The sequence below is a fragment of the Cricetulus griseus genome (genome assembly GCF_003668045.3).
Source record: "Cricetulus griseus strain 17A/GY chromosome 1 unlocalized genomic scaffold, alternate assembly CriGri-PICRH-1.0 chr1_1, whole genome shotgun sequence".
NCBI lineage: Eukaryota > Metazoa > Chordata > Mammalia > Rodentia > Cricetidae > Cricetulus > Cricetulus griseus.
In genome coordinates this window covers 210,549,737-210,621,825 of record NW_023276807.1, presented here as the reverse complement: position 1 = coordinate 210,621,825, position 72,089 = coordinate 210,549,737, and the positions used below count along the sequence as shown (strand labels likewise).

General features: G+C 42.8%; 2 protein-coding genes across 2 annotated transcripts; both read right to left on the bottom strand.

Moving 5' to 3' along the window:
• Positions 1–38,047: 38,047 nt before the first annotated feature.
• LOC100771582 (dehydrogenase/reductase SDR family member 2, mitochondrial) lies at positions 38,048–46,602 on the bottom strand. Its single transcript, XM_027390062.2, is given in 7 exon segments — positions 38,048–38,198; positions 39,355–39,533; positions 39,838–39,889; positions 44,278–44,348; positions 44,902–45,003; positions 45,612–45,789; positions 46,463–46,602. Coding segments are annotated over 7 exon segments (873 nt in total).
• A 14,395-nt stretch (positions 46,603–60,997) lies between these two features.
• Positions 60,998–63,591, bottom strand: LOC100763196 (cell division cycle protein 27 homolog). The gene is given in 2 exon segments (XM_035452941.1): positions 60,998–62,817; positions 62,820–63,591. Coding segments are annotated over 2 exon segments (2,472 nt in total). The 5' UTR covers positions 63,562–63,591; the 3' UTR covers positions 60,998–61,087.
• Between the last annotated feature and the right edge of the window lie 8,498 nt (positions 63,592–72,089).

Sequence of the window (72,089 nt, the reverse complement as noted above, 5' to 3'; positions counted from 1 at the left end):
CTTTAATCAGTGATCTTTACTATATAAAAACACTGACAGTATTGAATAGTAAGCAATTAATCATAAGCTCAGCAATCCACGAGTCAGAATATACTCAGAGACGTTACTCTATTAAAACCTTTAAAATTGTCAGTGACATTATGAGGCTCCAATAAAGGTTGACCAGGTACAAAATTGGGTGTGTTGTGTTGATTTCTGATTTTGTTTGTGTGCTGGAATACAAATTCAGGGTCTGGAGCCAGCATTCTACCCTGAGCTATATTTTCAGGTCATGTTAAGTCTCTGGTCTTTCATAGGCCTAGATGTGCATGCAAAGTGTTACTTATTTAAATAAAAAAATAGAATAAAATTTGTGTTCGTCTAAAATCACTGCTCGACATTTACTGTACAAATATTGATTCTGGGTCAAATAACTCCTTTTTAAAGGAAATAAGAAAATAATTTATTTGGAGAAAAACATTCCAGAACATGAATTCAAATTACTCTAAATGACACTTTCTACTGTATAAAAGGTTACATCAACTTTTACAGTCACAGAATAAAAAAAAAAAAACAACTTATCTTTCTTTTTCCTAAGTACCTCACTGGAGATGATAGGTAGGATCTCTCTCTCTCTCTCTCTCTCTCTCTCTCTCTCTCTCTCTCTCTGTGTGTGTGTGTGTGTGTGTGTGTGTGTGTGTGTGTATGTGAAGGTGTCTTCCATAGGATTTGGGCTGAACTTCAGGTTTGGTGGCTAGAGGTCTGCTAAGGTTGGTGACAGGTTCCACGAATTGTATCTGGTAGCCAGCAGGATGTTGGGTCAGATACAGAGGTTGATAGAAAATGACTTTTGAAAGTCATACAACATAGTTCAAGACAACTGTGGCTCTTGTTGACTTGCCATGTTTCATCTTTCTGAACTACAGTGCTCTAGGCAGCCATGGCCACACAGTTGGCAGGTCCCTCGCTTTAAATGCAGCCTTTTCAGACCGAGTACCTCAGGCCACATCGTGATCAGCACACTCGGATTTCATTTTCTTCCGACAGCAGGCAGTGTCTGCCCTTGTTCTTGGTGGTGGTTAAGCAAGAGAAAGCAGAGAGCTCACTGCATCCTCCGAGTGGAGGGATGTTTTCTCTCACAGAATTCAGCCTTTTCTAGGGCACACATGTGATTTTCTTCAACTCACCAACTTCTTTCTCTATCGAAGTCAAACTGTCAGGGTGAGTGGAATATCCGTATCTGGAGGGGGTCCTTCTCCCAGGCCTATGCTTGTGCGCAAAGGAAGGAAAACACTAGCTGTGTTCTGCAGTTTCCCAGTGGCTTTCAGGAAGACTTGAGACTCCTGTCATGGTAAGAAGTGATGCTATCCCTCATCCTCTGGGAGGGAATTGCCAAGCCTTGCAATATCTTGTCTGGTTGGAATGCAGGTCATGGACCTTGTGCTTTGAGTCAGCCAGGTAGTAACAGGTCTAAAGAAAACTCCATTCCTCCAACTCCAAAAGGCAGTCCAAATATCCAGAACCAAGCTCAACCTGGACTGTAGGAGGATTTCTGGAGGTTAGATAAAAGCCTCAGGAACTTGTGAAACTGGTTCCCATCTGCCAAAAGGAGTCATTTCCCTTATCACTGGCAGAAGGGACATATGACTACCTGTGGTGTCTATCAGCCTATCAAAGTGCACGCTGGCCTCCAGGCTCCCTCAGTGTCACAGGTACCGGCCGGCCGTACACGTCAAAGTCCGTGCTAGCATCCTGCCCTTTTCACCTCTTCTGCCCTAAACTCCGTCCAGCTCGCAGACTTCCCTCCCTGCAGCTACTCATCCCTCTTAGAACCCAGCTGTTCTCACTGTTCTCGCCCCCCGGTTATTCTCACTGCTCTCTATCCTCTGTCTGCTGCTATTCTCCCCTCTCTTGTGGACAGCCCTGGCCATGCCTAGTCTGCTGGCCATTGCTAGTTATGGGGTATCTGAACAGAAAAACTCCCAAGAGGCCTGAATAAGTTGAATGGAGTCTTTATTAACTGCTGATGGGACTGTCCCACCACCAGATTAGTGGGAACGGCCCTGACCTCCAGTTGGTTTGAGTTTTTAAGGGCAAAACCACAGTTGTGTGGTCTACAGAAAGCAAGTGTTGTTTATAGAAGCTGGAGACAGTTAAATGGTCAGGCAGTCAACCTTTAGTTCAGGGTCACATTGTATAGGAATTTAGCGCTGGTCTAGAGACCAATTTCACACAAGATAATTTTAACACTTAGAGTATTGTTAGGGATATGTTCTTAAGATGGCAGCACTATAGTTCAGTAGCCCGCTACAATGTTTGATCTACTTTCTCTCTCTGTTCCGGACACTTCCAGATCCCTTGGCTGTTCTTTCTATCTTACCTACAATAAAGACCTTAACCATAGCACAGAGTGGCCATGTCAGCAGTTTCTTTCCTGTGCCTTCCTTGGGACGTTGATACACATAGTGTCAGCACCATCTTCCCATGGGCTAGAAACTAAGATCAGCTACATGGATAGTGTATTAGGTAGCGTTTGGACAAACTATCCCAAGAAACAAACACCAAGGAGGAAAGTCTGTTTAGACTCAGTTTAATGGTTGAGCTGCCTCCACTATGTGAGCCTGTGGTGAAGAAAAAGTATCAGTGGCAGAAGGGTGTGATGGATCAAAGTTGACGAGAGAAGGAGGGTTTAAAGGAGGAAAGAGGGAGGGGCAGGGAGGGGGAGGGGGGCAGAGAGGATGAATGAGAATGAGATTGGATGCAGGGTCCAGGGAAGGGATATTCCCTTCCAGGTATGCTTCCAGTACCTTACTCTCTCCACCTAGGCCCCATTTCCTGATAGCACATCAGATTCAGTTATGAAGTCATCAATGGGTCAATCCATTTTTGATGATGTTAATCCCTTCATGATCTAATTATAACTCAGACCAATTATAATCTATTATAATTCTATTAATTATATCTATATAATTATAATTTCAGACCAAACCTTCAACACATGAATTTGGGGGCACAATCCAGACATACCCAAATCATAACAGATACTTAGCTACACTTACATGGCAGGATGCCATAATGGCTCTAGACACTAAAGACAGAGAGAGGTTCCTTGGCTGACAACATTCTATGTGAATTTTCCTGCCTCTGTGTAAGAAAAGCAATACTGTCTTCACCCATGGATTGAAGACAAGAAACTCCATGTTTGGTTGCTCTCTTGGCTTCTGCTCTGTGAAATCTTTCCCATGGCTGATTTTAATCTGTGCCTTTTGCCTGATATGAGCTGTAACTGTGCGTATCCTTCTAATTAATTGTGAATCCTTATAATTAGTTATCTTTAAAAGTGAGAGTGGTTTGGTCAACTCATGGATGATGCCCCAACTTCATCACTGGGTAGCTTTTGAAGTTCTTGGTGGCTTATCTTATTCTGGTTATCCACACTATGGACTGGTGATCTGTTACCAGAGGGTAAAGTCACCATGGAGAAGTGGTGGAGTTTAGTTTAGAAGAGAAACAGGCCTGGCAGAAATGAAGACATTCTAACATAATCTGACTATTAGACTATGGAAACAGTGGACTCCAGGAATCTCATGCTGGGAGGTACCAGCCAGAAGTGGAACTTCTTTCTAGAAAGGGATTTCACATGACTGGCAACTTGGCTGACCATCTATAAGATGAGACTGAGGCCCAGATAATGATGAGGCAATGATCTGAGGGACAGCATCTCGGCAGGGATTGCTTAGATGTGCATATCCTTGGCCTTTATTTAAATGATGATCTCAATTCAGGACCCTGGACTTGGGGAGTGGACAGGCAGTGTGGCATTCACTGGGTCTCTTTGTCTTTCTTCCCAGTTTGGCCACAATAGATATTCATTTTCTGTTTTTCACTTTCCCACCTTTTATTGAAAATAGAGTTTTTCTTTTACATAATATGTCCTGATTACAGTTCCCCTCATTCTTTTCAATTTCTTCTCCCCGCCCCTCCAGATCCACCCTTTCTTTCTCATTAGAAAACAAATAGGCTTCTATAGGATAATAATACACTAAAGCAAAATAAAATAGAGTAAGACAAAACGAGCTATCATGATGGAGTTGGAAAGACAGAAGGAAGAGCCCTAGAGAAGGTACAAGAGTCAGAGGCTGATTCTACTCTTTTTTGAAATTTATTTTTATTTTTAATTACTCATATTTACATATTCATCCCCCCATTCCCTCACGCTCCCAACCTTCCATGTTCCACCCAACCCACCACAACCCACCCCCTGACTCCTCCCCAGGGCATGTGAGGCCTCCCACCAGGGACCTTCAAAGTCTGTCATTATTGTTTGGAGGAGGGCCTAGGTCCTCCTTGCTGTATCTGGGCTGCAGTAGCATCCCTCCATAGGGAATGGGCTCCCAAAGTCCATTGTGCTCTAGGGATAAAGACTGGCTCCGCTGTTAGAGGTCCCATAGACTGTCTTGGACTCCTAGCTGGTACCCACATTCAGAGGGTTTGGTTTGGTCTGGTTCTACTCTTAACTTGGCTCTTTGAATTAGCTTTTTGAGGAAATGTGACTGATCTGACAAATTGTGATTCCCCCACCCAAGTTTAAAAGCGAAAGGAAGTTGTGAGGTGGATCCCAGTGGCAGGTCACATTTAGATTTTAATCTATGGTTGCTAGCCTTAGCACCATTATTGAAGAAAAAAATTAAGCTGGAACAATACATAGCATGTCTAGCATTTCTTTTGGCCATTGAGAAGTTTGTCTGTACTAGCTTATGCCAGAAAGGATATAGGCCGGTTGTTGTGTGCTTGTGTGGCATACGTAAAACCCTGGGTTCAGTGCCCAGAAGTGCCTGATAGCATGGTTCTATGTGCCTGTAATCTCAGGAGGTAGAGTCTAGAGGATTAGATGTTCAGGTTAATTCTCTACTACACAGTGAGCCCTGGGATGTGCGGTACTACATTAGACCTTGTCAAAACAAAATAAAACAAAGCAACAACAAAACCAGAACATAACAAAGCAATCCTAGAAAACACTAAGACCGGAGGCATGGGGCAAAAGGCGTGCCTCGGTTTGTGGGCTATTATCACCAGCATTCCGGGAAGTATCTGTCCTTGGGCAAGGGGCTTACAGGTTAGAGGAATTTTTGTTTTATGGATCTCTTATGCACAGTAATTAAAGGTGAAAACAAAACTTTGGCTCTCACACCTCCTAGGGAGATCAACTGAACATGGCATAACAAGTTAGAATATAAGCCCAGCAGGAGAAAAAGGGTCCCAAGGGCAGGTGAAAGAGTCAGAGACACCCCATTCCCACTGTTAGGAGTGAAAGACCTCAGAAGAGACCCGCACCCAGGAATCAGCGAAACCACGAACTCTGGATGCAAGAACAAGAGGGTTTATTGATGGCGCCGGGCACCCGGGGACTTAGCTTTTTGTTAGGCTAAGCCCTGAGCCCCGGAAGGGGAGTCCTTTTATAGGGGAAAAAGGCACCGTAATAGTCAGGCGAAATGGCCTTTATCTTTTGCCGGTCCAGATGGCTGACCTTGGGACAGAGCGATCCGGCGGGGGCCGGGGCTGGCCTTGCGCGGCGGCGGGGAAGTGCCGGCAGCTGTGGGGATCAAGGGTGGGGGGTGCAGGGGAGGATGTATTCCCCACGCGCTCCGCCAGCTGCACGCTCCACCAGCTGCACGCGGGGAAACTTAAAAGAGAAAGCTAAGGGCGGGGGTCTTTCATTCCCCCATTTCTCTTGTAACTGAATGGAATCTTTCATTCAGAGGTCTCTGGATACTCTGGATCTATTTGCTTTAGCTGATGATATTGTTGAGTTAAGACTAAGGCCTGTACAACAGATAGTCGTTCTCTGATGAATTGAGTCAGTTTGTTCAGAATGCAGGGACCAAATATGAGGATCAAAAATAGAATAACCAGAGGTCCCATGAGCGTGGATATAAGGGTAGTCAACCAGGGGGACTTAGCGAACCATCCTTCGAACCATCCTTGTTGAGACTCAAATAGCTGTTGCCTCTGTTTTAGCCTCTCCCTAAGTTTGGCCATGCTGTCCCTAACTATTCCTGTATGATCTGCATAAAAGCAGCATTCTTCCTTGAGGGCAGCACATAGCCCCCCTTCCTGTAAAAATAATAAATCTAATCCTCGTCTGTTCTGCAGGACCACCTCAGAGAGTGATGTTAAGGATTTCTCGAGTGCACTGACTGACTCTTCTAGGACCTGGATATCCGTGTGCATGGCTTGTTGTAGAAGCTTAAAATGATTAATTCCCTGTAGGGCAACGGTTCCGGTCCCTATGCCGGCTGCTATGCCCCCCACTGTAATTCCTCCTAATAATAGGGCCACGGTAAAGGATATTGGCTCCCTCTTATATCGGGTTGAATTCTCTAGTACGCTGTAAACATATTCAGGTTGGTGGTATGTGACTTTGGGCCAAAGTTCTATCAATATACAAAAGTCAATGGTAGTGTTGAGAACAGTGGTAGAGACACAGGGAGTCAACCCAGTACTGCAAGCCCAATAAGTTCCATAAGGGGCAACAAGGTATCGGCTGTCCTGAGATAATGGCTCTACTTGGTTACATAATTCTTGATGTGAGGGAGGAATCCTGCCTATGCATAGCCCCTTTCCTGAGACCTCAGACAATGTGAGCTTGTGCTGCATGGCAGTTTCACAACTGGTAGGCGCTGAGGTCTGGTGACGCCGGACCCAGACAGTGTCCCCGATCTGGTAGGAATGGGGAATGGTAGGATGGTCCCTCTGGTCTTTATAAGTTTTTTTTTTTTTTTTTAAAGGTGTGAGCCCATATGGCCTAGGGGTATGCTAGGGGGAGTAGGAGGGCCCAGTCTCTAGTGTCCCCATCAGGGAGTGATAGGTACTGGCATCCCCACACAAGGGAGTTCCCTTTGACTTAGCACTTCAACCAGGGAGAATGGACGGCGAAATTCTTTTCCAAACTGCTTCCTGCTGACTTTGGGACGAAGTTAGGGACCCCAGAAGGTTGAAATGCTAGTCAAAAACAAAAAGGAATTTAGGCAATGGGGAATCCATCAGGGGCTTCTGGTTAGCAGACATTGTTGCAGAGATAGGGGGTGTCCATATCAGCAGACTGGTTCACATCCATAGCAAGTCTAGGGTTCGCAGTCTACTTAGAACAGTCTGAAGTCAGCAACTGGTACTCAGATGTCTGTCAGAAGCAGAAACCTGTTTAAGACATATTTAAACTAGGAACAGAGGTTAAAACTTATTTATAGAAGCCCACGGTGCAGAAAAAGCAGATATCTGGATATCTGTTCAAACAGCAAGAACATATTTATAACTTTGAGTCCTAGCAAAAACTACAGATTTGGGCTATAAGCATGTACATTTTTCTTCTGTCCAGAGAGCTAGGTATGGATTGGACAGAGGTGCCTTTGGCCTGATGAAAAGCCCTTTAAGTTTGTACTTAGATGACAACCAAAATAAACTTAAAAACCTTGAGCTTGTGCCTGAACAGTAGATAGTCATTATTTTATCAGCTAACATACTGACTAGTCTATAGTGGATCTGACTGTCTGATGCTGTCAAGCTGACAACCAGTAATATTTCAGAGATCTGAGAAGGGTATATTTTATCCGAATCTACTAAAAATTGACAGAAGCCAGTTAGAAGCAAGTCCATATACAGTTAGCCAAATCCAAGTTTCTCCATTATCGTTGGAGGCAGCTGTCTCAAAGAACAACAATCTTCGCCAGGCCTATATTGTGAGAGGTTTTATTTTCTCTCTGTGGAAGAGGGACATGGAAAAGACTGACCTTGTTTTGTCTAGGCAAAGGGGTACAATCAATTTTCCAGTGCCCAGCAGCTTTGTTCACAGTCTCGGCCAGGTTCTGGCAGGCGGCAGGTTTCATATCTGAGCATCTGCTCATTGGTCCAGGTGCAGGAACTGAGGTGCCTGTAATCTTCGAGTCATTGTCAGGATCTGGCAGTCTGTCTGACATTATAAACTTTAAAGATAACAATTTAAATGCCATATTCTGAAGATCTCTGAAGCATTAGAGGTCTGTTTGTCTGTTTTAATTACTTGCCTTAAGCACACATTAAGTATACAGGTGGCTAGGTAAGGTCTTATTTCTGTAAATAATTTTTAGTCTGACTGTAACTGGTTTTAACTTAGTAAGATGTTTGAAACAGCACAGCTGAACTTAAAACTGCATAGAGCTACCTTATATTCCTTAAACAGTAGCTTAACTTCTTTCTTAGGCAGGGTTTTTCTGTGACTTTGGAGCCTGTCCTGGAATTCGATCTGCCGGACCTGGCAGACCTTGAACTCATAAAGATCTATCTGCCTCTTATTCCCGAGTGGTGGGATTAAAGGCATGTGTCACCAATGTTCTAAACTTAAGGCGTGTGTTACCAACATCCTGAGCTTAAAGGTGTGTGTTATCAACATCCTAAACTTATTTCTAAAATATAAACTGTAATATCATATAATAGATCAGCATCTTTCATAAAACAAAAACTTTACATTGTCAGGCTTTGCTCAAAAATAATTTTAAATTGAAGCTCTTTAAGTACAAACATTAATAAAAACAAACATAAAAAACTGGTTTTAAAAAGAAATTTAAATTCCCTTAAGGTCTTTCTGTAATATATAGAAGCATTAACATTGTAAATCTCAATTGAAAAACTTGTTTCTAAGATGGTACCTCTAATTTCCATGCGGTCATCTTTAGTCAAGATGGCGGTTTAAGTATTCTTTTTTTAATTTTAGCAAAATGGCGACCAGTCAAGTCATATGAACATTTTAAAACAAGTATATATAAAACAGAATTAGCTTAATATGGTTAAAATTTTAGACATGAGAAACCATAGCACAGTTTACATTTTTCTCTGACTTATAATAACCTTTTTTCTGATTTTTAACAACTTTCCTCTGACCTTTTACAACTTGCTTTGACCCTCCATAACTTTCTGTAACAATCTTCTCTGCTATGACTTGCTTGCTTTAATTTTCTATAACCTTTTAGTTCATTTCTCTGACTCTCTTAGACATTCCTATACAAATTTCCTTTTTATTATTTAAGTTTCCTACATTTTTTTTTCTCATTTTTCAGTCAACATAAAAATTTTGTCAAAGTCCCCTTTTCATGAAGTATAGCAAAAAGCACATTGATCCCTGTCCAGGTCGCTGGTGGCCTGCCCTGGATCTTCCGGATCATAGGGAGTATACATCCTATATATTTCTTTTAGTCTCTCTAGAAAAGCGGCAGGTGATTCCTCCGCCCTCTGCATCATCTGCTTCACCTGGGCCAAATTGGTGGGTCGGTGTCCTGCCCCCCCCCCGAGACCCGCTGCGAACACCCGGTGATAGAGACGTCCTACCTGCTTCAGTGGTAAAATCCCATTCAGGTCTTTTAAGAGGGCAAGCTGCATCAATTTCATTGGGCAGCTGTTTCTCCTCCGAGGTTAAGGGGACCTAGGCGGCGGCGGCCGCTTCTGCCTCTGGCGGGGGCGGCGGCGGGCGGTTAGAGGGGGAAAGGAAGGGGGGGCCCTTGGGGTGTCTTTTACCTGAAATATAGTTTGGGGGTTAAAGGTATCATCCCGCGGCCAGCCCACGTCAAAGGCTGGCCATTCTGAGGAACAAAGAGTAATCCATTTGCGTTTATGCACATCAACTACAAAACAAAGACCGAACAACACAGAACAGGCTTTCGCAGCGCAATTTCGACAGAGAGTCGAAAGTAAAACTCCAGAAAACAAATGAGCCCACTGAAGCTCCAAGCGCTAAGGCATCTACCCTAGCCAGAAAACAAATGAGCTCACGGGAGGCTCCAACGCTGCCAGGACGTCTCCTGGAGCCGCGGCCGGGAGTTCCTCCTCCGAGCCGCCAAATACGAAATGTACTCAGCTGGGTACTGCAAACGCAGGCGCAGTTCATAAGACGGATTCAGACAGACAAGACACAAGACGAGACAAGACAGCGGATCCGCACAACGCTTACCTCCCAGACGTGGGTCGGTGGTCCCTGGGCGGGTCTCAATCCCGGACGAGCCCCCAAATGAAAGACCTCAGAAGAGACCCGCACCCAGGAATCAGCGAAACCACGAACTCTGGATGCAAGAACAAGAGGGTTTATTGATGGCGCCGGGCACCCGGGGACTTAGCTTTTTGTTAGGCTAAGCCCTGAGCCCCGGAAGGGGAGTCCTTTTATAGGGGAAAAAGGCACCGTAATAGTCAGGCGAAATGGCCTTTATCTTTTGCCGGTCCAGATGGCTAACCTTGGGACAGAGCGATCCGGCGGGGGCCGGGGCTGGCCTTGCGCGGCGGCGGGGAAGTGCCGGCAGCTGTGGGGATCAAGGGTGGGGGGTGCAGGGGAGGATGTATTCCCCACGCGCTCCGCCAGCTGCACGCTCCGCCAGCTGCACGCGGGGAAACTTAAAAGAGAAAGCTAAGGGCGGGGGTCTTTCAGGAGTCCCACAAAAACACCAAGTTAACAACCATAGCATATTTGCAGAGGACCTAGCACAGACCCATGCAGACTCTGTGATTGCCACTTCAGTCTCTGTGTGGCACTAAGAGCCCTCCTTAGTTGATTCTGTAAGCCATGTTGCCCTGGTGTTCTTGACGACTCTGGTTCTTATAATTCTTTCTCCCCTTCTTCTGTGGGGTTACCCAAACTCAGAGGGAAGAGACTTGGTGGAGATCTCCAACTTGGTCTCTCTCTGCATCCAATGTTTGACTATCCTATCAGCTACTGGAGGAAGCCTCTCTGATGATGACTGAGCTATGCACCTATATATGAGTATAGCAGAATATCATTGGGCATCATATTTTGTTTTCTATTCTAGGCCTTTTGGGCTGTCCATCTTTCAGTTCCTGGCCATCCAGGCAGTATCCTGACACATCCAGGACCAACTGTGCAGGGGTGGCCTTGTTCACAACAGACTTTGTCTTCCCACATTAATCATCAGTCATGACAATGCCCCACAGACATGTCCACAGGCCAATCTGTTGGAGGCCACTCCTCAACTGAAAATTCCCTCTTCCCAGCTGTCTTTAATTTGTGTTGTCAAAAAACAACCAGCACAAAGCATATGTTTGGAATGATATAGGATTCAACAGTTGTAGGTAGCTTTCACAGTCTAGACATAAACTAGGTCATTTTTCAGGGACAACTAACCTAGACTATAATAGTAGTTTGTGCAAAGAAGTGGATCATTGTCTTCCAACAAATGCTGCAGTGTCTTTGCTCTATCCCACAAAGGGTTATGTGGCAGAAGCTTAAGTGTTCTCAGTGACAGGGCTGAGGTGGTGGAACCTTTGGCAAGTGGATCGTAGTGAAGGCAATTAGCTCATGGGGACTCCATTTCCATAGGTGGGTTGGGGTCCCTTAGAAGAGTGTTAGACCTCCTGGAATGGACTAGTTCCCTCATGTGGGTTTATTGTGCCCAAATTCTGAACCCCCAAATCTGAAAGAGACCCATTCAGATGCAAAAGCAAAGAGTCTTTTATTATTTAATGAGTTAACTCTTTGATAAGGGTGGAATGAGAAGGGCCTGAAGGGGCAGAGAGGTGGGGAATTTATTGGGTAGAATAAGGGGACTGTCTTGGGGTCCGCATAGTCTCAGGATTGGTGTACTTCAGGGCTTGGGTGACCTGTCCTGTGTTGATTGGTTAACTGGTTGCTATGGCCTACAGGCCCTCTCAGGGTGGTTGCTATGCTCTGTATGCCACTGTTACCATTAAGAACGCCCAGAGACCGCCAGCTAACTTCTGATTGGTTCCTTGTCAAGTGGAGGATAACTGACCTCCTAGTGACTGGAGCAGGTCCAGCCAGGGAAGAAGGCTGGAAACCAGGCTTACATCTTGCTGTGTCTTTTCTGTGGCTTGTAATGGCTGCTAAATCAGGGGGCTGGGTGAGGGTCTGGTCCCTTCAGGTTTACCATTCTCAACTCCCCTCCCCCCATCATTTTCCTACTCATGTGCCTTTTAGCATGTCTCCTTTCTATTTCCTGTCTTGTGGTCACATAGCCAAGGGGGCTCTCACCTCCAGCTTCCATTTTAGTGGTACATATCTGTTGCCAGAAGCCCCAATTTGTTCATAAAATACCTATCCTCAAGTATTATTTTTTGTCATAGTAATTCAAAATGAGCTAAGACAAATGACCTCCGTAGATTAGGAGCCTGTGACAGTCAGGGTATTTCCCACTGACTATGCTTCTTACCCACGACATGGTAAATGCTGAAATTCAAGATAGCACTTGTCATGATTCTGTAAAATTGAACACTAGTAAGATAAATTTTGTCAGATGTATTATCTGAGCTAGCCAGGATGGTCTTATAAGACGGAAAGAGAATGAGGGTGACTCAAAGAAGATGAGCAACAGCAGGAAAAGCCAAGGGAAGTGTCCTAGTGAAGTCCAGATCTTTAGATGATTGATGAGAAGTAGATGGATAGAGCTGATCGTGAAACAAAAGATTAGAGCAATGACGTAAGAGGTTGGGTTGACCAATGGGAAACCCTGGTGGCTCTAACCGTATCTAAAGTATCAGTTGCCTAACCAACTCTGCTCTGTTTGCTCCTACCTAGGGAACTTTAGAAGCATGAAGAACAATGGTGATGAGACAACTAAACTTGAAGCATGTATGGTCATGGCCTCCCCGGCTCCAATGACCTGTGAGTCTTCTGACTTCAAGGCGTTTGTGCACACAATGGCAGAGTGGAGAAAAGACCTCTTCTCCATATGCACCATAGCTGCAAAGCCTGCTGGTAAAGTCCTCAGGGCCACAGTTAGACTGGGAGGGTGGGGGCATACAGTGGTTCACAGGACTGTGGTGGGAATCTGGATGAGGACTGGAATGTCTGGAAGGACTTTATGTGTTTGCTCTATCTGCATGTTTTATTGGGGTGGGCATTGTTATGGATGAGGAGCACTCCCCCCCTCCCCCAGTACTGTAAAACTAAATGTAGCAGAGTCAGGTCGGTATTGCTTAGCTATACTAAAGGGTTCTGCTCAAGTCCACACTACTTAATTTGAAACAGTATAGGATATCCAGTGTACAAGGAGAAATCAATGGTGTGTTAGAAGCAGAAGTGCTGATGTCAATAATTCTTTGTAAAGAGCCCAGCCCCAATGACCTGTGAATAAAGGGAGAGCTTAGGGTAGAGTAACAGAGAATTGAGGCCTGAATAAAGCAGTGACACCCATATCATTTAACAGGGCCAAGTGTGGCTGGAGAAATGACAGTGCTGTCCTGATTGATCCAGCATTAGTTTTTCCTACCTTGATCTTGGAAAGCAGCTAGTTGCAGTTTGTGTTCATGTGGGAAGAATCCTAATTTACATTTACTGCATAGCACTGTTTGAATTCATCAGCTGCTGTCACAACATGGCCAAAGGAGATTGGGGTTTATTTAAGTTTTTGGTGTAACAGTATGCATTAATGCTTGACTGTGGTTTTAGTGTAACTATATGCATTGATGCTTGGCTGTGGTTTTAGTGCAACTGTATGCATTAATACGTGTGAGGTGCCCTCCCTGGACCCAGAGGACTCAGGTATTGGAGGCTTGGTCTTCATCTAGTGACACTACTGACAGGTCATTATGAGGGGTACTGTAGTTGAATGGGCTATGAGGATGTGGGACCTAGTTTGAGGAGGCAGGTGACTGGGGTGTGACTTTAAAGGGTATGTTTTGCCCCCTGACCCTTATTAATTCCTGCCCCCCCTCAGGCCATAGTGAAGTGAGTGATGAATTAAGTATTCTTCTCCAAAGCTCCATGTCATCACACACCCCATGTAGACGGGGCTAAGCCACCATGGACTGAAATCTCTGAAACCGTGAACCAAAACAAATCCTTCCTCCTCTAAGTTGGTTTTCTCAGGTATTTTTCACAACGTTAAGAAGCTAACACAGTGCATTTTTTTTTAAAGACAGAATTTCATGTAGTCTTGAACTTACTGTATACAGAATACTATAATTGTGATAATTATAGTGTGATAATATCTTAAAGCAGAGAACAACTGAGATCTGACCTAAATGTAGGAGCAACACAGATGACCAATACAGGGTGGTTGATAAGTCTAGGACAATTCCAGAGGCAGGGCCAAATAGTGGAATTCTTAGGATAACTTGGATAAGAGCCACCCATAACATTACACAGGCAACTGAAGCAACTAATATTCTCATTCTAAACAAAAAAAAATATGCTTGGCTGGTCTGTCTGGATTTTAAAGGATGCCTATTTTGTATAGGAAACATCACTAGCACTTATCTATAAAACTACCTCCAAATAAGAGTATACTTGAAGGGGTTCAAAAAGATCAGGATGTGTTTGACTCAGGAAACAAAAAGAAAATCTCTCTTGATTCTTTGGGGCCATTTGAACTATATTCATACATGATTTGGCAAGTGTCTGTAAGTCTCAGTTAAGTACACTAGAGACTATTGCCAAAGCTTATGGGTGCCACCCAGAGGTGACTGGTGGACTTTGTACCAGAACATTCTGGGATGGTACAGTAAGACACAACACTTGAGAGCCATCTGCTAGCTTGCTCCATGAAAATAAGGACATGACTGCTTCGAAGGTTTTTTATTGTAGATATGAGGGAGGGTAGACAGCCAGAGGCCTCTGAAAGAGTCCAGAGCAGGGAGAGAAACAGTGAATTGAACATGGCCAGCAGACTAGACTGGGCCCCAAAGGGAGAGGAGGAGAGAGGGGAAGACAAGAAAGAGGAGTGAGGAGAGGGAGAAGAAAAAAGCAATCATTATTCTTCCTAAATAAAAGTTTTTTTTTTCTTAAAACAGGATCTCTGAGGATCCTGTAGCTAAGGATGACCTTAAACTTTTGGTCCTACTGCCTCTACTTTCCAAGTTCTGGGATGGTAGGCAAGTGTCTTAGTTAGTGTTTCCATCACTGAGAAGAGACCCTACGACCACAGCAACTCTTATAAAGGAAATCATTTAATTGGGGGTGGCTTATAGTTTCAGAGGTTTACTCCATTATCATCATGGTGGGACATGGCAGCATGCAGGCAGACGTGGTGCTGGAGAAGGAGCTGGGAGTTCTACATTTTGATCCACAGGCAACAGGAAATGAACTGTGTACCACACTGGGTGTAGCTTGAGCATATGAAACCTCAAAGCCTTCCCCAAGAGTGACACGCTTCCTCCAACAAGCCCACGTGTATTACAACAAGGCCACACCTTCTAATAGTGCCACTCCCTATGGGCCAAACACTCAAACACTCGAGTCCATGGGGGCCATCCCTATTCAAACCACCACAGCAGGCATGTGTCAGACATAGTTTAAATGCTTGTTAGAATTCACTTGTGCAGTCATCTGCTTCTGGACTTTCATTTTTTTTGGCAAAGTGTTGACTTCAGGTCATTCATATTACCCATTATTGGTCTGATCAGGTTTTCTGTTTACTATAATTCATTAAGAGTAGGTTGTCGGGTGGCGGTGGCACATGCCTTTAATCCCAGCATTCGGGAGGCAGAGGCAGGGGGATCTCCATGAGTTCAAGGCCAGCCTAGTCTATAGAGTGAGTGCCAGGATAGGCTCCAAAGCTACACAGAGAAAACCCTGTCTTGAAAAAACAAAAAAACAAAACAAAAGAGTAGGTTGTATGATTCTAGAAACTTATTTCTTTTAGATTATCCCAACATTGGAAAACTCACAAACACATGAAAGTTAAATGGCATACTCCTGAACAACAAATGGATCAAAGAAGAAATTAAATAGAAATCTAAAAATTTCTTGAGATTAAACAGAAGTGAAAAAAAGATGCCTTAACTTATGGGATATAACAGAATGTTTTATGAGAAGAATTTTGTAGCTACAAATGCTTTTGTGATAAGAAAGAAAAGATGTCACAAAAGCAACTTATAACCCAAGGAACTAGGAAAGAGAAAGCTAAGCCCACAATTAACAGAAGAAAGTAAATCAAAATGATTAGGGCAGAAAGAAATAAAAAATAGAAAACAGTAGAAAAGATCAGTTTTACCATGAGTTCCCCCCCCCCAAAAAAAACTTATAGTACCTTAACTAGACTAAGAATTAGGAAGAAAATTTCTTTCAATCTAAATCTCTCTTGGAACTGTGTGAAGAAAAACAGACAATAGGGTTTATATTACAAGTATGCTCAATTTTACCAGTGTAATAATCAAATACATTCTATGCTGAATTGCCTCAGATGACCAGGTAATCATGACATCCACTCACCTTCTCTAATATTCCAGCAGGGACCAGGCCAGTTGCCTCATGTCTTAGGAGCACTGCTCACTGGTGTAGCTGGAAGCTCACTTGAAGAAGGACAGGACAGTCTCTGCTCAATGCTGATAGGCTGGAAACCGGCCTTCCCTGGGCTGCTGTGACCATCACCCCTGCTGTCTCTTCATTTAAATGTTTTGTTCTGATATTCTAGGAGATATGGCCTCACAGCAAACTCCCTAGTCCTCTGGCTCTCACAGTCTTTCTGCGCCCTCTTCTGCCATGCTCCCTGAGCTTTAGGTGTGGTTGTGTTGTAGATATATCCCTGGGACTGGACTCCACACTCTGTATTTTGGTTGGTTGTAGTTTTCTGTAATGTTCTCCATTGTTGCCAAGAGAAGTTTTCTTGATGAAGGGTGAGGATTATACTTACCTGTGTGCATAAGGATAAGTACTTAGTATGTAGCAAAGATAAAGTCCCACCAACATGACTGCCTAAGCATGGGCTGAGCAAGAACAACACCAATAGACATGACAAAGTGGACAGGAAAGCCCATGAAGAACTACAGGCAACTAAGGCATGTTGAGAGCAGAAGAAACAGTCTTGGCCAGGGACGAGCACACTAATTGGCTATCCAATACCAAATGGTCATCCTAGAAAACATACACACACACATACATACATACACACACACACACACACACACACACACACACACACACACACACACACACACACACGTAACATTATGCAGATTGTATTCAGGAATATATATGTATCTATACCTACATAAGCGTATGTAACGATAACTAATAAAAAAAGAGGCCATGGACTTGAAAGAGAGCAAGGAGGGTCTTATGGGAGGGTTTGCAATTTGGAAAGGGGGAATTGATGCAATTATATTATAATCTTAAAAAAAGAAATAATTTTAAAAATTCTTTGTTCTGCTTGTAAGTTGCAGTTGCCTCAATTACTCCCCCACCCACCACCTCAGACATTCCAGTCAGTCCTTGAAGAAAATCACTTAAACTTTCAAGCCACAAAATAAAATTTAAAATATCTGTTCCCCAGGAGCCATAAAGGAACAGATTGATAAATTTGACTGTGTAAAAATTTAAAACTTCTGTTTGGCAAAAGACAAGACAGACTGTGAAAATGTAACCGCAGAACATATGAGAGAATGGCTAATTGCCTTGATTTGCAAAATAACCCATGCAAATGAACGAGGAAGGAAAACAACTCAGAGAAAACAGACAAGCTATCAGAGCACACAGTTCACAAGAAGAATACAAATGGCTTGCAAAATGGTGGAAATATACCCAGGCTCACTCTTATTTAAAACATCAGCAAAATAAAATCTTTCAACTTTATAATGCCTGAAAAAAATAAACAGGAATACTATATCACAACCAATGCTTACAAAAGTGTGGGAAATAATACTCTGAGAGGCTTATGGTGATTGGACAATCTCCATCACATATTTAAACAAATGGAATGCATGTTCTGACACTTTTGACTTAGAAATTTTACTACTTAGAATTTGTGAATGATGCTAATATTTCCCCTAAATTTATGTGCAAGAATATTGGCAGAGCTATTGCTTACTAGCAAAGTATGTAAAGACTTATTTTACTTTTATTTTTGTATGTGTACGTACATGCAGGTGTCTGCAGAGGCCAGAAGAGCATATCAGCTGGGGTTGAAGGCAGTTGTGAGCAACTTTTTTTTAAATTTATTTTTATTTATTTATTTTTGTTTTTTGAGACAGGGCTTCTCTGTGGCTTTGGTGACTGTCCTGGAACTAGCTCTTGTAGACCAGGCTGGTCTCAAACTCACAGAGATCCACCTGCCTCTGCCCCCGAGTCCTGACACTAAAGGCATGTGCCACCACCTCCAGGTTAGTTGTAAGCATCTTGACAGGGTGCTGGGAACTGAACTCTGGTCCTCTGGAAGAGCAGTAAGTGCTCTTAATCACCGAGGCTTCTCTCCAGTCCCAGTAGTAAACAATTTAAGAAGCACATTGTTTCCTAGCAAATACCTTGGAGAGCAAACAAAGATTTATTGGTAGCAAAACTTAATTGGAGTAAATAAAAATACATTATCTGCTTAAAGGAAAGATAGGTTTGTGGAAAGGGAGATATCCAAAGTATATTATGAATCAAAGAGAATAATGTATAGAACAATGTGACAAAAATAAATACTACATGTTCACACAAACAAAATCCACCATTTTCTAGGAAATGCGCAACACACACATTAGCAGCAGCTGCTACAGAGAGAAAAACCTATGGCAGAAGGGTGATTTAATTTTCACTTTAAACTCTGTTCTCTTGGCTTTTATATACTTTTGGATGCAGAGGATCAAGTTACAGTCTTCAGCTTACAGCATCCCTCCTCACTGATACTGATGGCCTCAACTCCATTCCCTACTTACTTAAAAATATTTTTATTATTTCTTTGAGAATCACATCTGCATTCTGATCGTATCCACCCCAACTCTTCCCAATCTATTGCTTTCCTACCCACCCAACTTTGTGTTCCTTAAAAAAAAAAAGCCCATCAAGATCCAGTTTGTGCTGCCCAAATACTCTTGGATGTATGGACTTTCTTTAGAAATGCATCCATGTCCCATCTATCAGGAAAGATTCCAAGCTACAATATCTACCATTACTTTATTACTTTTACCTTGAGTCCTTTCTTTCTAGAGCAGTGGTTCTCAACCTGTGGGTTGCCACCATTTTGAGGTTGCATATCAAATGCCCTGCATATCGGATATTTATGTAACGATTTACAACAGTAGCAAAATTACAGCTAAAAAGTAGCAATGGAATGATCTAATGGGGGCCGTCACCACACACGAGGAACTGTACTAAAGGGTCACAGCATTAGGCAGGTTGAGAACCACTGTTTAAGAGCTTTCTTTGTATGCTCTCATAACAGAGATCCAATGTATTTTTTCCCTCTAGTGAAACAGTGTCTCAAAATTATTTCTCACCAATGTATTCTGTTATTAAATTATGCTATAATACTTAACTGTATATTAAATGATAATTTGCAGGCAAGAGTGGTTTCTAGGTTCTTTATTCTAGTATTCTAGTAGTATTTATAGTGTAATTTTTAGTTTCTATGCCAGTTTCATATACAATTTATAAGAAATATAAATATACTAATATATATATATATATATATATATATATATATATATGAAATAACATGGAGAAAGCTACATATGAAGATACCACATAATAATTTAAAATGATCAGTCTGGGATCTGGAGAGATGGCCCAGTGGTTAGGATCACACTGCTCCTGCAGAGACCTAGGTCTGGTTCTCACCCCCACATCAGTGTCTTACAGCAACCTGTGACTGTAGTTATAGGGGATCCTACGCCCTCTTCTGGCCTCCTACAGGTACCTGTACACACGGTGCACATAAATTCATGCAGGCACACATACACATAACAGATTAATCTTTAAAAATACATGATATCATCACTACCACCTAGGTTAAGAAATCAGACACAATACAGCCAGTTACCCAGAAACCCCTGTGCTCTGGGTTCATATGTGTAAAATCTTTCTATCTTTTCACTATAGTTAAAGTAACCACTCTTTCAAAATCGCTGTACCCTGCCAATTATGACAATTACTTCATACTTGAATACTCTATTAGATATATATCCGTAAGTCCTATATTTTAATTTGGCCTGCTTTTTCTCTTTTTAGTAAGACTGTATAGTATACCTCCTTTTATGTCTGACTCATTTTATTCGACATTATTTTGTTATTGCTTTTCATTTTTAGAATAGTTCTCTGTGGTTAAGTTCAACCTCTACCACGTTACTTAGCATTTTGCAGTGTGGCCTTAGTCTCTTCCCATTAGAAACGGTATCTTCCTTTTCTGGGATCAGCTGGTACTGTGGCTTACATTGCTTGGCAGATGTAGAAAAGGAAAGTGTCAGTTCTGAGCTTAATCTGCTGGTGGGTTTGTGTTCTCTAAATATTGGCACAGTGACTGTCTTATGAGAATCCTGGGTTACACTGGTGGAGAATGAGATTTATGATCTAGCTCTGAGTTAACCTGGATGTCTGAGCTGAAGCCTCAACAATGAGAGCCAGATCATGATTAGCAAGCTGACTTGCTCATGACAGATGTGTGAGACAGCTGTGGCTCACTGGAGACCAGAACTCCCCAGCTGAACTCAGCCTAAATCGCTGATCCATAGAATTGTATCTTTTTAAAGCCACTAAGTTTTGGGCAATATATCATGCAGAAACAGTAAATCAACACATTCTGAAATAGTTCCCATTGTGTCATTGATGGTTATGAGATGGCTCCCATTTTTGGTTTCTATGAATTGTTCTGCTGTAAAAAGTTCTTCTGCTGACTCTCTGTACACACTGGCTGGAATTCTGTTGGGCTGGGCTTCCTAGCTCATTGAATGGGCACAACTTGGCTTTATTAATAGTTGATCCATGTTTTCAAAAGAGTTGTATCACAAGCTTATGAGAGTTCACAATGCTTTAGGCTCTGTGTCACATACGGAACTGGTGAAACATGGAAAGGCTGGCCTTTAAGATCAGAAACAAGATAAAGATATCATGATGTCCATCTTTTCAACACTGAACCGGAGGCCCAATCATGTGGTGATACATTGTTTATGATTTATTAAAGCCACAAATCCCAGGACTTATGAGAGGTATTTAAGATATGAGTAGGGTCTCAGAAGGGATTCATTCTCCAGCGACACTGAGGATAGGAAGACACTGAAGTCTCAGCACTCTCCAGCCACGCTGACGAGAGGTTACAGTTTGAGGTTTGGTGGAGCCAGGATTGCCTTTCAGTCTGAGGTAGAGTAAGAGCTAGTGATGGGGTGCTTTGCTTTTCTTATCTTCAGCTTGAGGTTTGAACCCCAATATCTGTCTCTGGGTCTTTTATTTTTCATGTCACACAATCAGATATTGTAAGCCAAGGGAATGAACACAAGGTATAAATGCCAGAAAAGGAGAAATGTTGTGATTTGTGAATTATCTGTGCACATATTAAAATCAAAAGAATCTATAGGTAAATTATTAACCCTGGCAAGGTTTTCATAACAACTCAACATATAAAAATCATTTTCAGGAAAGCATATTAGCATCAAGGAAGCAGGAAAAAATTTGAAGGAGAGACACTTAAAAATAACACCAACCCCAACAAAATATGTCCAAGCCCTTTGTGACTATTTAAAATTGTCAAGAGGTAATTCAGAGATCTATCATGTCTATGGTCAGATAATCAATCTCACACATTCTAAAGTTGGTTTGGAATGCAATGAAACCTCAGCCTATGAACCTGTGGTGTGGTTTTAAATGAGAAATGCAGATAATTGTGTCTAACGCTACGAATGTAATATTTATTTTAGCCTTGATGGCTTCCTGGATTTCATTTTTATTTTTGATTCGTAGAAGTATGATTTTCATAAATATAGAGATTCCAATGTAGACTAAAGTCCTTCAGCTCCATGGGTCTTCCCTGGAACTCCAGCACCAGGTTGGGGCTGCTGAGACATTCAGTGTTGTAGATGGGACAACTACTGGACTCTTGGCCTTTCTGTCAGGAGACAGACGTTGTTGGATTACTCAAACCACAACCTGTGTGTCAGTCTAATATATATATATATATTATATATAATATATATGCATATATTATATATAATATATTCATTTTATATTCTCTCTCTTTTTCTCTCTCTCCCCACCCCACCCCCATATACTCATTCGTCCTATCCCTTTAGAGACTCAGGACTAAATACACCTTGAAAGATGATTCCTGCCTCCCTCCAAGTTAGCTGGTTTCCCCTCATAACTCCTAGGCCTATACTTAAATCATGTCTAAGCATGACCCACTTGGGGGAACACTAGCCAGCTGGATAGAAACATTCTTTTTCAGTGCTTGGTTAATAATGAAGAACTATGGTAGGAACTGAGAATATACTGAGAGTAAGCACTGAAGAGAAACTGTTGGAATCCCAGGCTGACTTCATATGGTGACTTAGAATTTAACAAGACTACATGGGCACTTGGAGACAAATGGCCCCTTTAAGGCTAGAATAGAAAAGAGTGGACAGTAGGTAAAATTGAGATAGTATAACATCTTGGCAGAGCATGAATATGTGGCGAGAAGAACCACAGAGCTCAGCATGGGGGTGCTTAACTGTAAACCCAGTAGTTTGGATGTGGAGGTAGGGAGTTTGTGACTTCCAGGACAGCTTAGACTACATAGAAATATTAGCAAACAGTAAGGGATATGCTAGGGACAGAAACTGGCATCATAGAGAAGTTGAATGGGGTGCTATCCATCAAGATAATGAGTTTTCTTTTAAGTAATGGTTATTCTATGGTGCTGGAAGCCCGATAGGTACAACATTCAGGCACTGTAGGCCAAACTTCATGGTCAGATGGACTGATCTGACAGTCATCTTCCTGGCATCAATATGGAGGGTAAGATTTCAGAGTAACAGTGGTGCTTAATTAGGAGAGGAAAAAGCAGAGTAGTCATAATTACCAAAAAGTGAGAATAGAGTGCTAACCAGGGACCTAACTTAGAAGCATCTGCATATGTTTCAGTTTGCAGAAGTAAATCCCTGTTTATAGAGGTAATTATGCTTTAGTTAATTCCCTCAGTGCTGTCACACTGTAGTCTAAAATAGACTTGATTGTCCTGACATTTCACAGAGAGATCTCACCAGTCTGTTATATTGATGACGTCATGCTATTTGGACCTGGCAGATTAGAGAGTGTTAAGTGCAGCATTTGTGTATACGCCAGAGGGAAGAAAGTAAACGCTAAGAGTGAGGAGGCTGGAGCTTCAGACGTCAGTGAGATATTCCTTCTGAGAGAAAGGCGAAGACTCGTATCTTTAACTTCTGACCACTAAGAAAGCAAGAGCTCTTGGTAGTTCTCTTAGAGTTTGGAGTGAAAGCATACCTTACTTGGGTCTGAGGTGAGTCTGTCTGAGTCCATTTTCTGTTGTTAGAACAGAATCCCTGAGTAATCCATAAAGCAAAGAGGTTTATTTTGGCTCATGGTTCTGGTGGTTGGAAGTCCAAGAGCATTGCACTGGTGAGCATTGCAGCAGTGAGCATTGCACTGGCAAGGGCTCTGTGCTCCTTTAACCTGTGGTGAAAAATAAAATTGAAGGCAACATCTTACTGAATAGGCAAACATATTTTATAACAACCTGCTCTTACAAGAAGGGAGCCAACCATTCGCCTGAGAAAAGCATTAGTCACTCTCTGTGATACAATGCCCTCTTGTCCTATCTCATGACACCACCACCATCAAACCTCAACAAGTGCTTCGGAAGGTGTACCAGTTGCTTTTCCATGGCTGTGATTGTGGTGGCTTGTCAACTTGGCTGTCAACTTAGCTACAGCTACAATAAACTAAAACCCAAGCAGCTGGCCACACCTGTGAGAGGTTTTTCTTGATTGACCCATTTGAGGTGGAAAAAGCCACCCTAAATCTAAATCCTTTGAGGTGAGAAGACTTTCCCTAACTCTGGGCAACACCTTCTGGTGGTCGTCTACATAAAGGACACAGAAGAAAGCTTTTGCTTTTAGCTTGCTTGCCCTGGAGAGTGAAACTCTAGCAAGTTTATCTATCCTGTTGCTCAGGCATCACTTTGATGGTATTAATTAGAACTGACATCTTCAGGACTCCAACACAGACCAAAGACCAGATGAGACATACATCCTTGTGGATTGAACAACTACTGGATTCTTGGCATTTCAGTCAGGAGACAGCCATTGTTGACTAGGCAGAACACAGCCTATAAGCCACTCTAATAAATCTCCATTACATATAATATTTTATATATATATCATATAGCTAGACAACAGCCTATAATTCACTCTAATATATATATTACATATATGCTATATAACATATAGAATTATATAGTAGATATTATACAATATATAATATAACCCATATATAATATTATTTGCAATATATATCATATAGCCAGACCACAGCCTGTACCACTCTAATAAATTCCCATTGATATATAACATATATTAATATATAACATATATTACTATTCAAGTGGGAATTATATATATATACATATATATATATATGTATATATATATATGTATATATATATATAGTATGTATATATGTATTCCTCAAAGTAATCAGGCAGGGCGACAAGTGCAGGTATGGTGGGAAAAGCGGGAAGCTAAAAGCTCAATTTTAACTACAAGCTCCAAGCAGAGAGGAAGCTGAAAGTAGGCAAGACTTTTACTCTCAAAGACCCCCCCCCACCAAATCTGTACCTCCTAAACCTCTCCAATCATCAACATCAACTGGGGACTAAGCATTCAAATAACTTAGCATATAGGGGATATTCTCATTTAAACCAGTACAGAATGGACCAACCATGTTTAAATCAGAGCAAATCCCTAATGAGAGTAAGTCTGAACCCAGCTTATGATGAGTGGTTCTAGTTCTGTAGTCTCTTATGACACATATTTTGGCATTCAGTCTCTCACCAAGGCTGACCCAGCTGTTGTTCTGTTGAATAACTGACTTTTGGCCATAGAGACTGGCATGAATTCTTGAGATGACACTAACAAGGCAGTGGTAAGATGATTACACCAAAGTACTCCTTGAAGAGGAGGTAGCAATCGTAATGATACATTATTTATGGTTTATTAAAGCTTGACTAAGGATTCAGGAAAGCAAAGTCAGACTCAAGCTATAGAGATCAGGCAGTGGTGATACACACACACCTTTAATCTCAGCAGCCAGAAGTTAGGAGGTGGTGGTACACACTTTTAATCCTAGGACTCAGGATTAAGAGGTAGATGAATCTCTGTGAGTCCAAGGCCACCCAGATCTACACAAGAGTGAATCAATCTACAAGAGAATTATAGCTGACACCTTTAGTCCCAACATTAGGGAAGTATATAAAATGGAAGCAAGGTCTCAGAGAGGCATTAATTTTCCAGCCACACTGAAGATAGGAGCATTCGGTCTCCAGCCACACTGAGAAGAGGCAGCAGTTTGAGACTTGGTGAATGATTGCCTAGAATATCTAAGGTCATGGGTTTGATTCTCACTACAAGAGAAAAAAATCCTACCTGTTCTATTCCTTCATGTTTGCTTTTTGACTCAGAATCTGGACAAGATCCTGAGGGGAGGACTGGGGAAAAAAAAAGAAAGAAATGATAGAAAGAAAGAGTCAAAAACTGAGTTTATGAGGGGAGCAAGGGCTGATGAGCCAGCTGTGTAACAGCACAGATCTTGTTACACCCCTCAAAAGGGGGACAGAAGACAAGTCAGAAAAGAGCATCAGACAGTAGAGTGACAGGAAGCCCATGACATCTCAAGTTTGCTTTTAGCAAGGTACATTCTGGGATGACAACAGTTTCTGGCTATTATGAATAGAGCAGCAATGAACATGGTTGAGCAAGTGTCCTTGTGGTGGAATGGAATGAAAACCCAACTTTAAATGGGGATGATGAGGAAAAAGGTGTCCTCAGACAGGTTTTCAAGATGTAACCTATAATGAGTCAATAGGAAGTGTGTTACGGTTTGTGGGCCATAGAAACTGTGTAGCAGCCATTCAACTTGGCTGTAAATGAATGAACACGGCTGTGTTATAATAAAGCTTCATTAATGGAAACAACAAACAAACAATCAAAAAGAGAATAACCTAGTTTAAAAATAGGTCATGGAACTGAACAGAAAATTCTCTCAAAAGAAGAAATGCAAATGGCTAGGAAACACTTAAAAGTGCTCAGCATCGCCGGGCTTTGGTGGCGGCCGCCTTTAATCCCAGCACTCGGGAGGCAGAGGCAGGAGGATCTCTGTGAGTTCGAGGCCAGCCTGGTCTCCAGAGCGAGTGCCAGGATAGGCTCCAAAGCTACACAGAGAAACCCTGTCTCGAAAAACCAAAAAAAAAAAAAAAAAAAAAAAAAAAAAAAGAAGAAGAAGAAAAGAAAAAAAAAGTGCTCAGCATCTATAGCCATCAGGGAAATGCAAATTAAATGACTTTAAGATTCTGCTTTGCAGTCAGAATGGCCAGGACTACAGCTATCTATACACTCTAGCATGGATGTGGGGGAAGGGAAGCTTTTATACACTGTTGGTAGAAGTATAAACTACTCTGCCTGTTTGGAACTCAGTCTGGAAGCTTCTAAAGCAACAGCAACAACAGAAAGACCCAACAAACTAGAAACAGAACTGCCATATAACCCATCTGTCCCACTCCAAGGCATATACCCATTGGGCTTTATGTTCTTCCTCAGAGGCACTTGCACAGCCATGGTCATGACTACTCTATTCATAACAGCCAGAAACTGGACGCAGCCTGCAAGTCCATCAACGGATGAATGGATAAGATAAAGATGTCACGTTCATACAAAGAAGCATTACTCAGCTGTAAAGAAAAACAAAGCAAAAGACGCAGATAAACTGATGGAAGTAGAAAAAGTTTTACTGAAGTAACTAGGGCCCGAGAAGACAAGTATTGTGTGTTCTCTCTCATGTGTAGATCCCACCTTCAAGCCCTTTGTGTATTTAGCTTGGGGCGTAAGTAGATGCCAGGAAAGTAAAATTGCCTTCTTAATATTTATGTTTATACCCACAGACCTTGGCTACTCTAAAATAGCCAGGAAAGGTTATTTTCTTTTTGCAGTGTGCGTCAGTCAATGGAGAGATACATTGTTGCTCTAAGTCCTGAAGAACACTCAGCTCTAAATAGGTATGTATGCTAACACCACTGCTACCATGACTCAGGGACCATTGCAGAAGGGAAGGCTGAAGAACGTACGAGCTGGAGGATGGGGAGGAGTGCGGTAAAATGCTGTCTTCCGCAAATGCATGGCTATCACGCTATCATGAATTCACAGCAGCTGTGCTTACCTGCGCAAGACCTACATCAGGCCAGTCAAAAGTCTGGCATAGGCTGGGTAGATGATCTGTGGGCCTCACACCATACTGAGGCGGTATTGAAAGTGGATTGTTGGTGGGGGAGGGAGAATCATTATTTATTGGGCAACACTAACTGGACTTGGGTTATAAAAAGGAAGACATGAAGTTGGGAGGGGTGTGATGTGGAGATATGAAGAGAGTTGGAGGGGTGCATAGAGGGCAGGTGTGGTCATATTTCATTGTGTATGTATGGAATCCTCCAAAAGGAAAGTTAACTAGCATGATATTTGCATGTTTTTATGGGTATAATTTGATAATTTCACACACATGTACACAATATTTAATCAAATCTAGGTAATTAAAATGATAACTATTTGAAAATGGAAAAAGATTATCATTTCTGCATGTTGGGAGATGTCTTAGTTTTTCTAACTTTTACTTATTTGTAAATGGGCATGCGTCTGCTATGGCATTTTTGTGGAAGTCAGAGGCAACTTTTTGGAGTCAGTTCTCTCCTGTTACCACATGAACCCCATGACTGAACTCAGGTCAGGCTTGGCAGCAAGTCCCTTTAGCAGTTAAGCCACCTCGCCAGCCTGACTTCTTTAAATTTTATAATAAGTTATTGCAGACTATAGTAATCCCATTGTGCTGTAGAACACTGAAACTGTTTCTTCCATCAAACTGTACCTGTAATCTGCCGTCTCTATTCTTCTCCACTCCTCTTCCCAGCCTCCACTAACCATTGTTCTGCTTTTGTTTTCAATGGGACCAACTTTTTAGCTTTCCCCATGGGTGAGAACATGCAATTTTGTCTTTCTGTATCTGGCTAATTTTACTCAGTATGATGCCTTCAGTTCTATCTGTGTTGCTGCAAATGATGTGATTTCATTATTTCTAGTGGCCAAACTATCTCATTACACACATATAGCCCTTTTCTTTATGCATTTATTCATTTATGGGCACCTTAGCTGATTCCATATCTTGGCTATTTGTTGCCCATCTCATCTAAGGGTTATTTAAAGTGCTTCAAGTTTCTCTTGTTCTCTTTGTCCCGCAGCTTGGTTCACATAAAATGACACATCTTTGTGCTTTAATCTTTCTATTTCTAGACTTCAGAAGTTGTACTTCTGTTGGCAGTTTTTTTTTTCATTTGCAACTTGAACCTTTCCTATTTTAAAAGAATTTCCTTACATATTGAAATTTCTCCAGCTTGTGGATGAGTCTTACAGGATATACTAAGTTTGGCTGCCTCTTGGTGATAAAATGACCCTGTAATGTCCCCAGTAAGGCCTCTTCAAGCCCAACAGTAGGAATGTGTAACCCTGGGCAGAATTAACTCTGGAGAGTTAATTCCATCTGTGACATATGAACTCATGTCAACTTCAACCACCCAAATGCTATTTCTCTAACTTGACTGCATTTTCTTCCCATAAAGATAAGGCTTCCATGATGACTAATCTTGGTTTTCAACTGGACTGTATCTAGAATTAACTAAAACCCACACTTCTGGCACTTCTAGAAGGGATTTTTCTTGACCAGATTAGTTAAAGCAGGAAAAACCCACCCTGAATCTGGTGACGTGGCAGAAGGAAACTTCACTCTTTGCTTGCTTGCCCTCATTCTCGGTGACAAGTTTGTCTATCCTGTTGCTTTAGCATTTCACTATTAGGAGCAGCTTTGGTATTCTAGTGTAGGCTGAAGACAAGCAGCTCTCTGAGACTCCTCCAGGCTTTCCGAGTAAGCCTGGGACTGCTAAGACATCCAGGCTTGTGGGCTGAACAACCAGGCCTCAGTCTCTCCACTGTGAGATGGCCATTGCTGGGCTACCTTGGATAAGGCATTCTACAAGTCCACATATGGTGGTTTTGGCAGAAGCATTACATCAGGAAAGGCAAATCTATAACCAGAGTAAGTATTTGCTCCAGTAAGGACAAAGCATTGTCCTTTCTATAGAGGAATTGATTCCATGCAGTCAAACTGCCACCAGGTCACTGGCTGGTCACTCTGGGGAATGGTGCCATATCTAGGGCTCATTCTTGGTCTCTGCTGTTGGTAGTTGTGGCCCATGGATCAGACCATGTTGTTGAGCCCACACATAACCTCCATCTGTGCCACCATAGCTGCTTTGTCCATGGTCCCACTGGGCAATGACAGGATATCTGGGAATAGAGGCTGATTATCTACAGAATGGGGGTCATCCTATCTACTTGATTATTTAACTTCTTCTCTGCTGAAGTCACCTTTTGATGAGCATTTACATGGACACAAGTATTTTCACGTCCTTTGCCCATTTGGAGAGGTCTATCCACATACGTCTTCCCCAGATGTCTTTCTTACCTCTTTTCCAATCATGCTCTTTCCACGTCCCTGATCATCTAACCAAGCCATTGTCTACAGCCCATGAATAAGTGAGCAATCACACATCTGGCCATTTCTATTTCCAAACAAGATATATAGCCATGTGCACTGCCCTAAGTTCTGCCCACTGTGAAGATTTCCCTTCACTAGTGTCTTCCAGGGTTGTCTCAGAAAGGGGTTGTAATGCTGTAGTTGTCTACTTCTGGGTGGTGCCTGCATACCATGCAGAACCATCAGTAAACTGGGTTTTAGTCTTCTCTTCCTCAGCAATTGATTATAGGCCACACCCATGAGGCTCCTCTAGAGGCATGCTTAGGAGCAGATGATATTGTAATGGGAGTAAAAACCATAGACATATGGGCAACTTCTTCTTGTAACTTGTTTGTGCCTTTAGGACCTGCTCTAGCCCCAATCATGTATATACCACCTCTATTTGATAATGGATTGCTGCTGTGTAATGCTACTTTATGGTCTTTTTTGTGATTTATCTATGAGGGCCTGTCAAAGGCTCCAAACAGCATCCCTAAATGCTGCTGACGCTTCAAGTATCACTGGGTATGCTTATATCATATGTTCCAAATGGTAGAGCAACCTGTACCTGTTCCAGGTTCTACTCAAAGATAGCAGCTTTCTGAGTTACTTGGTACATGGGCTGAGTCACTTGGTATAACACACCCAAGTAGGGAATATGCTGTCTCTAGAATCCAAATAGACCACTAAACATTGTGATTCTTTCTTGGTGGTTGGAAGGACCAGGACAATAACTTATCCTTCATCTTAGAAGAAATTCCTTTGCATGCCCTGGATAACTTTGCATGCACCGGACTCCTAAGAATTTCACTGACACAGATGATCCTTGAATTTTGGTTGGATTTATTTCCCAGGAGGTTGCTATCTCCTGATCACTTGGTCAAATCAGCATAATATCATCAATATAGTGATATTTTGTGGAAGAGACAGATGATCAAGATCCTTTCTAAGTTATGACACAGGGCAGGAAAGTTAATATATGCCTGAGGCAAAATTGTAAAGGTCTATTGCTGGCCTTGCCAAGTGAAAGCAAATTGCTGCTGGGGTTCCTTAGGGACAGGTACCAAGAAAAAGTCTGTTTCTAGATCAATAGCTGCATACTATGTACTAGGAGATATGTTCATTTGCTCAAGTAAGGACATCGCATCTGGTACAGCAACTGCAAGTGGAGTCCTTATTTGATTAAGTTTTCAGTAGTCAACTGTCATTCTTCATGATCCATCTTTTGTATTGGTCAGATAGAAGAGTTGAAAGGAGATGTGGTAGGAACCACCATTCCTGCATCTTTCAAGTCCTTGAACCTGGCACTAGTTCCTCTAGGTCCAACAAACAATGGAAATGTGGGAGGAGAAATCTGAGTGTTTGTGAGAAAACAAGACAAGATTCTTGTGACCTCAGTTTCTTCAAAACATGGAATTGTCCTTGGATTGCGCTTTTGTGCCCTTTGCAGGTGTAGAGGGTAGGAGTGAGTTTACTTCAGATTGTTCATTACAACTGGCTACTGTTTATGTGCATCTATGGGAAAACATGTTTCTGCCATGTCCGTCATGGCTTGTCCATCACGTGTGACTTGCCCTTCTGATTGGACACTTTACTCATGTGACCCTTCTTAACCCTTAACTGTCTGATCCTCTGAATAAAGTTGGCTATTCCCAAGTTTAATGAGAACTTAGTCTGCCTCATTTATCGGCTCCATTCTTCCGTGTTCCACAGCCTCTAGAGAGGTAAACACTGTTTTTGACTCACTATTCTCCATGGTGGAGGTAACTCTAAAACACTTCAATTTTCCAAACATAATAACCCTCACTCCACAGGTCAGTGAGACAATGTGGGAATTCTGCCAACTTCTAGGCAAGTCTATCCCAGTTATACATTCTGGGACTGTGGAAAAAAAATCACAGGATAGATTTGAGTACCCAGTGGACCTACTGTGAGTTGAACTTCAGCCAAAACCCCAATTAATCTCCAGACTCCTATAGGCCCCTACTTTAACTAGAGGGCCACAGTGTTCCTTGGGATCTCCTGGAATCAGTGCTAATTCTGCACCAGTATCCAACAGACCCTGGAAAGCCCGTCTGCTTCCCCCTAGAGCACAGTTACCCTTGTAAAAGGCCATAGGTCCCTCTGGGAAGGACTGGAGAAAGGCTAACTAAAATTTTAGGTTGCCTTTTCATTCAGGCAGATCTGAGTTTGCACACTGGCTCATGTCTGGAAATTGGTTCATGGGCTGAGATTCCCCTTTGCTTTGATCCAACATAGTCTTTCTTTCATTTGTTTAAGAAATTTTCTTACACAAATCAAACAAAAAATGTAGTAGGCTTCTTACCTATTTCATGCCAGAAAACACCAAGATTGGTTAGCCAGTACCAAAGGTCCATAGGAGGCATGGCACTGTAAAATCCACCCTGCCTCTGCTGACCACTGTGGGGCAGGCCATTATGGACACTGCTTTGTCTATGCTGCTCATTCCCCTGGTCACTATCATCACCTTGCTTTTGGTGATTCAGTGATGCCATGTGACCCTTGCTACTTCCGGGCCAAATTAAATCCACTGCATTTAATTTATTTAACTGAGCAGCAGCATCTCCAGGCCTAAGGCCTGGCCTAAGGAAAAGGGTGACAACAAAATGTGCTGGTGCCCCTCTCACCAGTTTGCATCTTATAGGACTAGCGAAGGGAAAGTCTCCTGGGCCTTCCCATTGTGGAGGATTAAGTTCTACACGGTATATCCACTCCAGCATTGCAATTTTTCCTGAGCTTTTAAAATCCCTTCGTAAACATTAAGCCAAGGGATATTAGTCATCTCTGATTCCTTTTCAGTAGGCCGTCTTTTGATAAATGCTTCAGCCAATTATCCAAACAAAATTTTGGCACTTTTTAAACTGTGTGAGCTTCCATATTAAACCTAGAATCTCCACTTAGTATGTCCATATCAATAAACTCAGCCTGATCCAATTTTATGTTCCTTTCACAATGATCCCATACCCTTAAATCCATTCCCACACATATATCCCAGACTCCTGTTTGAATGAATTAGCAAACTCATTGAGCTCTTTAGTATTGTAGCGTAGCTCCTCATGGACTACACTTTCTACCTCCCCTCTAGGAGCTGCTCAGTCTCAAGCCTGGTTATAGGTCTAGAGGCTACTATTGGCGGGCTCTGAGGGACATCAGTGCTGTCTTGCCTAGCATCTCCTTTAGGGAAAGTCACTTCTAGTTTAGCAGACATAGAAACATGAATTCTGTGGAAGGCAGAAAAAGCAGTATTTCAGGGGAATAGCTGGGACTATAAAGTCTTCTACTGAGGGTGGAGATTACTCTCTGAGGTGAGATAAATGCTTGAGAATCTGAGAGCTCAAAGTTCTCAGCCTTAATAGGGTCCTCCCACATGCCTCCAGCTCAAGTTACAAGATCCTAGTCTTTACCAATTAACACTTTAGCCTCTGACACTCTGCAAGACCAGGACTTGCATTTTCTGTGTGATTCAGCCAACCTTATAATGAAGGCTTTGCTTTGATTTTCTGCAACTTGAGCTCTCTGGCTGCTGGAGAGAAGATTCTCTTCCAGGGCACACTTAGAAACCTTTAGATTGTTTATGCACATCTGGAGCTGGTCAGTTTTATCAGGGTTCATTGTTCTTCACCATGTTTTGAGATGTAGAAGTTGTTAACTTTATCATAGAGCTCATTACTTTCCTTTGTCAGTTTATTCAAAGATGCTAGGATTTTCCTTATTTCTCCACAGATGGTCAAGTTTTATATACAGACTCACCAAATCTTGTGCCTTTTACAATGGTTAATCAGGATAATCAAATGTATTTGTCCCCGTAAGTTTGTAAAATACTTCACACCACAGGCTTTCAGTACTCCCCGAGCTTTTAGGAGAGGCTTCAGTAACTGTAGGTGTCTGCATACTGGAATGTTACTTACCTAAAAAATTCATCCTTATACTTACGCCACTCTAGAACCACGTCTGTTACCAAAACCTGTATTAGATAGGTGTCTAGAGGAACAGAACTGATAGAATGAATCTCTCTCTCTCTCCTCTCTCTCTCTCTCTCTCTCTCTCACACACACACACACAGGATTTATTAGAGTGCCTTACAGGCTATGGTCCTGCTAGTCCATTGTTGGGAAGTCCAAGAACCCAGTAGTTGTTCAGTCCCCAGGCTGATTGTCTTAGATGGCCTTTAGTATATGCTGGAACCCTGAAGTAGGTTCTAATGCCAGTGAAGGAATGGGATTGTCAGTCAGAATGAGGGTAACCAGACAAAAAGTGAGGGCTTCCTTTCTCCGTGTCCTTTATGTAGACTTCCACTAGAAGGTGTGGCCCAGATTAAAGGTGGATCTTCACACTTTGTGTGATTTAATTAAAGAAAAATCCCTCCCTCACAGGTGTGCTCAGCTGCTTGGGTTTTAGTTAATTCCAGATGTAGTAATCAACCAAGAATAGCCGTCACAAACCCACTGAGTACAGTTTGTACTGAGTGTTCGAATGTTAACTGATTTTGTCGGCTTGGTCTTGTGCAGGTAGCCATAGAATAGACCAATTTTGGGCTACTGTCTTTCTCTGTTGCCTTCCAGGAGACTGAAATAGGGATTGGAGGCTCATGGAAATCATGAAGCTGTTTGTAAAGAGTCCTTTGCAATAGCTTCTAGCCTGTTGAGCTGTGAGCTGTACTCTCAACTGCTCTGTGGGGGATACACAGGTTTGTAAAGTAAGGGTGATGCCTATTCTTGGTTGTCAACTTGACTATTTTCAAAATGAACTATAATGCAGAGGTGGAGGATATACTTGTGACCCAGAACTTGAGGCGAGAAGACAAATGCCTTTAACCCAGACCTGGAGGCCAGGAGGTACACCTTTAACTGGGCCACGCCTTCTGCTGGAAGCCTGTATAAGAGCAATGGAAGGCCAAAGGGCTCTTGTCGGCCTTCCCTCTCCTTATCAACACATCCAGAAGACCAGCAATGACACCAGCCTCATGGGACAGAGTGGCTGCCAGATTCTCAGACTTTCCATTCGCAATTAGTAATGGCTGGATTGCAGAGAGAGACAGAGAGAGAGAGAGAGAAAGAGAGAGAGACAGAGACAGAGACAGAGAGAGACAGACAGAGAGCGACAGAGAGAGAGACAGAGACAGAGACAGAGCGACAGACAGAGAGAGAGAGACAGAGACAGAGAGAGAGCGAGAGTGACACAGAGAGAGAGAGAGAAAGAGAGAGAGAAAGAGAGATTCATTCCATAAGTTCTGTAACTCTAGAGAACTCTCACTAACACACTAAACATATGAGCCCAGCATCCTTTTTAAATTGTGACAAACAACACTTAGACATTTCTGTAACTTTTGGTCTAGTTTCTTGAACTCTTGCTGTAAACAATGTGACCTACATAAATGTGTCTCAACATCCCCAGGATAGGGTGACTTCATTTATCCAGGGCATTTCCTTTTGCTGGGGTGTTTTCCTCCCTAATTCTCAAGGGTTAGGAGATGGCGCAGCATAGTGGCTAGAACTCCTCACATCCTACTTTTAAAGCTTCAAGCCCCTGGAAAACATTTACAAATCCCCACAAACCCCAAAATAGAAGTGGCAAAAAGTTTCCAGTAGTTACAAGACCCATACCAATATCTGTGTGTGAAGAAGACAGAGGTAACAGAACAATGTCTGAGTATCTGAGGACAGGGGAATCCCCAAGCACACCGGGAGTAGCAGCTGAAATGGGGAGCGTTTCTCCACATACACAAGTGGTGGCTGCAAGGGTCCTTGTTTGGACTAAAAGGATAGAATGGTACAGCAGCTGCTCTATTAGTTTTTTTTAAAAAATTTTTACTTCTCTCTGTGTATATTTTAAGTTATTATGTGTCAGTATGCGTAACTGCACATGAGTGCAAGTGCCCATGAGAGGCAGAAAAAGGCACTGGATCCCCTGCTATTGGAGTTAAGAGAAGTGAGCTTCTTAACCACTGAGCAATCTCTCCTCTCTGCTCTATCAGCCTCAATGCCACTGCCTGTCAGCCTTGCCAACATCTCTGTGGTGCAGAAATCCCTCACAATGGTTGTAGCTTTGCTCCTTGGACAACAACCAGGATGGAATGAGTTATTCTATTTTATTTTTACTTAAACATTTTAAATTAATTTTTTACATGTATGAGCATTTGTCTTGCATATTTATCTGAGCACTGCTCATGTGCCTTCGGAGGCCAGAAGAGGCATCATATCCCTTGGAACTGGAGTTACAGTTGATGGCGAGCCACCACATGGGTTCTGGGGACCAAACCCTGGTCCTCTGCAAGAGCAACTAGGTCTCCTAACCACTGGCACCATCTCTCCAGCCCATATTTTAAATACTTTAAATCTATTTTTGGTTTTGTTTTTTGAGACAGGGTTTCTCTGTGTAGCTTTGGCTGTTCTGGAACTCACTCTGGCCTTAGACTCACAGAGATCAGCCGGCCTCTGCCTCCCAAGTGCTGGGATTAAAGACGTGTGCCACTACTGCCTGGCAAAAATATTTTTATCTTTATGTGTGTATGTGCATGTTTGTGTGTGAGAGTGGGTGAATGTGTGGAGACCAGAGAACAATGTGAGTCTCTGCCTTCTGCCTTTGTTGTGAGCTGCTGCATAGGCCAGACTATCTGGCCCCTGTCTTTTGGGAGATTCTCCTGTCTCCACCTCTCATATCACCACAGGAATGCTGACAGTTTGGACATCTGAATGTGGGTCAGGTCCTCAAGCTTGTGTGGAAAGTACTTCACCCACATCACCCACTGAGCCATCTAACCAGTCCTTTTGCTATTTTTAATTCCTGTTGTTATACTGACAATAGGGGACACCACATCCTGTAGCCCCCTCCTCAGTAGTCTTTCAGTTTTTCTTTTTCTTTCTTACTTTCTTTCTTTCTTTCTTTCTTTCTTTCTTTCTTTCTTCCTTCCTTCCTTCCTTTCTTTCTGCTTTTTTTGAGACAGAGTTTTTCTTTGTAGCCCTTGCTGTCCTGGAACTCCCTCTGTAGACCAGGCTGGTCTCGAACTCACAGAGATCCACCTGCCTCTGCCACCAGAGTGCTGGGATTAAAGGCATGGGCCACCAAGGCCAGCTCCCGATAGTCATTCTCTGCTCACAACAAACCTTAAGCTTCCCAACAATGTTAGCTTCCCTTTGCTAGTGTATTTCTCTTTCTTTCAGTCAAGGGAGAATCCTTGAGGTCCTCCAAGAGCACAGTCTATATACACCTGCTCTGTGTGCATACGTGCATGTGTGTACATGACATGGGCTGTTAAGGAATTCATCCAGCATACCCACTCATGGTTTAGCATCTGGGGTAGGAGCTCTCTGAGTTGGTTTGTCTATGTAATTTGTGTCGCTTCTTACGGGCGTGGTCTCCAAACACGCCTGCTTGAGTTCTAGCTCCCCTTTCTCCATACTTCCCTTTGGCTCATTCCACTCCATAGTTTCTTCTTGCTTTCATTTTTCTCTAAGGGTCGGTAGAAGGGCACTGAGATATATTTTTCTGTTCCTTCCAGGTGATGATGCTTCTGACCCAGCCAAGGAAGGGGGCAGTGATGGTTCGTGTCAGCTATCTGAGAGTGTTTGGACTGTGGAGGCCCCTGGAATTGAGTTTTCAGAAAGAAAACATCAACAGGCATTCTGTGTACGTTAACTAACTTTCCATAATTGTAAGAAATACCTGAGGCGATGAACATTTGAAGAGAAAGGACTCACTCAGCTAGCACATTGTGGCGAGAGTGTGCAGGGATGCAGGTAGACCAGCTAGGTCTTATAGGACCTGAGTCTGATGGGAGAGTGAGAATCCTGGGGGATGCTCTTCCCCAAGGTGTGAGTCCCATGATGCTTCTACTCTGTTGTAGAAACTAAGTAGGGTTCACTCCTGCTCTCAGACTACGTATGTCTTCTCAGAGCATCCCCTCTAAGTCTTGTCTGCCTTAGCTGCAGACTTAGATATTAAGAGACCAGGTTCACAGGAACATTTAGGAAATGTTCCACATGAAAGCATTAGTAGCATGCTCAGAAAGCCAATTTGCTGTCCTTGCTTTCAGAACTTTCCCTGCCCAACTGTGCCTTCTTTCTTTTATCCAAGATTCCCAAGCCCCACATTTTGTTTCTGTCAAACTGACATTGTTTTGTTCCCTTTAATGATGGCTTTGTATTACAAACTCTTTTCTGATGAGGTTTTATTCCTCTGAAAGCTTTGAACTGAAGTATACACATTTGGAGCATGGGCTTATTTCTAAAAACATTGGAGCATATGGCCCTAGGATCGCACAGGGCTCCTACATGGGAAGATGAGCCTGAACTCCTTTTTTTTTTTTTCTGGGTTGGAAATGTTTTTATTATTGAGGCGAGCTTACAGGTCTCTGTTGTATCTGGCACAAAGAAAGCAGCAGTTGTAGCCTCATAATTATTAGACAAATGATATTAGGGATAAGTATAAAATATTCCAAACTTAAGATTTTTTTTAGATAATACCATTATTTATTTATTTATTCAAATTAGAGACAAGCTTGTTTCACATTGACGTGTGGAGCCTGAACTCTTAACGGCAATCTCCTCAGAGGTGGGGGGACCAGCCAGCTACAGCAATGTTCTCACCAGTGATATAGCTGGCCTCCGGGGAGCAGAGGAAAGACACGAGTCCTGCACAGTCCTCAGGCTGACCCACTCTGTGTGGAGAGAGGAGATGAGGCTGAAACAGTGACACCCTCCACATCAGCCCCAAGTTCTTGTGTGAAACTGCAGAATCAAGACCCTGTGGGGATGAGCAAAGAACTGCAAGGGAAGACTTGTGGCTCTGCAAGGAACTACAGAGGCCGTCTCAAGCCTTTGGGGATCTTCAGATCCTAGAAAGGGGAATAGCTAATGACCTGCAGAGCACTGGGCTATGATGTTCCATCTTTCATGTAGGTTCTGAGGTCATGTTAACTCAGATCTACAAGGAAATCTGTCTCGCGATAACCTACCTCTGAATGCCATAGAAATACTTCAAATGTTCCTCAAAGGCCGAGTCTTCAGTGAGCTAAAGGCAAAGTCAAAAGTTAGAGTACTGTTCATGCAAGATGCAGCCACATGGGTGCTACCCGGTGCACGCTGAGTGTTCTCGAAAGGGCTTCTGTGGGATGACCCTGATTTTGATTCTAATGTGGATCCCAAAAGCTGTGGGCCAGAACATCTGAGCAGAAAAAGAGCCCAGAGATTTAAGCCTAAGAGGACAGGTCCCACCAGGAGAACACCGTCCACAGGATCAACTGAGCAGGGGTCAAATAGGTTTACAGAGACTGAAGCGACTATCACAGAGCCTGCATGGGTCTGCACTAGGCCCTATGCATACATGCTGTGGTTGTTTAGCTTGGTGCTCTTGTGGGACTCCTAACAATGGGAGTTTGGGTGTCTCTGACTCTTTCGCCTGCTTATGGGACCCTTTTCTTCCTTCTGGGCTGCCTTGTCCAGCCTTGATATGAGGGTCGGTGCCTGGTCTTGTGTCTTCTCCTTCTTCTTCTTCTTTTTTTCGAGACAGGCTTTCTCTATGTAGCTTTGGAGCCTATCCTGGCACTCGCTCTGGAGACCAGGCTGGTCTCGAACTCACAGAGATCCGCCTGCCTCTGCCTCCCGAGTGCTGGGATTAAAGGCATGCGCCACCAATGCCCGGCATCTTGTGTCTTCTTTTGCTGTGTTTGGTTGATATCCCTGGGAGGACTTCTTTTTTTTTTTTTTAATTTTTTTCTGAAGGAACAGAGGAGGAGTGGGAGAGGGGATGACTGGGAGGCATGGAGGGAACGGAAACTGTGGTTAGGATGTATTGTATGAGAGAATTAAAAAAAAAAGAAGAGTGCAGGCACATCTTTGGCAAGTGGCAGGCACCCAGTACTTAGTGGCTAGAAGAGCTTCCTGCCCTTGGTCCTCACCACTCGGCCGAAGTCTGTGTTGATGATTCCTGGTACTAGGCAGTTCACACGGATGTTCTTTGGTGCTAGCTCCACTGCCAGAGTCTTGGTTAGTCCCAGTAGGGCTGTTTTACTGACATTGTAGACCCCCAGTCTCTGAGAACACAAAGAGGACTAGATGGAGAGACTGGAATTGAGGACAAGGAAGAGACTCATGTTTCCTGCACTCTGCCCAGGGAATCTGTAATATATCCTTATCACCAAGTCTGGAAGACAGTGTCCAGAAGAGATGGCACATATCCTGCTAAGCGCTTTCATAGAAGATGAGATACCTCTTTGGCATAAGAGTAGTTCTGAGGAAGCCTGTTGTTAAATGTCACTTATTTCCACGCACCCAATTTTCTGGATGAAAGGGGGAGTTTCCTCTTACCTGACTGGAGCCACAGACAGTGATACTTACAGGAATTGGTACATAGGCTGTAACTGAGGACACCAGGACCACCGAACCTTGTCTGCAAAGAAAAAGAGGGACAGACATAAGCTGAACACAGTTATCCTGCGTGTGACTGAGAATGGGGCTGAGGGATGGAAGGCATGGGAGTGAGGGAGAACAGCTTAGGTCTGGTAGGAGGATTTATCTTCATTTTCCTTTAGGTCATCAATAATGTTTATCAGGCTCTGTCAACACAGAGGCCATCTGTGTTTGGACTTTGGTTTTGGAACAAAAAATTGACTGTGGGTTACTATTGCTATGCTAAATGGACTTAATAGTAAACCTACTCTTATTTTTGAGATAGAATCTCTCTATGTGTAGCTCTGACTGTTCTGGAACTTGCTTTATAGACCAGGCTGGCCTCAAACTCACAGAGATCTTCCTGCCTCTGCCTCTTGAGTGTTAGGATTAAAGGTGTGTACCACCACTGCCTGCCAAACTGACTCTTAATAACTTTTGTTTATAACAATGGCTTTCTCAGGTGGCTGGAGAGATGGTTCAGAGGTTAAGAGCACTGACTGCTCTTCCAGAGGCCCCGAGTTCGATTCCCAGCAACCACATGGTGGCTCACAACCATCTGAATGAGATCTGGTGCCCTCTTCTGGCATGCAGGCAGAACACTGTATACATAATAAATAAATAAGTGAATGAATAAATAAATAAATAAAACAATGGCTCTCTCAACCCTCATCAGAGAAGCTTCTGTTTGTGGTAGATGGGGATTGACACAGAAACCCACAAGGTTAAGTGTGTGAGAGATTTTTTAGATGCTCAGCTGACATGGGACAGCTATACCACACTTCTTCCTGCCAAGGCTCAGGGATCATTTCGGAAGAGTGTGTTGGAAGAGTTTAAGAAGCAGAGGTTTTGGATGACTACAATGGAACCATGTTTTTCAGACACGGCAGGACAGCTGTGCAAATGAATGCACAGCTGTTGTGACAACATGCACAAGATCTGCAAAGCTCAACTCAGACCTATTCTCAATACAGAGCAATGGACATGGAGACCGACCCTGGCCTGAGCAGCTGTTGGCTGTTGATGGCTGCTGGGAGAGGGAGAGGCAGTTTGCTTTCAGTGTAGCCCTTGGTAGGTCAACCATGCTCCAGTGGAAGACCAAACATCCAAGAGTCTATTAGAACACAGTCTGGGCTTGAGACATTAAAAAGAAAAGAGGCATGAAATTGGGTGGGGTGGGTTCCTCTGGGAGGAGTTAGGGGAAGGGTGAATACGATCAAAATGCATTGCATGAAATTCTCAAAGCCTAATAAAATAAGAAAAAAGACTAGCGACATCTCCTATGTGTTATTGAATTAATTTTGGTAGGTTATATAATTTAAAAAAATTGGGTTTCATTACAATTTCATCATGCTTTTATCACAAAGTTTTCTGATTGGGACTATCATTTGCTTAATGCCTTTAGCATCTCTAGTGGTGCTTTTGTCTCTATTCCTGATATTATTTGTTCTATCCTTTGTCAGTTTCACTAGCAATTTGTCAAAAGCACTAGTTTTTTAAAAAATAAATTTTTGGTTTTATTTATTTATGTACTGAATTACTCCCAGCCTCTTTTGTTCCTCCTCCAACTTCCTCCTGGTGTGTGTGTGTGTGTGTGTGTGTGTGTGTGTGTGTGTGTGTGTACAGGGCTGTGTGAGTGTATGTGTGCTCAGGTGTACCTGCACATGTGTATGGACATTAGATGACAAGCTTGGGTGTCATTTCTCAGGTGTTGTGCACTGTCTTTGAGGGGGATGCTTCAGTGGTCTGAGCTCTCTTACCTCCTGGGTTAGGCTGGATGGCAAGAACCTCCAGTGGTGAAGCACTTGGCTTTCTTCTATGGGCTCTGTGGAGCAAACTCAGGCACCTCCCTGGCCGCAGCTCAATGATTTTTACATTTTAATAGTGTTTACTGACACACGAAGAGCCAGTTAACTTCTCACATTTAATTCTGTGATTTCTAAAATCCCACCCCCAGTTCCTCTTTGTCTGTTATCACTTTCTTTTTGTTTTGTTTTGTTTTGTTTTGTTTTGTTTTGTTTTGTCCCTACCTCCCTATCTATTAGTTTAAAAGTGTGTTTTGTCCTCTATGGACATTGTTGGAACTGTTTGTATAGAAAATAAAATGGAGCTGTTTAACTAATTAACATGTAATATTCTTGCTCTGTCTAAACAACATACGACTCTCTTAACAGCGTAACTCAGCTTCTATCTCTCTGCTGTGAAAATTATTTTTGCTTTTCTGGAACCTCCAAAACATCTTTGTGTTGGGGAATAGATGGTTTGGTTTGTCCCTGTGGCTATTTTCTCTGACTCTCGCTCTAATTTTTGCCTCAGGTTTATTATACAGATTGGCTGTCTAATTCCTCTTGCAGGAAGCATGTGGCTTAGAATGCCTTTCAGTGACTGACTCCCGTTGGCCAGAGAATGCTGGAACTCTGCCCTGAGTTTTTGAGAGATGCATTTGTTAAGCACAGAATTTCAGGTTGAGAGTTCCTTTTTCTCCAGCATCCAGAAAGCTCCATTTAAATTGGGTCATGAAGAAGGATAATTAGGATTTTAGCAAGTAGATAAGAATGAACGGAAACAATTTCAATGGAGTTCAGTTCATGAAATCCTGCCTCCTTCAAAAAAATTAAAGCAATTTTGCTTGCTTAGATCCCAGAATAATAGCAATAAATTAATATTTTTATAAATGATAAGCTGAGTTTATATCTGTACTACTTATATGATAAGCTAAGCTGCAGGTCATTTTACTTTCAAACAATATTTATTACTTATTATAGCAAATATATAGATGGATTTTTTTTTGCTTCATTTGGGAGCTGGCATATTTTATCATGTCAGTTGTGTTCACAAGTCTGCTACTCATCTGAGCTGAGCTCTTGCTCAATAGATAAACGAAGACCTGAAGACTGCAAATGGCAAGAACGCACAGCAGTGCTGAGTGGGATTTAAAGGCAGGCCTCTGGCTTGAAAGTCTATGCAGCCTTCTCATTAGTCCTTTCTAGTGAGTTTTGTGAAGCTCGGTTCTGCAGAGCTGCCCAGGTCAGGTACCAGGAAACAGAAAAATCCACATAACCCGGGCATCATCTACTTTTGTCTGCCTGCATTGAACTCCCACAGAGAGCATCCTCTGATGGACAGGACCATGCTGCTAACAGGAAAATCTGAAGCCATCAGATTGAGTTGCACCCTATGAACTACTATTTGGCATTTTTGAAAATATGGCTCAATCTAATCCTACAGCAAGCCTGTGTTGGAACTGGAACAGGACTTCATAGTTATAATTAGTTAGAAGCACTGGTTGTATTTCACAGGTGACAACTTAGTTCAGAAGAGCAACACACAGCCTGTGCCAGGTGCTTGGCCTGTGCTTGCTGGACTCAGAATGCCAACACGGGACCAGACAGGGAAGTGGTCCAGTCAGAAGAAAGATTGGTTTTCTTTTCCCCCTGGGGACCTTATGCATGCTGAGAAGGCACTCCACCTCCGCCAAGTTACATGCCCAGTCCTGGAACAGGATCTTAAAGCAGTATGTGCAAAGCACTTGGCCCAGAACAGCCTCCACTCATCACTCTGAGTTACAGAGTGAGGGTCACGCTGGCACAGAAGGCTGCTGACGCTGGCCTTCAGAGGAGGAGCTGCTGTACAAGGGAAGAGACCTGGAAGTTTTCTGATGGAGAATGGGCCTGGGCCACGTTAGCTGATGACCTTGAGCTCTCATCTGCAGTTACATCCAGCCTACAATGGAAAGCATCTAATGATGGGGGTGGGGGTCTGCAATGCTGTGGATGAGAACAAGCTCTTGGGAATATAGCCACAGGGTTCCTGGCCCCAAACAGTTGCTGAACTGCTAGAGAACACATTTCTGAAAACATCTCAAGTCACTGAGATCAGTGGGAAATCAAATGAGAGAAAGTCAGTGCCAGGCCTCCCTCACAGGCAAGTCTAGATGGAGATGGTCAGGCGGGCCTCTGCCCCGACCTGTGACGAGAAGGCCAAGATGCAGATTACAGAGATGACACACAGCGCCTCACCAGTCCTGTGTCCTGAGCTCCTGCACTCCGAAAAAAAGTCACTTTCACTTCTGGTTTCCGGGACAGTTGTGGGAACTCCTGCCTTCCTGTATCTGGACCCCCCACCCCCCATTCCCCACAGCCTCCCACAGCCCTTCACAGCCCCTCCATGCCCTCTACCCCTGTTCTCCTTTCAGAAGATTCCTGGACAAATTCCTTGGCCATTGCACTCTCTGGGCACAATAATGGATATGGTTCTTTGATTTCTTTAAATGATCCCCAAGTTTGAAAGACAAACTCTTGTTATCCTTGTATTATTGGCACACTCTTGCTTCCTTACGCCCTGTTTGATATCAAGTAACTCCCCCCTTTCCCCACTCCCGATCCTTACCCCCTGTTTTCCATATGGGGCAGCAGCTGGCTCAGCAGCAGGGCTGGGGCCTTCACATTCACACTCAGGATCTGAAATCAGAGCAAATGAGGGGCAGGAGAGAAGAGATACAATCGGGAAACATGCACTGTAGAATGTGTACACATGCTGCTGCCAAGGGCAATTTATTGAGGCTTTTATGGGGGTAAGGGAGACATATTGAAGGTTCACAACTAAAGGGATTGAAGAGCCTGAAGCCTGGGATCCCTTTCCTTGTCTGCAAAGGTACCAACTCCATCTGGATCACAGCAGACATCAGGGGAACCTGGGAAAGGCTGAGTTCCTGCATTATAGCCTTCAAGGGCCAGTGCTGTGGAATAAGCATTCCTGGGCAAGGGAGGAAAGACACTCACTTCTCTAGATGATCAGAGCTATAATTTAGATGCTCTTTGTTCCATCTTACAGATGGGAAATTGAGGCTCAGGGAGTCTGGACCCCCGGCCTTGTCCTGTGTGAGGGAGCTTATGACAGTGTGGATGTGTGGAAGCTGAGGAAGTCCTCGGTGTGCAAGCTTACGTGGGGAGAAGGTTATCCCGTGTTGAGGATGGAGTCTAACAGCCTCTCATTAGCTGCCTGGGTTCTTACCTTGTCCCAGATCTGTTCACTGCTCTTTAAGGTACTTCCTACCAAGGGGTTAACCCCTGCGACACACACCAGGAAGTCCACACCCCCACAGTGTTCCAGGGCCTGCAGTGAGGAGGAGACATGGAGGGAAGGGAAGTTTTTGTTGCAGTGGGGCACCATTCCTGTTGCTCTGGGAATACACCTGGATCCAGTCCTGGAGAGGACCAACCTTAAGCAAGGTTGGAGAATAACTGGCTCTCTTTTCAGCGGCCTTTTCACTGAACTTCTGGACAAAGCTGGGGTTTCAGCTTTGATTGCTTTTTATGTCGTCCCACCCCAGGTACCCCGAGCTGCCATTTCCTCAACACATCTCTCATCTACATCTTTCCTGAAGTATACTGTCTCCTCCCCACTTTCCCGAACACTCTAGGTCTGGCTAAGAACCAGGACTGCTTTTTCTATAACATCTCTGTCACTGATTGGATTCCCCCCAAGGGCCTGGTGGACATTCAACACATGGCTGGATGCAGCTTTCTTCACTCCGAATTGCTCCACACTCCAACACCTCCCTCCTGGCCTGAAGGCATCCTTTCTCTGCCCAGTTCTGCTCAGGAGAGATTGTGGTCATGTCAAGGAGAACCAAGTGATATAGGCGACTCAGTTCATGCAATAGAGTCTTTAACCAGTTACTCTGGTGTGGATCACAGAAGCTAGAGCTCTACATGGCTCACCGTGGCCACCAGCTGCTCTCGATCTTCTGCTTTCCCTACGTGACACACAGTGCCTGTCACACTCAGTCCCTCCGCCTTTAGCATGGCCACTGCACAGTCCACATTCTGCTGCTTCCGGCTGCTAAGAACCACGTGGGCCCCATCCCGGGCCAGACGCTGAGCAATGGAGAAACCAATCCTATGGGCAAGGATAAAGAGGATGTGACAATTCAGACAGGGGTTGACCCCTTTCTTGCTAGCTATATTTTTTTGCCCTGAGGTATCAAATTAATTTTCTCTGCTAATCCAGAGCAGCTAGCCTCATGCCCTACTTCTGGGTGATTAAGATGGCCAGAATGGGAAAGAGAGGATGTATTAGTCCTGGCTGAATTGGATCGCTGTGTCCCTCATTAGATCTTGGCCTCATCTACTGGAACCACAGCTGACTGTGGGCATCCAGTCCCCCAAGGGCAGGTGCCACTGTGGAGCTCCTTGACCAGGTCTCTGAATGTTGCAGTTGCTCACAGGCACTCAGCTTGGAAGGAGCTAGTTTCCAACCTATGGAGCAGCACTTTTGGCTAACAGGAGTTTGGAGGAGTAGCTGAATTCCTTCTGCTTTACTCTGATGTGTTGCTCTGTGATACATTGTGTTTCCTACTGGATTTGGGGCCTGTCATAGAGTGGCCTGTATTGGGACATGCTGTTAACACATCTGGCACTGGCTTTGTCTCCTGTCCCTTGGAGTTTCTAAGTAGAATCCTATTCTCCAGACAGAAAGCCTCGTGGGCTTTGCTTTGTGGGGCCAAGGTTAAAACAAGAGATCAGCAAAATCCAGACCAACAGCTTCTGAGTTCCCAAAGGGTTGCTCTCACCCGTTTGTGGACCCTGTAACCACAGCAACTTTGTTGGCCAGTTTGGGCCTGTAGTTTGCTTCATTACTGGTGCTTCTCACAGAGAGTGAAGCCACAGGGCTTGGGAGCCTCTTCCAGCCCTGGATCAGAGTTCTAAACATTGGGTTTCTGTTGGCTCTTCTTTTGATGAGCTTAGTCCAGGGAGGGTGAGCTCTAGAAAAGAAGGGCAATCACAGTTACAATGCCAGATCATATGGGGGTGGTGGTAGTGAATTTTGATACTCTCTGTTGTGCTGAGACCTGGATGATCTGGATAGTTTAGGAATCTCTAGTGGAGGTTCAGCCTAGCAGAGGCATCCAACACATTGACAAAAAATTCACTGTTCTACACCCCCTCAGTGTTCTAGGGCCAATGGTAAGGAGGAAGCACAGAGGATCTGGGTCAGGGGGGCCAGGGAAGTGTTTGTTGCAGTGGGACACCATTCTTGTTTGGTATCTCTGGGGATATGCTTGGATCAAATCTAAGAGAAAAAGTTATAAATGTGCTGGGTTTCATTCATAGCTGTCATAGAGTGTAGGATGGACATGCCTGGGCCAACTCAAGAGCCTATGGTGCTATCCAATCCAGTGTTCATGAACATAAAAGTTCCTGTGTCCAGCCTTTTAAACTGGGATGTTTTTGGCTGTTTGCAATCAAAGTGTTCACATACACATACAGAGGTTCAACAAACACCAATTCATTGAGACTCCTTAGGCCGATGAGCAGCAGATAATTCACAGGTTTGCTGTGAGAGGACCGAAGACGTAAGATTGACGAACAGGCTTTGTAGTGGCTCTATGGTTGCTTAAGGGTCACTAGTTTTATGACTTTGATCTTATCTCAAGCCTTAGGATACACTATACATCTTGCTTCACTGATATGGCATTTTTTCAAGTCTTCTAGGATGTTCTCCATTTTTATCCTGGTGTCCGGTGTGTGTGTGTGTGTGTGTGTGTGTGTGTGTGTGTGTGTGTGTGTGTGTGTGTGTGCAGTGCACACACACACTCACATGAGGGGGTGTTTTCTGGTTCTCAGAGCTGTTATTGTATTGTGCTTTCTATTCTTGTAACATTCAGCTCTCTGACCCTGAGTGATGGTGCTGTATTGATCAGTTCTAGCAGGTGCCAGGTGCTGGCCATTGCTGGTTGGTATTTGCTGAACTGAATGAATAAATAAAAGAATGAAGATTCGCTTCACTGACAATGTTTTCTTAGAGCTTATAGTGGGTCCATGGGTCAAATTTCTTAGGGTTAAAAGGTTGGGCCCTTCTCCCCAAACTGTTAGCTGTGTCAGCTCAGCTCTAGTTTCAAAATATTTATTCCAAAGTAGCCATTCTGGACTTTTCAGTGCTCAGGTGTTGGGTGAAGCAGGCATTGTGTACAAAGTTACTTACATTTTCCTCATATTTGAGTACCTGACCTTCTGTTCGAACCTCACAAATCTATAGCTGTGAACATAGCTAAGAAAGCATGGCTCTTATTAAAGCATTTCGACTTTAGTAAATCTTGGGTAAATATCAAAGCAGACAAGTGCTGCTGAAGAAACTTTAAAGACAAATCCAGAATCCATTTTCTTAGGCTTTAACTCCTACACTTCTCATTCATTATGGGTCTTCCTGGCTAGCTGAGGATACAAAAGAGCCTGATTTCTTTCTTTTCTCATATCACATCTTATGAACGTCACTGAAGGTGATTTAGTCCCAAATCTATGGGGCTTCATCTGTCTAAGGTCATAATTATTCTGTCCTCCTCAGCTGCCCAGGAGAAGCAAGAACTAACTCTCTGTCTCTATCTCTCTCTCCCCCTGCCCTTTGTCACTTTCTGCTATTTTTGTCTGCTATTTTTCTCTAATCCCCTCCCACACACACTCTGAAAAAGATACAGAACCTAGACATGCACTATTTTTCCTTAAATTAATTTCAATGAACATGTGTGTGTGTGTGTGTGCGCGTGCGTGCGTGCGTGCGTGCATGTGTGTGTCCTTATCTGGGCTGGATAACAAAGATGACTCATGATACTCAGTCTGAGCTGGGCCTACAGAAAAATAATCACACAATTTAACAAATGTGGTATAGGCAGAACGTGGGGTTCACAGGCTGGGGGTTCACAGAGAGGTAAGATACTCAGTCTGGGGTGATAGTGGTTGTGGGTTTTAGAGCGAGGACTAATGCTAACAAAAAAAGATATATGCTTTTAGTAATTTTTTAAGTGGAAAATTTTATAAGAAAGTTTAGGGAAATATGCAAAATGTACCTGGCTTTGAAATGGGGAAAATGTACCTGGCTTTGAAATGGGTCAGGTGTCACCAGTGGGGTGGGGTGGGAGTGACAACGATGAAGCCGACGATAATAATGGCTATACTTTTGTCTAATGCAGTCTTCTGGGTGACAAGAATCTGTGGGGGGGTCTCTGTACCTTTTTGTTGTCTTGTTACAAGTTAGTGAGCTTCAGGTAATTGATAACAATGCCAACGATGCCAGTCCAGGGTGCCGATAAAGGTCACCTGAAGAATAGTCAACTTATTTGCCTCATCCAGAGGGACGGTCAGCCTTGTGTCTAATAAGCAAACCTATTTTAGTATTTGTGTTACATAAGTGAGGCTTTCTGAATTTGCTTTTGGATAAATTGTAATGTCTTCGCGGCTCCCCTCATTAATTAATACATTAATAAACATCGTGGCACTTATTCATTTTATATTTGTGTGAGAGTCATGATTTTTACCTTGAAAAAAATCATCCCTCATAGAAGACAGTGAAAATAAAACATGTAACTAAGTTAATTACCATCATTTTAAATGTTCTTACCATTTCCCTCATCAATGCTCCACAGACTTGCTCTGATATAATAATATTGATGTATTCAATGTCACATAAATACCATAGCACACATGAATTGATCTAATTTTTTTCTGAGTTGCTACTTAAAGGGTGACTAGAACAAGGAGTTTGGGAATATGGATTAGGTATCTGGCAAGGAAGACAGTGTGGTCAGGGGAAAGGAGGAGAGGAGATCACCACAGAACCTGGAACAGGAAGCAGGTGCTGGGGCGCAGTGGTTCTCAACCTTCCGAATGCTCAACCCTTTAATACAGTTCCTCAGGTTGTGGTGACCCCCAACCATAAAACTGTTTTGTTGTCCATTCATAAATGTAATTCTGCTATTGTTATGAATCATAATGTAAACATCTGATATGCAGGATATCTGAAAGGGGACCCTCAAAGGGATTGTGACCCACATAGGTTGAGAACCGCTGACGTAGAATGTCAACAGTCACAAAGAGTTTGACTTCATCCAGAGGCCTTGTGGGAGCCATTGAATGAAATATGATATGGTCATTTTTTTGTATTATAGGCACCACTTCAAAGGATTGTGTGTCTAGAGATGCTCAGTTTGGTCTGGTTTCTAGTAGTCATAAAATTGGTAGGGCGTGGCAGTTTCTCATTGTTTGAAGGAAGTGATGCAACAGGTACCAGGCCTAAAGTGATACAAGTTACCCAGCAGGTACCCAGACTCCTGTGTCATGTGCAGCTCATGAGTGGGGAACATGCATGCAATTCAGGGGATATGCTTGGCTTTTTTTTTTTTTTTTTTTGGTCTTCCTATGCTTTATATTGGCCATGATCAGACTAGGCAAAGGGAAGTATTACAGCAAGTCTGCTTAGGACAATTATCACCTAAGCAGATTTTCTTATGCTGAATGTGAGGTACTTATCAAGTCATATCAGTGTAGGTGTAGGGCAGGTAACTGGGTACCCAAGCCTGCTATTGGTGTTGGCAAATATTTAGGAGTTATCACACAGACTGGCATAGTCTACCTGGCAGTGAATAAATTCAAAAGACAAGCATTAAAGCTGAGTCACATCAATATGTTCTCTGTCTGTCTGTCTGTCTGTCTGTCTGTCTGTCTGTCTGTCTGTCTTCGTTACTGTTCTATTGCTATGAAAAGACACCATGACTAAAGCAACATATAAAAGAAAGTATCTAATTGGGGATTGTTTATAGTTTTAGAGGGTGAGTCCATAACCATCATGGTGGGTAGCATGGCAGCAGGTAAGCAGACATGTCATTGGAACTGTATCTGAGAGCTGTATCTGATCCATAAGTAGAGAGTCTACTGGAAATAGCATAGGCTTTTGAAACCTCAAAGTCAGGCCCCCCAGTGATACAGGCCATGCCTCCTAATCCTTCCTAAACAGTCCATCAGCTGGGAAACAAACATTCAAATATATGAGCCTATGAAGACTGTACTTATCAAACTAACTCTCTCACCCTCTCCCCACTTCTCTCTCTCTCTCTCTCTCTCTCTCTCTCTCTCTCTCTCTCTCTGTGTGTGTGTGTGTGTGTATGTTGAAAAGCAGGAAGAAAACTAGATATTTTGCATCTTCAAAACCAAATGAATGAAAGGGATATGTCCAATTCACAAAATTTACTTGTATGAAATGTCTTTCTGTAATAGTGCCATGTATGATGCCTACAATAAAAATAAAAAGCACGTGGTACACATCAATATATACAATGAATTTGGTTTTTGAAAATATCTGTTAGCACTAAAAATATTATCATATATACATATGTATTTATGGCAAACCATTTGATGATCAAAACATGTATATGTTCTATAATGCTAAAATCAAGGTTATACATTTATCGCACATCTTAATAAATACAACTGAAAGAGAAGAAAAAAAAGCCAAATGGAGAGAATTTCCAAGGAGGAGAACTAACAGCTGTGCCACTGGCTGCTGAGAACTGCAGTTAACTGAGGGCTCAGAACTGATCATTGGCTTTTGCAATATGGCAGTTACCGGTGACCTTCACAAGAGGTTTCAGTGGGATTATGGGGGTGCAGAACCCAAGTAGAGTGGGGATAGGAATAACACGAGGAGGGTAGAAGTGGATATAGCCAACCCTTTCAAAGAGTGCATTTATTTATTGTTATTCTTTCCAAAGAAATTGGGAGGGAAATGGGGTGACTGCTAGATGGAAAGGGGACTAAAGGGGGGGAGAAAATGGCAGCACTGTGAGCTGCTCTGGAGGAACCCCATGATCCAGGACAGAGAGCAAGACAGCCAGTTCTAACAGACAGAGTGGACAAGTGAGGCATGCCCTGGTAAATGCTGTGGAAGACAAGGCCAGAATGCTAGGGAAGGTGGCGTTTAGCTTAGGAGCACCTATAATTCACTCAGAAGAGAGAACACAGGGAAGTGTGGGGGGAGAAGGGAGGAAGTGAGAGGGAGCACACTCTAATTTTCTCAGGGAAATGGGAGGTGGACTCCGAGCTGACAGTGAGAGTCAAAGGTTTGGGGCCTGAAGAAAGTGAGTGTTGAGATGGCGCTGGGGAGTAAGTGTTAACCGAGTACGAAACTGGGCAGCGCCAAAAGCTCTCTTCAGATCAAGTGCATGCAGCTTGACCGTGTGTCTCATGGCATAAGTTGTTTTAACTGGTTCTCAGAGGGCTGGGACTGTAGCTCAGTGCTATAGTGTCTGTCGCCACATTTAAGGCACCGTGTTCCATCCTTACCACCATAAAAGAAAGCAATGAATACTTTGTCAGGTGTGTGAGACCTAGTCTCAAAAATACCCTTGCCTGCAAAACAAACAACAACAACAACAAAAAAAAAAAACCAAACACACAAACAAAATTACACACAAAAGTTTCACATCAAGTGGAATTTCAGTGAATTTTTTATTATATTATACTTTTAAAAATTTGACAATGTGGCTAAATCAGTTTCACTTGACAGTGCGGCTCACACACCTTGCAGATAAGCATTGGAGAGGGCGAAGAAGAAACAAGCACATTTAAACACATGTGCACTGCCCATTTCCACAGCTTTCAGAATTCAGAGCATATTAGTGAAGTAGAATGAGCTAGAAAAGACCAATTCTGAGGCACTGATTTATTGATTCTTTTAGTGATTCACTTAAAGCACTGCTTGGACTGCCTAGTGCCAAGCATGAAGTCACTTGCTACCTGGAACAGAATGACCCGGGGAAATGGCTGAAACCATTGCCATAAGGGTCACTGCCCTTAACAACCTGACCGATCTTTCCCACCTTGTGGTTTTAGACTATAAAATGAGAATAAGCTGAACTCAGAACCCAGACCTCTCAGGAGCTGTCCTGACTTTGGTCTACTGGGGAATACATCTCTTTTCCACTCTCATTGGTGTTGGGGGTGCTTATTCCAGAAGATTCCAGCAACATTAGCACAGCTTCTAACACTGTGCTTCCAATACCAGGCACTGCTGCTGGATCAAGTATAAGGGAGAAAGGTAAGACAAGGTGTCAATCATTAAAGGAGCCAGGGCCCAGGAGCTGACACGTAGAGTAGGCTTTTGGTTGGCCAGAGGCAGTCAGTCTTTACTCTAATCAACACCCCACAGCATGATAATGACAGAGCAGAGGAGTTTTCTTCCTCTTTGAATTCACTAATGAAAGGGGGCGTGGAAAATAACATTTTGTGGCACTTTGAACAGAGGTGCCTTCTCAGGTAGACTTTAGGGAGGGCCACATCACAGACATCAAAGATCTGAAAGTTTGAAAGGAAAGCGACCTCGGTACCACAAGTTTCACATGGCATGCGATTTAAACGCTAAAGTCAATTTTTCAAGCAACTTTACCAAGTAGTTGGATCACCACATCACAATAATCTGAGAACATTTTTATGGCCTCAATAAGAGTCGTTCTCATCTCTCTGAACTAACTTCCAATCCCATGTCAGCCTCAGGAAACTTTCACTTATTCTCTGTAGTTTAAATACAATTTTGTCAATTAGTCTTTTCCGAACATTTCGTACTTGTCCTAGCTACTTTTCTGTTGCTGTGGCAAATATAATAATGAAGGCAACCTATAAAAGAAAGAGTATAATTTGAAGCTAGCGGTTTCAGAGGGTGAGTCCATGCCCATCATGGCAACATGGTAGCAGGCAGGCATGACACTCGGACAGTAGCTTAGATCTGAGCCACAAGCACAAGGCAGAGAGACAGCCAACTGAAATGGGAATTTGGAATCTCAAAGCCCACCCCCAGTGAAACACCTCCTCCAACAAAGCCACACCTGCTAATCCTTTCCAAACAGTTGTACCAACTGAGAACAAACACTCAGACATAAGAGCTTATAGGGGCCATTCACACTCAAACCACCATGGTATGAATGAGTGTCTCTGTGCTTACCCATTAGAAAGTCTTTGCTTGTTTACCTGTCTGCTTCCTTTTGCCTGTGGAATAGGATGCCTGTCTCAAGTGTGTGGAAATGTAGAGTTTGGAAGATAGAGATAGAGATGAGATAGAGATTGTGTGTGTGTGTGTGTGTGTGTGTGTGTGTGTGTGTGTGTGTGTGTCTGTCTGTCTGTCTGTCTGTCTGTCTGTCTGTCTGTGTGTCTGTCTCTCTCTCTCTCTCTCTCTCTCTCTCTGTGTGTGTGTGTGTGTGTGTGTGTGTGTGTGTGTGTGTGAGAGAGAGAGAGAGAGAGAGAGAGAGAGAGAGATTTTCAACATACACTTACCTTGATGGAGTATCCCAGTGGCTGTGTTAGAGGTCTGTAAGGAACTGGAGTGTCAGGAGGAGCTTCCAAGGTGGTGTCTGGGCAGCTGTCCCTCCTGAGTGTGCTTTTAAGTCAGGCTATCCACCAGCTCCTCCTTCCTTCAGGACATACCCACAACATCTCCCTGTCCTCTTTCCAGCCTTCACACTGCTGAGTCATCAAAGTCTCCAACTAGCACTCACCTTTTACTTTGCAATACAAATGATTTGATTTATATTTACCTAATAAGTAGTGATGTTGGGCATTTCTTCACACATATGGTTGTTATTTGTGTCTACTTTTGTGAAATGTCAATTCAGGTCTCTTGCCCACTTAAAAAACTATATCTTGACAATTTCATACATGTATGTAAAGCATTCTGATCATACTTATCTTCCACCCTCTCTAGTTCACCTCCCAAATAGCCCCACTCCTCCCAAGCTCCACTGCTTCCAAGTCCCACTCCAACTTTGTCTTTTTGTTTTATTTTGCTTTTGCCCTGTGACACATTGAGTTTAGCCAGGATGCCTGCACCAACATGAGTGTGTCATTATTGACTGGAGCAGGGTAATTCACTAGTGGGTACGCCCCTGAAGACAAAGCCCTCTCCTAGCAGTCATCAGCTGCCAATAGCTCCAGGAGATGGAGGGTGGGTAGGAACAAGGCTCCATGAGATCCTTCCCTATCCATGACTGTCTTGCTCATTTTTAATCAACTTATCATCTATTATAAATATTGATTTGCTTGAGTTTCTTATTTAATTTGAATATTAACCCCTTATCAGATGCATAGTTTGCAAATATTTTCTCTTACTCTGTAGGTTGGCTCTTTGTTCTATTGTTTCTGTTGCTTTACAGGAAAAATAATTAAAGTTCTTTAAATTAAATTTTTCATGCATATTTAATGTGGGGTGGTTCTCCCTCCTCTTCCCCATGTCCCTGGCCCGTTCTCACTGTGCTGTCCTGACACCGATATTTTCCTGTCCTCTGTCACATCACATTTGTGCTATTACCCTCTCTATCGTTCCTTAGAAAAACCCCCATCTCATGAGCGCCTTTCTAGTTTCCTGGCCTCTACCTACACTTATTCACATATAAATAAATATATAGGTATATATAACATATACATATATGACAATATACACATACATAACAACTAGAAGCTAAGAGTTGCATAGGAGAGAAGACATCTGCTTGGTTTTGAGCCTGGCTTACCTTGTTTAACACACTATTTTCCAGTCCCATTAATTTGCCTGCAAATTTCATTTTTCATTGTGGCCAATTAAAATTTCACTGTGTTCACATACCACATTTTTCTTACCCATTCATGTATTCCCTCCATCTGGGATGATTCCATTTTCTCGCTATTGTGCTAGAGCAGCAATAAACAGACATGCCAGTATTTCTGAGGTAGGATACCGAGTCCTTTGAGTGTATACAAAGGAGTGGTACTGTGGGTCACATGGTAGTTCTGTTTCTGGTTTTGGAGAAGCCCCCACACTTTTTAACCTGATATAATCTCACCTGTCAGTTCTTGCTTTTGTTTCCCATGCTTTTGGAGTTTTATTAAAAAAGTCTTTCCCAGATGAAGGTCACGAATCTTTTCACCTTTGCTTTCTCCTATTAGTCCCGTAGTTGAGGCCCTCCCATTCCAGTTCTTAATCTATTTGGTTGTTGTTGATGTTTGTTTGTTTTGGTTATTTGTGTATCCCTGACTGGCCTGGAACTTAATTTGTAGACCAGGCTGGCCTTGAACTCATAGAGATTCATGCTTCTCCCAAGTGCTAGGATTAAAGGCGTGTACCACCCCTCCTGGTTCTAATCTGCTTTGGGTTGATTTGGGGATATGGTGAGACAGAAGGATCTAGATCACTCTTCTGTCTCATACACCACCCGACTCCAGTAAAATGGCTATTATTAAATGATCCAAAGATAAAACACAGCAAGACTGTGGAGGAAAAGAAGCCCCTGCATCCTGTTAGCTCATTAGTACGCTCATTAGTACGCTCATCATAGAAACAGTATGGAATGAGAACCAGAACTTGGGCTGGAAAGAGGGTGTGGGCTCAAGTCCCAGCACCCACATGACAGCTCACAGACATCTGCAACTCTAGTCCTGGGGCATCTGTCTTAGTTACTATTCTATTGCTGTGATAAGACATCACCGTCAAGGCACTTTATAGAAGAAAGAGTTTATTTGGGGCTTAACGTTTCAAAGGGTTAGAGTTTACGGCCATCACAGCAGGGAGTTTGGTATCAGTATCAGGCAGACATGAGTGATCTAGATCCTTCTGTCTCACCATATCCCCAAATCAACCCAAAGCAGATTAGAACCAGGAGGGGTGGTACACGCCTTTAATCCTAGCACTTGGGAGAAGCATGAATCTCTATGAGTTCAAGGCCAGCCTGAAGCAGTATCTGAGCGCTTACATGAGATCCACAAGCAGGAGGCAGAGAGAGCTAACTGGGAAGGGCACAGCCTTTTGAAACCTACCTTCTCCAACACACACCTTCTCCAACAAGGCCACACCTCCTTATCCTTCCCAAACAGTTACACTGCCTGGGGACCAAGCATTCAAACATATGAACCTATGGTGGCCACTAGCATTCAAACCACCATGAGATCCAGTGTTCTTTTCTGGCCTGTCAATCCTGTGGCTGGTTCTATACCCAAAGCAAGTGACATCATCATATCAAAGAGACATGTGCACTTCCATGCGCACTGCACTACTATTTACAGTAGTTAAGACATGGAATCATATCTCCTGATGAGGTGTGAGTGTTATACACTCAATGGAACACTATTCAGCCACAAGGATGGACTCCTGCCATTTGTAACAGCGTGGATGGACTTGAAGGACATTGTGTTAAAGTGACATAAGCCAGACACAAAGACAATAACACATGATCTCATTAATACATGGAATGTGGAAATTTGATGCCATAAAGGTAGAGTAGAATAGTGGGAGGTAAAGAAGAGGACTGCTGAGATTAAACAGTGTGTACAAAGTTACAGCTAGAAGGCTCTGATGTTTGAGTGCACAACAGGGTGATTGTAGAAACAAGAAAGGACCACACATTTCCAAATGATTACAAGAGAAGATTTTTGGAAGGCAGCCATGCTTACCACTATGCCATCAACACACACTAGAAGAGAGGATTTTGACTATTCTGCAAACAAAGAAATGATAAGTGCTTAAGAAGATGAAGATGGTAATTATCTTCAATTGATCACTCCATAATATATATCCTTATTGAAATGTCACAGAGAACCCCATAGATACACAAAATTACATGTTAATTAAAAATAAATGCAAATAAGATCCAAATGATGTTCTGTGTATCACATAGATCACATCTTTGCTTCTTTCCACTGAGCACAGTGGCCTCTGTGAATTTCTACAGCAGAACTGTGGAACAGAATATATGTGTTGGTTGTCAAGCCTGACAAAGCACAATACTGTTGTCTTAGTTTGGGGTTCCATTGTTCTGATGAAACACCATGACCAAAACAACTTGGGGAGGAAAGGGTTTATTTCACTCACAGTTCCATATAACAGTTCATTATCAAAAGCATTGAGGGCAGGAACTCATACAGGGCAGGGACCTGGAGGCAGAAGCTGGTGGAGAGGTCATAGAGGAATGCTGTTTACTGGCTTGCTCCTCATGGCTTGCTCAGCCTGCTTTCTTATAGAACCCAGGACCACCAGGCCAGGGATGGTACTATATACGATGGTCTGGGATTCTCTCCCACTAATTAAGGAATGCCCTACATGCTTGAGTACAGCCTGATCTAATGGAGACATTTTCTTAATTGAGGTTCCCTCCTCTCAGATGACTTTAGCCTGGGTCAAGTTGACATATGTGCCTGGTACAAAGCCCTGGGCAGACTATGAACTCTTTATCCCTCTCATAGGGATATCAGAGTCACCAGGAGAAACACAGCACTTGTAAAGTATAGAGAAAAGATGGGGTGAGATTATCTTTAATAGCATGCATCAATTGCCCCTACACAGGGCATCCACCTGGCAGTCAGTGCCAATCAGTTACTTGTGCCTCTCTCATATGACTGGAAAAGGGTCCTGGTATTTCCCCGTAGAAGAAGACGGTAGCAGAGGCCTTGGCTAGATGCCATGTGACACACATACTGGAAAGAGCATTGTCTCTTGGAAGGTAATGTTTCTTCCCGTCCAAGGCTTGTCCTTATGTGGCCAAGAGGTGGAAAGACAGGGAGCATGAGATGACCTCTCCTAATGCATTGCACTCATCAGCTGTCGACCTCTGTTCTCGATCTTGTATTTTCTGTGCTAATGCATCAGACTCTCTATTCTGTTGTCTAAAACCGGAAACCCCAAGGTCACCCCAGATCTGATTCTGTCTTATTTGACCTTGGTTGTGACTCTCCTGTCAACACTGTATCTCCTGTCTCTTAAGAGGTGACTCTCATTGTGCTTGTGCTGCCTTTGACAACATGGGTGATGCCTTGTCAGTGGTGTGACTCTGGCTTCTTTCCTGCTCTCATGTCTGAGTCAAGCCATAGAGGTTTTTTCCAAGGTGAAAAGGTGACCAAGTTCACACCATTGTTAAGTTCCAACAATGGTTCCATTAGATTTTATGACTGAGTCCTTGGCCTATCCTGAGATGGAACAGCTCTGCCTCTGACTACCTCCCCAGCTTCTTCTCTATTTGCCTCATACGAAACCCCTTCACTATAGAAATAACTGCATTTCATGCTTGTAGCATCCTCCATTACTTGAATTGCTCCTCCTCTTTCCTCAAGGCTCAGAAGTCTCCTTCTGCAAGGAAACCTGATTCCACGTGCCCACCTTGTTCTACATGTCTGCCTGTCCAGTCACATTCCAGGACTCAGCCTTTCCCCATTTCCCTTTCTCAAGCAGGCTGCAAGTACCTCAAGGGCAGGGCTGACGTTTTAGATTTCTTCAGGGTCAGCTTTACACATGACAGACAGTCATTTCTTATTTTGAGTTTCTTTGCTCAGTCTCAAAAGCTACATTTTTACCTTAACATCTCTTCTGTGGAGATGTCTTGGGTCTCTTATGGGTCTGTGAGGGCTGTATATTGAGATCCAGAGGGTTAGAGGTGAGCTTTGGTTGAAGGAGAGGTATGAGCTACACAGATGTTCTCTGGCAAAGCAAACTTATTTCCTCTCAAGAGATTTCTAGAGCAATTTTATATTACTAACATTCTTGTGTCTGTGCGTATGTGTGTGTGTGCGTACGTGTGTGTGTGTGTGTGTGTGTGTGTGTGCGTACGTGTGTGTGTGTGTGTGTGTGTGTGTGTGTGTGTATTACTGATGATTAATTCTCAGACCTCACACACGCTAGGAAAACACTTTACACTCAGCTATGTCCTTGGCTGTTGAGAACTTGTATGTGTGTGTACATGTGTGGTATATGTGTTTATTTATATAGGTGTGTGCATAAGTGTGTCTTCATGGAGTCCAGAGGTCAATGTTGGTTGTCTTTCTCAGTTGCTCTCTTTCCTTATTTTTGGAGACAGGGTCTCATGTTGAACTGGCTGTCCCATCAATTCTAGGGGTCCTCCTTACTCTGTCCCTTGCTGCCTAAGCATTGGTGTTAAGACATGAGATGTCGTTCCCAGTTTTTACATGGGAGCTGGCATCTACACTCTGGTCTTCGTGCTTACACAGCAGGGAATTTACTAATGGAGCCATCTCCCCATTACCTATTTCTTAGCTTACTAAGTTAACCAGACTGGTCTTGAACTTGTGGTACTCCAGTCTCAGTCTCCCAAATATTTGAGATTACAGGCTTCTGCCACCAGGCTCAAGGCTCATCATTGTAAAATCCGCAGAGCTTGTGGTAGTATCTCCATTTTATACATAAAGAAGCTGAATAATAGGGGAGTTAAATGCTCTGTCCAATTACTATAATAATTATGTATCCATACCAAGATTTGTCTCCAATGCTGTTTTCTACTTCTGAGCTGTATTTCTACAGGGTCAGTCACGATGCAGATGAATGTTGTGACCTTAAAGTGAAGGTTGCTGATGTAACCCCAAGTTAAAAACAGAGCCCTTTGCTCCTACCTCCAGGCAGGCTTCTCTACTTTCTGCTTGCACACTCTGTAAGGGTCTTCTTGCCACCATTTCCTGGTCCCTATTTCAAAATCTGGTTTGTGGCAATCTATTTTTCTTTTTTGGTACAACTCCAACTATATTAAGGCTTCTATCATAATCTCCAAAGTCTCTCTTTAGTGTTCTCATACTGACTCTTTTTATATAAACATAAGTGGTTATTCAGAGCCTGGTTTTGGCTTTTCATCGGGGACCACTCCATCATTTGTGAATGTTACAGGCAATCCCACAGAGCTCAAAGAGAAGAGGCAGTATCTTAGGACCAATTTTAAAGTTTGCAATACCAACAATGATCAACACTTTGAAGATGAATAAATTAAAATTCTTGGTTAGACATTCAAACATTCTTGCCAAGAATAAGTGTACACTGTATGGAGGGATATTTGACCCCCACATGAGTCCCAATAGGCCCATCACATTTGTTTATAGGAGACACTCCAAGCTTAAGGGAAGTTATGTTCCTTGGCAATGAACTTACTCTGTAATAGGCAATGTCTTTTATTGTTCTATCTGGCACTTGCTAACACCATTCTTGAAGAACCTAGAAATGAAGGTCAGTCACTCTAACAGGAACAGAACCAAAGGAAAAAAAACAGAATTTTGGAAAAATGACCAAGAAATTTTGGTTCATTACCATTCCCATATCTAATGGCTCCTTCAAGATAAAACATAACTCTTCCTTCCATGATAGCTTTCCAACTAAGGTAGATTAAACAAAAAAAGAAAAAGTTCCCCACCCTTCCCCCCCAAATTGTCATTCATACTGGTAAAAGAGCCAGTCCTGTTAGCAGCTAAAAATTGTACTGCCTTTCATTCTGCGTAGTCAGGGTCCAACGAAAGTGGCACACTATGGTCTAAGTGAAGATGATGACCGTGCCGGCTCAAGAGTTAAGACTCAGTATATGGAGGGACAAGAAACATGTCAGCACTAGCCACAGATCCAACTGCAAAAGTCTGATTTCCAGAAGTTAAAATTCATCACTTTCAGCTGCATGAAGTTGTGTGTCATCTGCGTCTGTCATGCTGCTCTCCTGGGATTCATCTGTTCCCATGATCTGTTCCTCTTGAGTTATTGGCTCCTCATCATCTGGAAGGTAGCGCTTATCAATTGCCTCTTTAATCTGATTATTGGCTCCTTTAGGATCTAAATCCATAGCCCAAGAGAAATTCATCAAGGCAAGGTGAGTCTGACCCAACTTCTTGTAAACCTTTCCTGTTAAGAAGTAAACAAGGGATTCTTTGGGGACAATCTGTTTTAGTTCTTCAAGTTTTTGTAAAGCAGACTTGTATTTTTCATTTGCAAATAAAACGGAGGCTCTGTGAAATTTGCATAGAGGGTTTTTGGGATTGATAACAATGGCTTTGTTTAGGGTATCCAAAGCCTTCTCTGATTTTTTGAGTGCATGCTGAACTACTCCAATGTGGCAAAGTAAGACTGAACTCTGAGGGTTGATATCAAGTGCTTTCTGGAAGTGCATTTCTGCAAGGCTGAATTTCTCTTGCTTGTAATAAATCATTCCTAAACCATACCATGCATTATAATGTCTGGGATTTACTCTTATAGCATTTCGAAAACATGCTAATGCTCTGTCTAGTTCTTCAGTTAACACGAATTCATGTCCTAATAGAGTATAGACATAAACATAATTTGGATCAACCTGGATAGCTCTTTGGAAGAATTTAATTGCAATATCATGTTCCCGTTGCAGACTGAAACAATTCCCCGCAGCACACCAGGCCTCCGGTGAATTCTTATCCATGTCTGTTAAATCTTTTGGAAGAACTGAAAGAGCAACATCTTTCTGAAGATGCCCAAGTGTAGTAGAGTAGATCTCCATACCTTCAACTCTGTAGTCATCAATCCTCCTAACTTCTGAGAATATTCTTTCAGCATGCATGTATTCTGAAAGTTCAAAATAAGCTCGTCCAATTTGGCACAATACCCTATCAGTACTGTAGTGGTGAGAAGGTAGGTGGCTCAAAATATTTATAGCTTCTTTGCAGTTGTATGAACACAAAGCTAAATAACCTTTTCCCATTTCACGAAGAAGACTCATCAAACCTGCAGCTGCCTTCTGTAGTTTAAAGGCCTGGATCTGAGGAGTGATTGTGGATATTTTCCCTTCTGAAATGATAGAAGAGTCCAATTTTGTAATTTCCAGACTATCATTTATGTTGGGTTGAGTTATTCCTCCTTTGTTAGTTTTACTTTTTGTTTTTCTGTTTGGGATTTTAGGTGGAAACTTCATTTTTAGCTTTTTGCTATTCTCCTTGGCTGTTGAGCTGTCACTAGTGAAAAGGCGGGAACTCCTTCGAGGCAATGCTTTTGGGGGAGATGTAATAGTGGGGCTCAATACCTGAGGTGTTGTACTTGTTTGTGGGCCAGAACTTTGTGTTTGTGTGACAAGAATTGGAGTGACTTCTTGACTATTTCCACTCTGTGAGAAGACAGATTTTGTTCCAGTTTGGCCCATTCTGGCAACAAACTTTTTTGTAGGGGCTCTGGTGGATGGCATGTCAATTACAGAAGGTGTATTAGTGTAATTTTGTAAATAGGATCCATCTCCAGGACTTGGGGTTTCTAATGGCAAAATCCCAAAACTTGGGGTTAATGGGCTAAGAGCAGTTGGTCCTCCTAATAAACTTCGACCAGTTTTTGTTTTATTTTGAACCTGTTTAGATAATATGGAAGCACCCTTCCAAGGGGGACGTTATCTGGTGAAATTACAGCTGAATCAATGTAAGTCATGGAGGAATCTGTATTCAAGGAGTACTTTGAATTGGAAGATTCTAAGTTCAATCTGTTTAATTCAATTGTGTCCTGGGGTGTTTCTGTAAGGACTGTCTCGGGCTGTCTGTGGGATAAATTGTGATTAGATACTAGAGTTGTACAAGTGTTGGATAGACAGCTGCTAAAATTCTGTATAGATGTTAATTTAAATGTGTGGTCAGGATCTGGCTTTTCACCTATTTCACATAAGGATTCAAAGGGAGACCAGAGAAAAGGATTTAAACTAAGGCTCTTTTGGTAACATTCTGATCCTTTGGCAAGCCGATCTGTTTTGCAATATACATGTCCCAGCAACGAAAGAGTAAAGCAAGCTGAATCACCAAACTCAGTGACAATATCATCATGGCTTTTTTGCTTATTAAACACTCCACCAGATAAGATTTGTTCCCCTTCTGCAAGCTTGCTGAGGTCAACACAACATTTTGCAAGCAGGTATTTACACTGTGGGGTGGTACAACTGTGTCCTTTCAAGAGTCTATATGCTTTATATGCCTTTCCTGAGTGGTAGTAACAGGTTGCCAGTAAAAACAAGGCTTCTTCTGAATGTACTTCTGCATACAGTCGTTCTGCGAGGAAAACTGCATCTCGGTAAGCATAGTGGTTTAGTGCTTGCTGTATAGCAGCCTGGACAGGTTCCTGCAGCACAATCATCCTTGAGGCTCAGGCCCACTTTCTGCAGTGCCTCAGCGACCCCCCCCCCATAGCGACTCTGGCCCGGCCAGGCCAGCCCCGGCTCATTTCCTATTTTTCTTTTTAATATTATGTGTCTGAGATGTGTTGAAAAGACACAGGGTTTCATTGCCCATTTTAGAGGCAGACTTAAATGTAGGGAAACCACTCGTCTTTTATATAAGGCAGTTTCTTTCCAAATTATGCTCACTTTTATCACAACTGCAAATCCATATTTGCTTTTCTTCATGAAAAGTGTTTTTTGTTTGTTTGTTTTTTCTTTTTCTTTTTTTTAGCTTTGACAAGTTACCTGGTTCTAGAATCTAGTCATATGAGTAAACACTAGTCATAGTATTTACTATTATTATTGCTATATTCAGAACACTATAATTCAATTCGGGAAGGTGAAACTCATTTTCCTAGTTTTAGGAAACGATTAGCTGTTTTTCTGTCTTCCAGCAGAAAATTTATACATACATACATACATATATACATACTAAATGTGTTCATATGCAAACACTTTGATAACTACTGTACAGATGCTGGGTATGCTACTTGATTAATTGTATCATTTTGTATTCAGTGGCTCTCATTACCGTAATTAGTCATTTATTTTCTTAAAATGATTGCAATAGTCTTTAATGAGGCAACTATTCTCTTTTCATTCTCTTCCTGCTCTTTTCACCTCCAAAAGAAATGCTCCAACCGCAAATTCTCTACGACATATTCTTTCAGAACTTATTTTCCTACACAACCATCTCTCCTATTCTCTAACAATAACTGGGTCTCCCAGGGTTCCATTCCAGTACCATTCAGGAATTAATACAGACTGAAGGTTCAGGGTTAAGTCCCCCAGGACTGGCATCTACTTATATATTTTCATTAGTTTTTTGAGCACTTCCTAAGTGTGCTTTGATAATATTCACCTTCTCCCAGATCTTTCTTCCAAGATCCAGTCCTCCTTCCCTACTTTTGTCCTATTTTTTTTTCTTTTTAAAAATCTGTCAAGTACAGTGTGTGCTGTCCACCCGCTTGGACATAAGGGCTTCCCCTGCAGCATGGTTGATATACCAGGGGCCTTAGGAAAAGCTGATTTTCAGTTACTAATTGCCTATAGCTCCTTAGCTAGTGGCTGCTTCCACTTTAGATCCAATGGCAAGTAGGGACACTCACATTCCCCACACATCTCTCTGCCATGGCTACGATGAGGATTTCCACAACTCCTATCTTAAGTTTTAAGAGTCTGCAATATTCAATGGTTTAAGGAAAGAGTTTACCAGCTTGTTAGCAAGGATCTGGTAAAGGACAAGGGTGGTCAGGCAGAAATGGGGAAGCATACAATGAGGTCCCCAGGCCCCAAGGGTAGGCGCTCTGTCTCCTGGGGGTTAGAGCAGACTGCCTTCCTGGTGCTTGGATGTGTTCCACCCTGGACACTTTCTGGGGCCTACTTCCATCATGTAGGCAGAACTGGTTAACTCAGTCTGCAGCTCCCCCTGATTCCCCAGAAGGGAAGATGGGACTGAACATCACAAACTCCTACACATGGCTTGTGCTTCTCATGAGTCACCCCCATACTCAGGGGGTGTCAGTAGAAGCTGCCTGGAATAAAACATGCTCCTTGAAACCCCATCACTCATCACATTATAAAGCTTTAAGATATCTGTCCAAAGGCTGGGAAGAAGAGCATTTTATGACAGGCCCCCAGACCTTAGCACAACCGACTCCATGATAGAAGTACCACTCAGGCCTTGGAAGCCAGTACATAGGAGTGCATATAGTACATACTAAACAAAAGTACATACTGAAACAAAAACAAAGACCTAATCCATCAAAATCCATAGTTCTGGGAAAGTCTCTAAGGATACTAACCTTGCTTTGGGGCTTCTGTAGTTCTGGTTCTGGCTAACCCTTCTTATTAACTGAAGTATGTCAGCCCAGGATGTGTTTTTCAGTGCTTAAAGCACACCCTGGGAAAGGCTAGGGAGTGCACTCAGGTCCCAAACATCCAGTGTAGTCTCTGGCCACTATTAAGACTCTATACTGGCTTGTGTCCAAGTAGTCTTCTCTGGCAGATGTCTTACATCAATTCTCACTCAGCACACCTGTGCAAGCATGATCTTCCCTGCATTTCTGAATATGTCATTAGTTAGACACTAACTACTTCGAGATTGACAGAACCAGCTACCTTATGTTTGTTTACATGAGGTATTTCCACTTTAGATATCACTTTGCAACCTGGTTATTTCATGTGACTGTGTCTCGGGGATCTTCTGAACAGCACAGAACGTTCTTTCCTTAACAGCAGTTCTGCAGCTTGGATTAAAGGAACTCATGAAAATGCAATGATACTCCCAATTACAGCTCATCTTGCAGTAAAGGAGGTGTCCATGTGGTCTTTGAAGCTCAAGCTGTGGAGAAACAATTTCATAAGAGATCCTGCCATTTGAGTGGCCTGGCTCAGAAGGTGACAGAGCTTTGTTCACCTGACTCCTTGGGGCTTGGCAGTGAGCAGAAAAGAGAGCACAGAAACCCAGTCACACTGGGGCAGCGGCAGGAGCTGCAATGAGGCCACTGTCAGTCTTTCTATCTTGATGGAAGACATGAAGTGAGCTTTAGGTCTTAAGGAATCCACGCATGAACATTGTCACATCTAAGTCTGCAAAGGACCATGGGACTGTACAGCAGTGACAATTAGCATTTAACAAGTCTATACACTTGGCAAAGATGGAGAACCACTTGGCAAAGCTGAGTCACCACGTGTTGTGGGGGAGCCCTACTTGGCAAAGCTGGTAGGGTTATTGACAATGAATGACTGGTTGTTCCTGTCCATAACATTTTTGAGTGTCTTTATTTCCCTCCCTAATAAAAACAGCTGTGGGATTCTTCCCACAGCCCTTCTGTGGTGTGCTTTATACTTGTTGGCGTACATATAGCTGTGGATGTCAGGAAGACGACCATAGGATGACCAGGAAGATGAATATAGGATTTTCAGTCACAAAGACAGCCTTTTACACAGACAAGCTAGCTTTAGACTTCAGAGCAAATTCAAAGCAGGCTGGTTGCCCCTGGAGACAATATCTGGTTGCCCCTGGAGACAATATCTGGTTGCCCTTGGAGATAATATCTAAGGTCATTCTCCCAGGTGTTGTTTACTGATTCAAAGCCACAGCTTGAAACAACTTTAGTCTGCACATAGTCCCAGGCTCAGGCTCAAGGTCCAGCTAACTAATTGTTGTTGTTAAGGCTTGATTTCCAATGTCATTTTCTGTCTGGGAACCCTCACCAACTTAGAGCTACATGCATGGGTCAATGTGACTTTCCTAGCCTCAGAGAAACTATGTGACTTGACTTAACTTATGTTTTGAGTTTGGGTAGGGCCCTGTAAAACAACCTATAATTGTCCAGGGTTTGACAGAGAGAGAGGGAGAGAAAGAGAGAGAGAGAGAGAGAGAGAGAGAGAGAGAGAGAGAGAGAGAGAGAGAAGAGGAGAAGAGGAACAAGATAACAGAGTGAGAGCAGAAGAGAGGCGAGAGGGGGGTGTTGAGGCAGAGAGTGAAGGAACAGAGATGAACGGAGGCAGAGGCAGAAGGCAGAGATATGCAGGAGAAGGCTGCAATGAGAGAGAGAGGTGTGAGAGATGAAGAAGCATGAGAGGAGTGTGAGAGAATGAGTGAGTGAGTGAAGAATGAATGATGTTGAACTATGTATTTATGAGTGAGTGTGACAGAGAGCTGTGCAAAAGAGCTGGTGCCATGAGAAGCTGTGTCTAGGAACTGTGTAAAGTGCTGTACGATGAGAGGGTGTGCAATGAGGTGTGTAGCTGTGGCTGTGTGGAGATTTGTAACTGTAACTGAATATAAAAATATGTACAGGGCATGAGAGAAATGTTTATATACAAGGAGAGATTGCCAAGAAAGAGAGACTATAAAAGAATGAAGTAAAAGAGGTCACTGCCAGAAAAGTGTGTTTGTTCCCCTTTTCTTAAATCACCAGCAGAAAGTGTGTGCTTGTTATTTCTTCCTTCAGAAAAGTCTAGTGACCCTCAGATAAGATCTTCCTCACTACTATGAGGCTTTCTCGTCATTACCCTGAGTGGATCTGGACAGGAGCTGGATCCCCACAGTCTGTGTTATAAGCCTGGGTCATGACTCCACAGTAAGCTATGGGTATTGTAGCCCAACGCCAGTGTTCTTTGGACAGGGAATGATATCTTTCTGTGGGTTTGCACCCAATTTAGCAGCTTATTGTTTCTGTGTGGTTTTCCATCCACAAAGGGTACCTCTCCTTCTGCATGCCAGTTAGTGAAGGGACTTCAGTTTTTTCCTTTTAAAAATACTAGCTGATTAAAAAATTGTTTTACCCAAGAAAACCGAATGAGACACAGTACATGATATACTCTCTATGCATTGTCAGCCAAAATCTGACAGTGTTGGCTGTTTCAGTTAATCTATCTTGATTAAAACAAAACCTGTTATCTAAAGGTTAGGTAATCTTTTTTGAAATTAGTTTTTTTCCCTTCCTCTTCATAAGTCTTAGGAACTCTTAAGTCAAGCATCATACTTTCCCATAAATACTTGCCTAAGCAATAAATAATAAACAATAAATAATAAATAATAAATAATAAAAAGGAATCTTGGTGGATTTATTTAAATAAGAGTGGTAATTAATGTTATTTATTATATGAAGAAATTGGCACTATTTAAAGCAAATCAATTAATCACAAGCCAGAGCAATATGAATTTTAAAAAAAGACATGAACAATTTCAGTGAGTGGTATGAGCAGGCTTCATCAAGAGGCAAAACTGAAGTTTTTAAAAAATGTGAATGGGTTTTACTTGTGATTCTAGAATTGGGAAACGTACCATTTCATAAGACACAGGTAAGTGTTCCAACAAGGAGGAGCGATGTGTGTTCATAAGTGAATGACGAAGCAGAGGCAAGCATCTCCGAGTGGCCTGGTCACTTCAGAGGTGCCCCACTGGGAGGCAATAGTAAAGGACGCGATTGCTCAACACAAGGTGATTCCAACACACTTTCCCACAGGATTAAAACAGGGAACTTTATCCTCATACACACCAAAACTTGATGGCTTGAGAATTTGCGACTTGAGAATCATTCATAGCAACTTACTCTCAACTCAGTAACATGAAATTTTAGTGTGAGTGACTCCATTTTGAGTTTTGATCTGATCTGTTGGGGCTTAATCCACATACTTAGTCCAAAACAATGACATATTATACTTTTCATTTAACAGACCAAAACAAACAAACAAACAAACAAACAAACAAACAAACAAAAACTAGCAGGTACTGATGGGAAATGTTCTTCTGTATATATGTTTTTCTTATTGTTTAATGAATAAAGCAGTGATTGGCTGATTGGCCAGACAGGAAGTGATTTAGCTGGGCAGAATCAGGATATAAGCAGGTACAAACAGGAAATTGCTCTCTTCTCTTCTCTGTGGAGATGCTGAGCAGTCCTCATGTAGCAGACAAAGGAGCTGCAGGTCCGGCATTTCCCAGTAAGCCAAGACCACGTGGAAATACATGGATTTATAGAAACCAGTTAATATTTAAGACAGAGCTAGCCAATAAGAAACCATAGCCAATAGCCAACAATTTTATAAATAATTTATAACTAGCGTTACTTGCATACTTGTGGGTGTAGGGCCATCCACTGGAGCATGGGCCACTTACTAGTGGCCTTACCCTTTAGGAAAAATGACTTTCCCTCCTCCAGTAGCCATGAACTGTCAATAACTCAACTATTGTCCTCCATGCTGGAAAGTTGATTGGCCTGATCTTGTGCAGGTGACCACAACTGCTGTGAGTCCATGAGTACAACAGCAATGTCACATATGGTGGGTGGCCTTTCATAGCATGCCTCCAACACTCTGGATCCTACAATATTGCTTCCTTCTCTTCCATGACATTCCTTGAGCCTTAGCAAGGGCGTTGGAGGTTGATATAAATGTCCCATTTAGGGTTAAACATTCATAGCCATTTACTCTTAGTACACTCACTAGTTATGAGTCTGAGAAGTCCACTGAAAAAAGGAGATTGTATAATGAAGGCTGAGAACAATAGACATATGGGTAGAAGCAGAAACCTTTAGAGGCATGATGGTTAATTTTAAGAACAAAGTCTCCAGGAGGGATTGTCTAGATAGGCTGTCCTGTGGCTTGTTTGGGGATTTATTGTGTATTTGAGGTGGGAGGAACCACCCACTGTGGGCGGCACTATTTCCTAGGCAGGGGAGAGTGGAGAAAGACAGCTGTGTGCAAGCGTGCATACATCCATCCTCTTTGTGGATGTGATGGGCTGCAAAGGTGTGACTTCCCTGCAATGATGGATTATGACCTGGAACTGTGAGCTAAAATGAATCTCTTCTCTCCTAAGGTGCTTTTGTCTGGGTATTTATTACAGCAACAGGGAAGGAGACCAACATGGGAAGGCATTATGACAACATGACCAACTAGCAAAACAACACTAGGTTCTTCTTTAGCCCAAGACCTCCCCAGCAGCTCTTCCTCTGTTCTTGGCAGTTGTTAAACATAAGGAAGCTTGCTCGCATGACACCAGCCGAAATCATACTGCTTTCTGCTGCATGGAAGGTTATCTCCTCTCACAGAATTCTGCCTTTCCTAGGGCACAAGAATGAATCCCATGTGATTTTCTTCAAATCACAAATTTCTTCTTCTCTCTCAAAGTCGAGCTGTCAGGGTAAGTGGAATATCTGTATCTGGAGGCAGGGTCCTTCTCCCAGGTCTATGCTTGTGTACAAAGGAAGGAAAACACAGTTTAACTGTGTTCTTCAATTTCCCTCCCTCCCTCTCCCTCCCTCCCTTCCTCTTTCCCTCTTTCCCCACCCCCACCTCTCTCTCTCTCTCTCTCTGTGTGTGTGTGTGTGTGTGTGTGTGTGTGTGTGTGTGTTTGTATAGTGATGTGTGTGTGTGTGTGCCAGTATGCTTTCACAGAGGCCAAGGGGAAGACATTGGGTATCCTGTTGTACTTTCTGTTCTTTTACCCTGGAGACAGGGTCTCAGCAATTTTCCAGTCTCTGCCCTCCAAGGTTCTGGGATTGCCAGTGAGCACATGTGTCCATGTCCAGGCTTTTTTATTTTGTGGGTGCTGGGGAATTGGACTTGTCCTCAGCTTGTGCAGCAAGCACTTGTAACCACTGAGCCAACTTCCTGCCTTGTGTTTTTCCATAAGACTTGAGACTTGCTGTACTGGAAGGAAAGATGTCCCAAAAGAGGTTTGGTATTTACCCCCATCTTCTGAAGGTATTCTCCAAAACATGGGAATGCTTTGTCTGATAGAGAGTTTTTGCACACTCGGGCTTTTGCCCAGCCAAATGGTGATGCTGTGGTTTAGATTAAGGTATTTGAGCCACACTAAGAAGGTGACTGAGTAAGGGGCATTGCCTCACATGGCCTCAACCTCCTGGTGTGCTGGAAACTGAAGTCAGCCTTGTGGATGTATCTGTATATCCTTGATAGCATCCCCAAAGTTCTAGTTCCAGAGATTGAATGAACTTTCCTGAGTTGACAATGCTCTGTGTATATTCCTGCATCCATATCAGGAAAGAAATGCTGTCCTGACTCTGTGCATAGAAGACAATGAGAAGTTCCAAATTTGGTTCCTTTCCTGGGCTCTGCCTTTTGTGTGCTTTTCATGGCTGATTTTAATCAGTGTCCTTTGTCTGTATAATAGCTCTCACTGAGTTCTGTGCATCCTTCTAATGAGCTGTTCTATGAAAGAGAGCATAGCTTAGGGATCTCCAATCTCCAAACTTGCAATTGAAGCCACAAGTGAGGGCCACTTTGTGAACTATTCTCTGGCTTCATAGTTAGGTAGCTTTTACAGTTGGCATCAACAACAGGATGCCAATGGGTAAGGCTGATCACTAGGTTTACCCTGATCTGCAGTATGAGATTTGGGAAGGGAAAGAATTGGAGGGCAAGTATTGATGAACTTTGATTCTTGCCTGGCTGCCTGGTTACCCATGCTACATACTGTATCTGTATAGAGATCAGTTACTAAACCAAGTTACTATGGAGTTTAGAAGTGGTGGACTCAGCCCTCATCTAGTTGGTTCATTAGTTACATAAGAAATCCAAACTAATAAGATTAAGCCAAATATGGAATTCTTTGGTTATTATTTGTAATAATCAGAGTGAAATGGTTGAAATAAGTTGGGTAGGCTAATAGGTCCTGTTGCCTGCCAGCAGGATTGATGGGGCTTTTTATAACTTCTTTCTTATTTGAAAGAATTTAGAAATTCAGGGGGCAAAGATGACATGGCACCTGAGCTTGGAACAACTGTGACAATGGTCTGCCAGCTTAATCAAGGAAGGGACATTGGTGAAGTAGAGGGTGCGGTTGGAATAAAGTCGTGCCAACCACAGCATCGACCATCTCTGATATTGCTGCTCATCAACACACAAGTCACAGCAGGGTAATCAAACTGATACTCCATGATTTAGCCAGATAATGATGTTTTCTTTT